The sequence below is a fragment of the Acomys minous genome (assembly GCF_964271855.1).
Source record: "Acomys minous genome assembly, contig: scaffold_33, whole genome shotgun sequence".
NCBI classification, from domain to species: domain Eukaryota; kingdom Metazoa; phylum Chordata; class Mammalia; order Rodentia; family Muridae; genus Acomys; species Acomys minous.
Genome location: NW_028182172.1, coordinates 13158 through 84654, shown reverse-complemented (window position 1 = coordinate 84654; position 71497 = coordinate 13158). Strand labels below are relative to the sequence as shown.

Below are 71497 nucleotides of genomic sequence, written 5' to 3'. Positions count from 1 at the left end.
TGGGCAACTTTGTCAGAAATGAGTTTTTTGCCTAAAGAGACGTGCCTTAGAACGCACTTGTTTTGCCTATTTGCGCAGTAGTACAGATTCTGAGTATGTAACTGGGCTTGATGAAATCAGCATTTCACTTGCTTCCCTGTGCATAAGGAAGCTCAGTTTTAGTCACAGTAGCTCCCACAAGTGTCTCCTCAGTGTGTTCCCATTTGCTTAGAAACAATGTGTTTACTGGGAGAAAAGTGCATTACTGTGCGCTTTCACGGTTCAGCAAATACATGTGTAGAAGCACAGCGCTAGCAGAAACGAACGTTTCTCGACGTTTTCTAACTCAGGGAACAAGTTGCACACTTCTGAGATGCATTTGGGCATCTTTGTCAGAAATGAGTTTTTTGACTAAAGACACGTGCTTTAGAACGCACTTGTTTTGCCTATTTGGGCAGTAGTACAGATTCTGAGTATGTAACTGGGCTTGATGAAATCAGCATTTCTCTTGCTTCGCTGTGCATAAGGAAGCTGAGTTTTAGTCACAGTAGCTCCCAAAAGTGTCTCCTCAGTGTGTTCCCTTTTCCTTAGAAACAGTGTATTTGCTGGGAGAAAAGTGCATTACTGTGTGCTTTCACCGTTCAGCAAATACATGTGTAGAAGCACAGCGCTAGCAGAAACGACCGTTTCTCGACGTTTTCTAATTCAGGGAAGAAGTTGCACACTTCTGAAATGCATTTGGGCAACTTTGTCAGAAATGAGTTTTTGGCCTTAAGAGACATGCCTATTTGCGCAGTAGTACAGATTCTGAGTATGTAACTGGGCTTGATGAAATCAGCATTCCTCTTGCTTCCCTGTGCGTAGGGAAGCTCAGTTTTAGTCACAGTAGCTCCCACAAGTGTCTCCTCAGTGTGTTCCCATTTCCTTAGAAACAGTGTATTTGCTGGGAGAAAAGTGCATTACTGTGCGCTTTCACCGTTCAGCAAATACATGTGTAGAAGCACAGCGCTAGCAGAAACGACCGTTTCTCGACGTTTTCTAACTCAGGGAACAAGTTGCACACTTCTGAGATGCATTTGGGCATCTTTGTCAGAAATGAGTTTTTTGACTAAAGACACGTGCTTTAGAACGCACTTGTTTCCCTATTTGGGCAGTAGTACAGATTCTGTGTATGTAACTGGGGTTGATGAAATCAGTATTTCTCTTGCTTCCCTCTGCGTAGGGAAGCTCAGTTTTAGTCACAGTAGCTGCCATAAGTGTCTCCTCAGTGTGTTCCCATTTCCGTAGAAACAGTGTATTTGCTGGGAGAAAAGTGCATTACTGTGCGCTTTCACCGCTCAGCAAATACATGTGTAGAAGCACAGCGCTAGCAGAAACGACCGTTTCTCGACGTTTTCTAATTCAGGGAAGAAGTTGCACACTTCTGAGATGCATTTGGGCAACTTTGTCAGAAATGAGTTTTTTGCCTACAGAGACATGCCTATTTGCGCAGTAGTACAGATTCTGAGTATGTAACTGGGCTTGATGAAATCAGCATTTCTCTTGCTTCCCTGTGCATAAGGAAGCTCACTTTTAGTCACAGTAGCTCCCACAAGTGTCTCCTCAGTGTGTTCCCATTTCCGTAGAAACAGTGTATTTGCTGGGAGAAAAGTGCATTACTGTGTGCTTTCACCGTTCAGCAAATACATGTGTAGAAGCACAGCGCTAGGAGAAACGACCGTTTCTCGACGTTTTCTAATTCAGGGAAGAAGTTGCACACTTCTGAAATGCATTTGGGCAACTTTGTCAGAAATGAGTTTTATGCCTAAAGAGACATGCTATTTGCGCAGTAGTACAGATTCTGAGTATATAACTGGGGTTGATGAAATCAGAATTCCTCTTGCTTCCCTGTGCGTAAGGAAGCTCAGTTTTAGTCACAGTAGCTCCCACAAGTGTCTCCTCAGTGTGTTCCCATTTCCTTAGAAACAGTGTATTTGCTGGGAGAAAAGTGCATTACTGTGTGCTTTCACCGTTCAGCAAATACATGTGTAGAAGCACAGCGCTAGCAGAAACGACCGTTTCTCGACGTTTTCTAACTCAGGGAACAAGTTGCACATCTGAGATGCATTTGGGCAACTTTGTCAGAAATGAGTTTTTTGCCTAAAGAGACGTGCCTTAGAACGCACTTGTTTTGCCTATTTTCGCAGTAGTACAGATTCTGAGTATGTAACTGGGCTTGATGAAATCAGCATTTCACTTGCTCCCCTGTGCATAAGGAATCTCAGTTTTAGTCACAGTAGCTCCCACAAGTGTCTCCTCAGTGTGTACCCATTTGCTTAGAAACAGTGTATTTACTGGGAGAAAAGTGCATTACTGTGCGCTTTCACCGTTCAGCAAATACATGTGTAGAAGCACAGCGCTAGCAGAAACGACCGTTTCTCGACGTTTTCTAATTCAGGGAAGAAGTTGCACACTTCTGAAATGCATTTGGGTAACTTTGTCAGAAATGAGTTTTTTGCCTAAAGAGACATGCCTATTTGCGCAGTAGTACAGATTCTGAGTATGTAGCTGGGCTTGATGAAATCAGCATTTCTCTTGCTTCACTGTGCGTAGGGAAGCTCAGTTTTAGTCACAGTAGCTCCCACAAGTGTCTCCTCAGTGTGTTCCCGTTTCCTTAGAAACAGTGTATTTGCCGGGAGAAAAGTGCATTACTGTGCCCTTTCACCGTTCAGCAAATACATGTGTAGAAGCACAGCGCTAGCAGAAACGACCGTTTCTCGACGTTTTCTAACTAAGGGAACAAGTTGCACACTTCTGAGATGCATTTGGGCAACTTTGTCAGAAATGAGTTTTTTGCCTACAGAGACATGCCTATTTGCGCAGTAGTACAGATTCTGAGTATGTAACTGGGCTTGATGAAATCAGCATTTCTCTTGCTTCCCTGTGCGTAGGGAAGCTCAGTTTTAGTCACAGTAGCTCCCACAAATGTCTCCTCAGTGTGTTCCCATTTCCTTAGAAACAGTGTATTTGCTGGGAGAAAAGTGCATTACTGTGCGCTTTCACCGTTCAGCAAATACATGTGTAGAAGCACAGCGCTAGCAGAAACGACCGTTTCTCGACGTTTTCTAACTCAGGGAACAAGTTGCACACTTCTGAGATGCATTTGGGCATCTTTGTCAGAAATGAGTTTTTTGACTAAAGACACGTGCTTTAGAACGCACTTGTTTTGCCTATTTGGGCAGTAGTACAGATTCTGTGTGTGTAACTGGGGTTGATGAAATCAGTATTTCTCTTGCTTCCCTGTGCGTAGGGAAGCTCAGTTTTAGTCACAGTAGCTCCCACAAGTGTCTCCTCAGTGTGTTCCCATTTCCTTAGAAACAGTGTATTTGCTGGGAGAAAAGTGCATTACTGTGCGCTTTCACGGTTCAGCAAATACATGTGTAGAAGCACAGCGCTAGCAGAAACGACCGTTTCTCGACGTTTTCTAACTCAGGGAACAAGTTGCACACTTCTGAGATGCATTTGGGCAACTTTGTCAGAAATGAGTTTTATGCCTAAAGAGACGTGCTATTTGCGCAGTAGTACAGATTCTGAGTATGTAACTGGGCTTGATGAAATCAGCATTTCTCTTGCTTCCCTGTGCGTAGGGAAGCTCAGTTTTAGTCACAGTAGCTCCCACAAGTGTCTCCTCAGTGTGTTCCCATTTCCTTAGAAACAGTGTATTTGCTGGGAGAAAAGTGCATTACTGTGCGCTTTCACGGTTCAGCAAATACATGTGTAGAAGCACAGCGCTAGCAGAAACGACCGTTTTTCGACGTTTTCTAACTCAGGGAACAAGTTGCACACTTCTGAGATGCATTTGGGCATCTTTGTCAGAAATGAGTTTTTTGACTAAAGACACGTGCTTTAGAACGCACTTGTTTTGCCTATTTGGGCAGTAGTACAGATTCTGTGTGTGTAACTGGGGTTGATGAAATCAGTATTTCTCTTGCTTCCCTGTGCGTAGGGAAGCTCAGTTTTAGTCACAGTAGCTCCCACAAGTGTCTCCTCAGTGTGTTCCCATTTCCGTAGAAACAGTGTATTTGCTGGGAGAAAAGTGCATTACTGTGCGCTTTCACCGTTCAGCAAATACATGTGTAGAAGCACAGCGCTAGCAGAAACGACCGTTTCTCGACGTTTTCTAACTCAGGGAACAAGTTGCACACTTCTGAGATGCATTTGGGCAACTTTGTCAGAAATGAGTTTTTTGCCTACAGAGACATGCCTATTTGCGCAGTAGTACAGATTCTGAGTATGTAACTGGGCTTGATGAAATCAGCATTTCTCTTGCTTCCCTGTGCGTAGGGAAGCTCAGTTTTAGTCACAGTAGCTCCCACAAATGTCTCCTCAGTGTGTTCCCATTTCCTTAGAAACAGTGTATTTGCTGGGAGAAAAGTGCATTACTGTGCGCTTTCACCGTTCAGCAAATACATGTGTAGAAGCACAGCGCTAGCAGAAACGACCGTTTCTCGACGTTTTCTAACTCAGGGAACAAGTTGCACACTTCTGAGATGCATTTGGGCATCTTTGTCAGAAATGAGTTTTTTGACTAAAGACACGTGCTTTAGAACGCACTTGTTTTGCCTATTTGGGCAGTAGTACAGATTCTGTGTGTGTAACTGGGGTTGATGAAATCAGTATTTCTCTTGCTTCCCTGTGCGTAGGGAAGCTCAGTTTTAGTCACAGTAGCTCCCACAAGTGTCTCCTCAGTGTGTTCCCATTTCCTTAGAAACAGTGTATTTGCTGGGAGAAAAGTGCATTACTGTGCGCTTTCACGGTTCAGCAAATACATGTGTAGAAGCACAGCGCTAGCAGAAACGACCGTTTCTCGACGTTTTCTAACTCAGGGAACAAGTTGCACACTTCTGAGATGCATTTGGGCAACTTTGTCAGAAATGAGTTTTATGCCTAAAGAGACGTGCTATTTGCGCAGTAGTACAGATTCTGAGTATGTAACTGGGCTTGATGAAATCAGCATTTCTCTTGCTTCCCTGTGCGTAGGGAAGCTCAGTTTTAGTCACAGTAGCTCCCACAAGTGTCTCCTCAGTGTGTTCCCATTTCCTTAGAAACAGTGTATTTGCTGGGAGAAAAGTGCATTACTGTGCGCTTTCACGGTTCAGCAAATACATGTGTAGAAGCACAGCGCTAGCAGAAACGACCGTTTTTCGACGTTTTCTAACTCAGGGAACAAGTTGCACACTTCTGAGATGCATTTGGGCATCTTTGTCAGAAATGAGTTTTTTGACTAAAGACACGTGCTTTAGAACGCACTTGTTTTGCCTATTTGGGCAGTAGTACAGATTCTGTGTGTGTAACTGGGGTTGATGAAATCAGTATTTCTCTTGCTTCCCTGTGCGTAGGGAAGCTCAGTTTTAGTCACAGTAGCTCCCACAAGTGTCTCCTCAGTGTGTTCCCATTTCCGTAGAAACAGTGTATTTGCTGGGAGAAAAGTGCATTACTGTGCGCTTTCACCGTTCAGCAAATACATGTGTAGAAGCACAGCGCTAGCAGAAACGACCGTTTCTCGACGTTTTCTAACTCAGGGAACAAGTTGCACACTTCTGAGATGCATTTGGGCAACTTTGTCAGAAATGAGTTTTTTGCCTACAGAGACATGCCTATTTGCGCAGTAGTACAGATTCTGAGTATGTAACTGGGCTTGATGAAATCAGCATTTCTCTTGCTTCCCTGTGCATAAGGAAGCTCAGTTTTAGTCACAGTAGCTCCCACAAGTGTCTCCTCAGTGTGTTCCCATTTCCTTAGAAACAGTGTATTTGCTGGGAGAAAAGTGCGTTCCTGTGTGCTTTCACCGTTCAGCAAATACATGTGTAGAAGCACAGCGCTAGCAGAAACGACCGTTTCTCGACGTTTTCTAATTCAGGGAAGAAGTTGCACACTTCTGAAATGCATTTGGGCAACTTTGTCAGAAATGAGTTTTATGCCTAAAGAGACATGCTATTTGCGCAGTAGTACAGATTCTGAGTATGTAACTGGGCTTGATGAAATCAGCATTTCTCTTGCTTCCCTGTGCGTAGGGAAGCTCAGTTTTAGTCACAGTAGCTCCCACAAGTGTCTCCTCAGTGTGTTCCCATTTCCTTAGAAACAGTGTATTTGCTGGGAGAAAAGTGCATTACTGTGTGCATTCACCGTTCAGCAAATACATGTGTAGAAGCACAGCGCTAGCAGAAACGACCGTTTCTCGACGTTTTCTAACTCAGGGAACAAGTTACACACGTCTGAGATGCATTTGGGCAACTTTGTCAGAAATGAGTTTTTTGCCTGAAGAGACGTGCCTTAGAACGCACTTGTTTTGCCTATTTGCGCAGTAGTACAGATTCTGAGTATGTAACTGGGCTTGATGAAATCAGCATTTCTCTTGCTTCCCTGTGCATAGGGAAGCTCAGTTTTAGTCACAGTAGCTCCCACAAGTGTCTCCTCAGTGTGTTCCCATTTCCTTAGAAACAGTGTATTTGCTGGGAGAAAAGTGCATTACTGTGTGCTTTCACGGTTCAGCAAATACATGTGTAGAAGCACAGCGCTAGGAGAAACGACCGTTTCTCGACGTTTTCTAATTCAGGGAAGAAGTTGCACACTTCTGAAATGCATTTGGGCAACTTTGTCAGAAATGAGTTTTATGCCTAAAGAGACATGCTATTTGCGCAGTAGTACAGATTCTGAGTATGTAACTGGGCTTGATGAAATCAGCATTTCTCTTGCTTCCCTCTGCGTAGGGAAGCTCAGTTTTAGTCACAGTAGCTCCCACAAGTGTCTCCTCAGTGTGTTCCCATTTCCTTAGAAACAGTGTATTTGCTGGGAGAAAAGTGCATTACTGTGTGCATTCACCGTTCAGCAAATACATGTGTAGAAGCACAGCGCTAGCAGAAACGACCGTTTCTCGACGTTTTCTAACTCAGGGAACAAGTTACACACGTCTGAGATGCATTTGGGCAACTTTGTCAGAAATGAGTTTTTTGCCTAAAGAGACGTGCCTTAGAACGCACTTGTTTTGCCTATTTGCGCAGTAGTACAGATTCTGAGTATGTAACTGGGCTTGATGAAATCAGCATTTCACTTGCTTCCCTGTGCATAAGGAAGCTCAGTTTTAGTCACAGTAGCTCCCACAAGTGTCTCCTCAGTGTGTTCCCATTTCCGTAGAAACAGTGTATTTGCTGGGAGAAAAGTGCATTACTGTGCGCTTTCACCGTTCAGCAAATACATGTGTAGAAGCACAGCGCTAGCAGAAACGACCGTTTCTCGACGTTTTCTAACTCAGGGAACAAGTTGCACACTTCTGAGATGCATTTGGGCAACTTTGTCAGAAATGAGTTTTTTGCCTACAGAGACATGCCTATTTGTGCAGTAGTACAGATTCTGAGTATGTAACTGGGCTTGATGAAATCAGCATTTCTCTTGCTTCCCTGTGCATAAGGAAGCTCAGTTTTAGTCACAGTAGCTCCCACAAGTGTCTCCTCAGTGTGTTCCCATTTCCTTAGAAACAGTGTATTTGCTGGGAGAAAAGTGCGTTACTGTGTGCTTTCACCGTTCAGCAAATACATGTGTAGAAGCACAGCGCTAGCAGAAACGACCGTTTCTCAACGTTTTCTAATTCAGGGAAGAAGTTGCACACTTCTGAAATGCATTTGGGCAACTTTGTCAGAAATGAGTTTTATGCCTAAAGAGACATGCTATTTGCGCAGTAGTACAGATTCTGAGTATGTAACTGGGCTTGATGAAATCAGCATTTCTCTTGCTTCCCTGTGCATAGGGAAGCTCAGTTTTAGTCACAGTAGCTCCCACAAGTGTCTCCTCAGTGTGTTCCCATTTCCGTAGAAACAGTGTATTTGCTGGGAGAAAAGTGCATTACTGTGTGCTTTCACCGTTCAGCAAATACATGTGTAGAAGCACAGCGCTAGGAGAAACGACCGTTTCTCGACGTTTTCTAATTCAGGGAAGAAGTTGCACACTTCTGAAATGCATTTGGGCAACTTTGTCAGAAATGAGTTTTATGCCTAAAGAGACATGCTATTTGCGCAGTAGTACAGATTCTGAGTATGTAACTGGGCTTGATGAAATCAGCATTTCTCTTGCTTCGCTGTGCATAAGGAAGCTCAGTTTTAGTCACAGTAGCTCCCACAAGTGTCTCCTCAGTGTGTTCCCATTTCCTTAGAAACAGTGTATTTGCTGGGAGAAAAGTGCATTACTGTGTGCATTCACCGTTCAGCAAATACATGTGTAGAAGCACAGCGCTAGCAGAAACGACCGTTTCTCGACGTTTTCTAACTCAGGGAACAAGTTACACACGTCTGAGATGCATTTGGGCAACTTTGTCAGAAATGAGTTTTTTGCCTAAAGAGACGTGCCTTAGAACGCACTTGTTTTGCCTATTTGCGCAGTAGTACAGATTCTGAGTATGTAACTGGGCTTGATGAAATCAGCATTTCACTTGCTTCCCTGTGCATAAGGAAGCTCAGTTTTAGTCACAGTAGCTCCCACAAGTGTCTCCTCAGTGTGTTCCCATTTGCCTTGAAACAGTGTATTTGCTGGGAGAAAAGTGCATTACTGTGCGCTTTCACCGTTCAGCAAATACATGTGTAGAAGCACAGCGCTAGCAGAAACGACCGTTTCTGGACGTTTTCTAATTCAGGGAAGAAGTTGCACACTTCTGAAATGCATTTGGGCAACTTTGTCAGAAATGAGTTTTTTGCCTACAGAGACATGCCTATTTGCGCAGTAGTACAGATTCTGAGTATGTAACTGGGCTTGATGAAATCAGCATTCCTCTTGCTTCCCTGTGCGTAGGGAAGCTCAGTTTTAGTCACAGTAGCTCCCACAAGTGTCTCCTCAGTGTGTTCCCATTTCCTTAGAAACAGTGTATTTGCTGGGAGAAAAGTGCATTACTGTGTGCATTCACCGTTCAGCAAATACATGTGTAGAAGCACAGCGCTAGCAGAAACGACCGTTTCTCGACGTTTTCTAATTCAGGGAAGAAGTTGCACACTTCTGAAATGCATTTGGGCAACTTTGTCAGAAATGAGTTTTTGGCCTTAAGAGACATGCCTATTTGCGCAGTAGTACAGATTCTGAGTATGTAACTGGGCTTGATGAAATCAGCATTCCTCTTGCTTCCCTGTGCGTAGGGAAGCTCAGTTTTAGTCACAGTAGCTCCCACAAGTGTCTCCTCAGTGTGTTCCCATTTCCTTAGAAACAGTGTATTTGCTGGGAGAAAAGTGCATTACTGTGCGCTTTCACCGTTCAGCAAATACATGTGTAGAAGCACAGCGCTAGCAGAAACGACCGTTTCTCGACGTTTTCTAACTCAGGGAACAAGTTACACACGTCTGAGATGCATTTGGGCAACTTTGTCAGAAATGAGTTTTTTGCCTACAGAGACATGCCTATTTGCGCAGTAGTACAGATTCTGAGTATGTAACTGGGCTTGATGAAATCAGCATTTCTCTTGCTTCCCTGTGCATAGGGAAGCTCAGTTTTAGTCACAGTAGCTCCCACTAGTGTCTCCTCAGTGTGTTCCCATTTCCGTAGAAACAGTGTATTTGCTGGGAGAAAAGTGCATTACTGTGCGCTTTCACCGTTCAGCAAATACATGTGTAGAAGCACAGCGCTAGCAGCAACGACCGTTTCTCGACGTTTTCTAACTCAGGGAACAAGTTACACACTTCTGAGATGCATTTGGGCATCTTTGTCAGAAATGAGTTTTTTGACTAAAGACACGTGCTTTAGAACGCACTTGTTTTGCCTGTTTGGGCAGTAGTACAGATTCTGTGTATGTAACTGGGGTTGATGAAATCAGTATTTCTCTTGCTTCCCTCTGCGTAGGGAAGCTCAGTTTTAGTCACAGTAGCTACCATAAGTGTCTCCTCAGTGTGTTCCCATTTCCTTAGAAACAGTGTATTTGCTGGGAGAAAAGTGCATTACTGTGCGCTTTCACCGTTCAGCAAATACATGTGTAGAAGCACAGCGCTAGCAGAAACGACCGTTTCTCGACGTTTTCTAACTAAGGGAACAAGTTGCACACTTCTGAGATGCATTTGGGCAACTTTGTCAGAAATGAGTTTTTTGCCTACAGAGACATGCCTATTTGCGCAGTAGTACTGATTCTGAGTATGTAACTGGGCTTGATGAAATCAGCATTTCTCTTGCTTCCCTGTGCATAAGGAAGCTCAGTTTTAGTCACAGTAGCTCCCACAAGTGTCTCCTCAGTGTGTTCCCATTTCCTTAGAAACAGTGTATTTGCTGGGAGAAAAGTGCATTACTGTGTGCTTTCACCGTTCAGCAAATACATGTGTAGAAGCACAGCTCTAGCAGAAACGACCGTTTCTCGACGTTTTCTAATTCAGGGAAGAAGTTGCACACTTCTGAAATGCATTTGGGCAACTTTGTCAGAAATGAGTTTTTTGCCTAAAGAGACATGCCTATTTGCGCAGTAGTACAGATTCTGAGTATGTAACTGGGCTTCATGAAATCAGCATTCCTCTTGCTTCCCTGTGCGTAGGGAAGCTCAGTTTTAGTCACAGTAGCTCCCACAGGTGTCTCCTCAGTGTGTTCCCACTTTCTTAGAAACAGTGTATTTGCTGGGAGAAAAGTGCATTACTGTGCGCTTTCACCGTTCAGCAAATACATGTGTAGAAGCACAGCGCTAGCCGAAATGACCGTTTCTCGACGTTTTCTAACTCAGGGAAGAAGTTAAACACGTCTGAGATGCATTTGGGCAACTTTGTCAGAAATGAGTTTTTTGCCTACAGAGACATGCCTATTTGCGCAGTAGTACAGATTCTGAGTATGTAACTGGGCTTGATGAAATCAGCATTTCTCTTGCTTCCCTGTGCATAGGGAAGCTCAGTTTTAGTCACAGTAGCTCCCACAAGTGTCTCCTCAGTGTGTTCCCATTTCCGTAGAAACAGTGTATTTGCTGGGAGAAAAGTGCATTACTGTGCGCTTTCACCGTTCAGCAAATACATGTGTAGAAGCACAGCGCTAGCAGAAACGACCGTTTCTCGACGTTTTCTAACTCAGGGAACAAGTTGCACACTTCTGAGATGCATTTGGGCATCTTTGTCAGAAATGAGTTTTTTGACTAAAGACACGTGCTTTAGAACGCACTTGTTTTGCCTATTTGGGCAGTAGTACAGATTCTGTGTATGTAACTGGGGTTGATGAAATCAGTATTTCTCTTGCTTCCCTGTGCATAAGGAAGCTCAGTTTTAGTCACAGTAGCTCCCACAAGTGTCTCCTCAGTGTGTTCCCATTTGCTTAGAAACAGTGTATTTGCTGGGAGAAAAGTGCATTACTGTGTGCTTTCACCGTTCAGCAAACACATGTGTAGAAGCACAGCGCTAGCAGAAACGACCGTTTCTCGACGTTTTCTAACTCAGGGAACAAGTTGCACACTTCTGAGATGCATTTGGGCAACTTTGTCAGAAATGAGTTTTTTGCCTAAAGAGACGTGCCTTAGAACGCACTTGTTTTGCCTATTTGCGCAGTAGTACAGATTCTGAGTATGTAACTGGGCTTGATGAAATCAGCATTTCACTTGCTTCCCTGTGCATAAGGAAGCTCAGTTTTAGTCACAGTAGCTCCCACAAGTGTCTCCTCAGTGTGTTCCCATTTGCTTAGAAACAGTGTATTTGCTGGGAGAAAAGTGCATTACTGTGCGCTTTCACCGTTCAGCAAATACATGTGTAGAAGCACAGCGCTAGCAGAAACGACCGTTTCTCAACGTTTTCTAATTCAGGGAAGAAGTTGCACACTTCTGAAATGCATTTGGGCAACTTTGTCAGAAATGAGTTTTTTGCCTACAGAGACATGCCTATTTGCGCAGTAGTACAGATTCTGAGTATGTAACTGGGCTTGATGAAATCAGCATTTCTCTTGCTTCCCTGTGCATAGGGAAGCTCAGTTTTAGTCACAGTAGCTCCCACAAGTGTCTCCTCAGTGTGTTCCCATTTCCGTAGAAACAGTGTATTTGCTGGGAGAAAAGTGCATTACTGTGCGCTTTCACCGTTCAGCAAATACATGTGTAGAAGCACAGCGCTAGCAGAAACGACCGTTTCTCGACGTTTTCTAACTCAGGGAACAAGTTGCACACTTCTGAGATGCATTTGGGCATCCTTGTCAGAAATGAGTTTTTTGACTAAAGACACGTGCTTTAGAACGCACTTGTTTTGCCTGTTTGGGCAGTAGTACAGATTCTGTGTATGTAACTGGGGTTGATGAAATCAGTATTTCTCTTGCTTCCCTCTGCGTAGGGAAGCTCAGTTTTAGTCACAGTAGCTACCATAAGTGTCTCCTCAGTGTGTTCCCATTTCCTTAGAAACAGTGTATTTGCTGGGAGAAAAGTGCATTACTGTGCGCTTTCACCGTTCAGCAAATACATGTGTAGAAGCACAGCGCTAGCAGAAACGACCGTTTCTCGACGTTTTCTAACTAAGGGAACAAGTTGCACACTTCTGAGATGCATTTGGGCAACTTTGTCAGAAATGAGTTTTTTGCCTACAGAGACATGCCTATTTGCGCAGTAGTACAGATTCTGAGTATGTAACTGGGCTTGATGAAATCAGCATTTCTCTTGCTTCCCTGTGCATAAGGAAGCTCAGTTTTAGTCACAGTAGCTCCCACAAGTGTCTCCTCAGTGTGTTCCCATTTCCTTAGAAACAGTGTATTTGCTGGGAGAAAAGTGCATTACTGTGTGCTTTCACCGTTCAGCAAATACATGTGTAGAAGCACAGCGCTAGCCGAAATGACCGTTTCTCGACGTTTTCTAACTCAGGGAAGAAGTTAAACACGTCTGAGATGCATTTGGGCAACTTTGTCAGAAATGAGTTTTTTGCCTACAGAGACATGCCTATTTGCGCAGTAGTACAGATTCTGAGTATGTAACTGGGCTTGATGAAATCAGCATTTCTCTTGCTTCCCTGTGCGTAGGGAAGCTCAGTTTTAGTCACAGTAGCTCCCACAAGTGTCTCCTCAGTGTGTTCCCATTTCCTTAGAAACAGTGTATTTGCTGGGAGAAAAGTGCATTACTGTGCACTTTCACCGTTCAGCAAATACATGTGCAGAAGCACAGCGCTAGCCGAAATGACCGTTTCTCGACGTTTTCTAACTCAGGGAACAAGTTACACATGTCTGAGATGCATTTGGGCAACTTTGTCAGAAATGAGTTTTTTGCCTTAAGAGACATGCCTATTTGCGCAGTAGTACAGATTCTGAGTATGTAACTGGGCTTGATGAAATCAGCATTCCTCTTGCTTCCCTGTGCGTAGGGAAGCTCAGTTTTAGTCACAGTAGCTCCCACAAGTGTCTCCTCAGTGTGTTCCCATTTCCTTAGAAACAGTGTATTTGCTGGGAGAAAAGTGCATTACTGTGTGCATTCACCGTTCAGCAAATACATGTGTAGAAGCACAGCGCTAGCAGAAACGACCGTTTCTCGACGTTTTCTAACTCAGGGAACAAGTTGCACACTTCTGAGATGCATTTGGGCAACTTTGTCAGAAATGAGTTTTTTGCCTAAAGAGACGTGCCTTAGAACGCACTTGTTTTGCCTATTTGCGCAGTAGTACAGATTCTGAGTATGTAACTGGGCTTGATGAAATCAGCATTTCACTTGCTTCCCTGTGCATAAGGAAGCTCAGTTTTAGTCACAGTAGCTCCCACAAGTGTCTCCTCAGTGTGTTCCCATTTGCTTAGAAACAGTGTATTTGCTGGGAGAAAAGTGCATTACTGTGCGCTTTCACCGTTCAGCAAATACATGTGTAGAAGCACAGCGCTAGCAGAAACGACCGTTTCTCAACGTTTTCTAATTCAGGGAAGAAGTTGCACACTTCTGAAATGCATTTGGGCAACTTTGTCAGAAATGAGTTTTTTGCCTACAGAGACATGCCTATTTGCGCAGTAGTACAGATTCTGAGTATGTAACTGGGCTTGATGAAATCAGCATTTCTCTTGCTTCCCTATGCATAGGGAAGCTCAGTTTTAGTCACAGTAGCTCCCACAAGTGTCTCCTCAGTGTGTTCCCATTTCCGTAGAAACAGTGTATTTGCTGGGAGAAAAGTGCATTACTGTGCGCTTTCACCGTTCAGCAAATACATGTGTAGAAGCACAGCGCTAGCAGAAACGACCGTTTCTCGACGTTTTCTAACTCAGGGAACAAGTTGCACACTTCTGAGATGCATTTGGGCATCCTTGTCAGAAATGAGTTTTTTGACTAAAGACACGTGCTTTAGAACGCACTTGTTTTGCCTGTTTGGGCAGTAGTACAGATTCTGTGTATGTAACTGGGGTTGATGAAATCAGTATTTCTCTTGCTTCCCTCTGCGTAGGGAAGCTCAGTTTTAGTCACAGTAGCTACCATAAGTGTCTCCTCAGTGTGTTCCCATTTCCTTAGAAACAGTGTATTTGCTGGGAGAAAAGTGCATTACTGTGCGCTTTCACCGTTCAGCAAATACATGTGTAGAAGCACAGCGCTAGCAGAAACGACCGTTTCTCGACGTTTTCTAACTAAGGGAACAAGTTGCACACTTCTGAGATGCATTTGGGCAACTTTGTCAGAAATGAGTTTTTTGCCTACAGAGACATGCCTATTTGCGCAGTAGTACAGATTCTGAGTATGTAACTGGGCTTGATGAAATCAGCATTTCTCTTGCTTCCCTGTGCATAAGGAAGCTCAGTTTTAGTCACAGTAGCTCCCACAAGTGTCTCCTCAGTGTGTTCCCATTTCCTTAGAAACAGTGTATTTGCTGGGAGAAAAGTGCATTACTGTGTGCTTTCACCGTTCAGCAAATACATGTGTAGAAGCACAGCGCTAGCCGAAATGACCGTTTCTCGACGTTTTCTAACTCAGGGAAGAAGTTAAACACGTCTGAGATGCATTTGGGCAACTTTGTCAGAAATGAGTTTTTTGCCTACAGAGACATGCCTATTTGCGCAGTAGTACAGATTCTGAGTATGTAACTGGGCTTGATGAAATCAGCATTTCTCTTGCTTCCCTGTGCGTAGGGAAGCTCAGTTTTAGTCACAGTAGCTCCCACAAGTGTCTCCTCAGTGTGTTCCCATTTCCTTAGAAACAGTGTATTTGCTGGGAGAAAAGTGCATTACTGTGCACTTTCACCGTTCAGCAAATACATGTGCAGAAGCACAGCGCTAGCCGAAATGACCGTTTCTCGACGTTTTCTAACTCAGGGAACAAGTTACACACGTCTGAGATGCATTTGGGCAACTTTGTCAGAAATGAGTTTTTTGCCTTAAGAGACATGCCTATTTGCGCAGTAGTACAGATTCTGAGTATGTAACTGGGCTTGATGAAATCAGCATTTCTCTTGCTTCCCTGTGCATAGGGAAGCTCAGTTTTAGTCACAGTAGCTCCCACAAGTGTCTCCTCAGTGTGTTCCCATTTCCGTAGAAACAGTGTATTTGCTGGGAGAAAAGTGCATTACTGTGCGCTTTCACCGTTCAGCAAATACATGTGTAGAAGCACAGCGCTAGCAGAAACGACCGTTTCTCGACGTTTTCTAACTCAGGGAACAAGTTGCACACTTCTGAGATGCATTTGGGCATCTTTGTCAGAAATGAGTTTTTTGACTAAAGACACGTGCTTTAGAACGCACTTGTTTTGCCTATTTGGGCAGTAGTACAGATTCTGTGTATGTAACTGGGGTTGATGAAATCAGTATTTCTCTTGCTTCCCTGTGCATAAGGAAGCTCAGTTTTAGTCACAGTAGCTCCCACAAGTGTCTCCTCAGTGTGTTCCCATTTCCTTAGAAACAGTGTATTTGCTGGGAGAAAAGTGCATTACTGTGTGCTTTCACCGTTCAGCAAATACATGTGTAGAAGCACAGCGCTAGCAGAAACGACCGTTTCTCGACGTTTTCTAATTCAGGGAAGAAGTTGCACACTTCTGAAATGCATTTGGGCAACTTTGTCAGAAATGAGTTTTTTGCCTAAAGAGACATGCCTATTTGTGCAGTAGTACAGATTCTGAGTATGTAACTGGGCTTGATGAAATCAGCATTCCTCTTGCTTCCCTGTGCGTAGGGAAGCTCAGTTTTAGTCACAGTAGCTCCCACAAGTGTCTCCTCAGTGTGTTCCCATTTCCTTAGAAACAGTGTATTTGCTGGGAGAAAAGTGCATTACTGTGTGCATTCACCGTTCAGCAAATACATGTGTAGAAGCACAGCGCTAGCAGAAACGACCGTTTCTCGACGTTTTCTAACTCAGGGAACAAGTTACACACGTCTGAGATGCATTTGGGCAACTTTGTCAGAAATGAGTTTTTTGCCTAAAGAGACGTGCCTTAGAACGCACTTGTTTTGCCTATTTGCGCAGTAGTACAGATTCTGAGTATGTAACTAGGCTTGATGAAATCAGCATTTCACTTGCTTCCCTGTGCATAAGGAAGCTCAGTTTTAGTCACAGTAGCTCCCACAAGTGTCTCCTCAGTGTGTTCCCATTTCCGTAGAAACAGTGTATTTGCTGGGAGAAAAGTGCATTACTGTGCGCTTTCACCGTTCAGCAAATACATGTGTAGAAGCACAGCGCTAGCAGAAACGACCGTTTCTCGACGTTTTCTAACTCAGGGAACAAGTTGCACACTTCTGAGATGCATTTGGGCAACTTTGTCAGAAATGAGTTTTTTGCCTAAAGAGACGTGCCTTAGAACGCACTTGTTTTGCCTATTTGCGCAGTAGTACAGATTCTGAGTATGTAACTGGGCTTGATGAAATCAGCATTTCACTTGCTTCCCTGTGCATAAGGAAGCTCAGTTTTAGTCACAGTAGCTCCCACAAGTGTCTCCTCAGTGTGTTCCCATTTGCTTAGAAACAGTGTATTTGCTGGGAGAAAAGTGCATTACTGTGCGCTTTCACCGTTCAGCAAATACATGTGTAGAAGCACAGCGCTAGCAGAAACGACCGTTTCTCGACGTTTTCTAATTCAGGGAACAAGTTGCACACTTCTGAGATGCATTTGGGCATCTTTGTCAGAAATGAGTTTTTTGACTAAAGACACGTGCTTTAGAACGCACTTGTTTTGCCTATTTGGGCAGTAGTACAGATTCTGTGTATGTAACTGGGGTTGATGAAATCAGTATTTCTCTTGCTTCCCTGTGCATAAGGAAGCTCAGTTTTAGTCACAGTAGCTCCCACAAGTGTCTCCTCAGTGTGTTCCCATTTCCTTAGAAACAGTGTATTTGCTGGGAGAAAAGTGCATTACTGTGTGCTTTCACCGTTCAGCAAATACATGTGTAGAAGCACAGCGCTAGCAGAAACGACCGTTTCTCGACGTTTTCTAACTCAGGGAACAAGTTGCACACTTCTGAGATGCATTTGGGCAACTTTGTCAGAAATGAGTTTTTTGCCTAAAGAGACGTGCCTTAGAACGCACTTGTTTTGCCTATTTGCGCAGTAGTACAGATTCTGAGTATGTAACTGGGCTTGATGAAATCAGCATTTCACTTGCTTCCCTGTGCATAAGGAAGCTCAGTTTTAGTCACAGTAGCTCCCACAAGTGTCTCCTCAGTGTGTTCCCATTTGCTTAGAAACAGTGTATTTGCTGGGAGAAAAGTGCATTACTGTGCGCTTTCACCGTTCAGCAAATACATGTGTAGAAGCACAGCGCTAGCAGAAACGACCGTTTCTCGACGTTTTCTAACTCAGGGAACAAGTTGCACACTTCTGAGATGCATTTGGGCATCTTTGTCAGAAATGAGTTTTTTGACTAAAGACACGTGCTTTAGAACGCACTTGTTTTGCCTATTTGGGCAGTAGTACAGATTCTGTGTATGTAACTGGGGTTGATGAAATCAGTATTTCTCTTGCTTCCCTGTGCATAAGGAAGCTCAGTTTTAGTCACAGTAGCTCCCACAAGTGTCTCCTCAGTGTGTTCCCATTTCCTTAGAAACAGTGTATTTGCTGGGAGAAAAGTGCATTACTGTGTGCTTTCACCGTTCAGCAAATACATGTGTAGAAGCACAGCGCTAGCAGAAACGACCGTTTCTCGACGTTTTCTAATTCAGGGAAGAAGTTGCACACTTCTGAAATGCATTTGGGCAACTTTGTCAGAAATGAGTTTTTTGCCTAAAGAGACATGCCTATTTGTGCAGTAGTACAGATTCTGAGTATGTAACTGGGCTTGATGAAATCAGCATTCCTCTTGCTTCCCTGTGCGTAGGGAAGCTCAGTTTTAGTCACAGTAGCTCCCACAAGTGTCTCCTCAGTGTGTTCCCATTTCCTTAGAAACAGTGTATTTGCTGGGAGAAAAGTGCATTACTGTGCGCTTTCACCGTTCAGCAAATACATGTGTAGAAGCACAGCGCTAGCAGAAACGACCGTTTCTCGACGTTTTCTAACTCAGGGAACAAGTTGCACACTTCTGAGATGCATTTGGGCAACTTTGTCAGAAATGAGTTTTTTGCCTAAAGAGACGTGCCTTAGAACGCACTTGTTTTGCCTATTTGCGCAGTAGTACAGATTCTGAGTATGTAACTGGGCTTGATGAAATCAGCATTTCTCTTGCTTCCCTGTGCGTAGGGAAGCTCAGTTTTAGTCACAGTAGCTCCCACGTGTCTCCTCAGTGTGTTCCCATTTCCTTAGAAACAGTGTATTTGCTGGGAGAAAAGTGCATTACTGTGCGCTTTCACCGTTCAGCAAATACATGTGTAGAAGCACAGCGCTAGCCGAAATGACCGTTTCTCGACGTTTTCTAACTCAGGGAACAAGTTACACACGTCTGAGATGCATTTGGGCAACTTTGTCAGAAATGAGTTTTTTGCCTTAAGAGACATGCCTATTTGCGCAGTAGTACAGATTCTGAGTATGTAACTGGGCTTGATGAAATCAGCATTTCTCTTGCTTCCCTGTGCGTAGGGAAGCTCAGTTTTAGTCACAGTAGCTCCCACAAGTGTCTCCTCAGTGTGTTCCCATTTCCTTAGAAACAGTGTATTTGCTGGGAGAAAAGTGCATTACTGTGCACTTTCACCGTTCAGCAAATACATGTGCAGAAGCACAGCGCTAGCAGAAACGACCGTTTCTCGACGTTTTCTAACTCAGGGAACAAGTTGCACACTTCTGAGATGCATTTGGGCATCCTTGTCAGAAATGAGTTTTTTGACTAAAGACACGTGCTTTAGAACGCACTTGTTTTGCCTGTTTGGGCAGTAGTACAGATTCTGTGTATGTAACTGGGGTTGATGAAATCAGTATTTCTCTTGCTTCCCTCTGCGTAGGGAAGCTCAGTTTTAGTCACAGTAGCTACCATAAGTGTCTCCTCAGTGTGTTCCCATTTCCTTAGAAACAGTGTATTTGCTGGGAGAAAAGTGCATTACTGTGCGCTTTCACCGTTCAGCAAATACATGTGTAGAAGCACAGCGCTAGCAGAAACGACCGTTTCTCGACGTTTTCTAACTAAGGGAACAAGTTGCACACTTCTGAGATGCATTTGGGCAACTTTGTCAGAAATGAGTTTTTTGGCTACAGAGACATGCCTATTTGCGCAGTAGTACAGATTCTGAGTATGTAACTGGGCTTGATGAAATCAGCATTTCTCTTGCTTCCCTGTGCATAAGGAAGCTCAGTTTTAGTCACAGTAGCTCCCACAAGTGTCTCCTCAGTGTGTTCCCATTTCCTTAGAAACAGTGTATTTGCTGGGAGAAAAGTGCATTACTGTGTGCTTTCACCGTTCAGCAAATACATGTGTAGAAGCACAGCGCTAGCCGAAATGACCGTTTCTCGACGTTTTCTAACTCAGGGAAGAAGTTAAACACGTCTGAGATGCATTTGGGCAACTTTGTCAGAAATGAGTTTTTTGCCTACAGAGACATGCCTATTTGCGCAGTAGTACAGATTCTGAGTATGTAACTGGGCTTGATGAAATCAGCATTTCTCTTGCTTCCCTGTGCGTAGGGAAGCTCAGTTTTAGTCACAGTAGCTCCCACAAGTGTCTCCTCAGTGTGTTCCCATTTCCTTAGAAACAGTGTATTTGCTGGGAGAAAAGTGCATTACTGTGCACTTTCACCGTTCAGCAAATACATGTGCAGAAGCACAGCGCTAGCCGAAATGACCGTTTCTCGACGTTTTCTAACTCAGGGAACAAGTTACACACGTCTGAGATGCATTTGGGCAACTTTGTCAGAAATGAGTTTTTTGCCTAAAGAGACATGCCTATTTGTGCAGTAGTACAGATTCTGAGTATGTAACTGGGCTTGATGAAATCAGCATTCCTCTTGCTTCCCTGTGCGTAGGGAAGCTCAGTTTTAGTCACAGTAGCTCCCACAAGTGTCTCCTCAGTGTGTTCCCATTTCCTTAGAAACAGTGTATTTGCTGGGAGAAAAGTGCATTACTGTGTGCATTCACCGTTCAGCAAATACATGTGTAGAAGCACAGCGCTAGCAGAAACGACCGTTTCTCGACGTTTTCTAACTCAGGGAACAAGTTACACACGTCTGAGATGCATTTGGGCAACTTTGTCAGAAATGAGTTTTTTGCCTAAAGAGACGTGCCTTAGAACGCACTTGTTTTGCCTATTTGCGCAGTAGTACAGATTCTGAGTATGTAACTAGGCTTGATGAAATCAGCATTTCACTTGCTTCCCTGTGCATAAGGAAGCTCAGTTTTAGTCACAGTAGCTCCCACAAGTGTCTCCTCAGTGTGTTCCCATTTCCGTAGAAACAGTGTATTTGCTGGGAGAAAAGTGCATTACTGTGCGCTTTCACCGTTCAGCAAATACATGTGTAGAAGCACAGCGCTAGCAGAAACGACCGTTTCTCGACGTTTTCTAACTCAGGGAACAAGTTGCACACTTCTGAGATGCATTTGGGCAACTTTGTCAGAAATGAGTTTTTTGCCTAAAGAGACGTGCCTTAGAACGCACTTGTTTTGCCTATTTGCGCAGTAGTACAGATTCTGAGTATGTAACTGGGCTTGATGAAATCAGCATTTCACTTGCTTCCCTGTGCATAAGGAAGCTCAGTTTTAGTCACAGTAGCTCCCACAAGTGTCTCCTCAGTGTGTTCCCATTTCCGTAGAAACAGTGTATTTGCTGGGAGAAAAGTGCATTACTGTGCGCTTTCACCGTTCAGCAAATACATGTGTAGAAGCACAGCGCTAGCAGAAACGACCGTTTCTCGACGTTTTCTAACTCAGGGAACAAGTTGCACACTTCTGAGATGCATTTGGGCATCTTTGTCAGAAATGAGTTTTTTGACTAAAGACACGTGCTTTAGAACGCACTTGTTTTGCCTATTTGGGCAGTAGTACAGATTCTGTGTATGTAACTGGGGTTGATGAAATCAGTATTTCTCTTGCTTCCCTGTGCATAAGGAAGCTCAGTTTTAGTCACAGTAGCTCCCACAAGTGTCTCCTCAGTGTGTTCCCATTTCCTTAGAAACAGTGTATTTGCTGGGAGAAAAGTGCATTACTGTGTGCTTTCACCGTTCAGCAAATACATGTGTAGAAGCACAGCGCTAGCAGAAACGACCGTTTCTCGACGTTTTCTAATTCAGGGAAGAAGTTGCACACTTCTGAAATGCATTTGGGCAACTTTGTCAGAAATGAGTTTTTTGCCTAAAGAGACGTGCCTTAGAACGCACTTGTTTTGCCTATTTGCGCAGTAGTACAGATTCTGAGTATGTAACTGGGCTTGATGAAATCAGCATTTCACTTGCTTCCCTGTGCATAAGGAAGCTCAGTTTTAGTCACAGTAGCTCCCACAAGTGTCTCCTCAGTGTGTTCCCATTTGCTTAGAAACAGTGTATTTGCTGGGAGAAAAGTGCATTACTGTGCGCTTTCACCGTTCAGCAAATACATGTGTAGAAGCACAGCGCTAGCAGAAACGACCGTTTCTCGACGTTTTCTAATTCAGGGAAGAAGTTGCACACTTCTGAAATGCATTTGGGCAACTTTGTCAGAAATGAGTTTTTTGCCTAAAGAGACATGCCTATTTGCGCAGTAGTACAGATTCTGAGTATGTAACTGGGCTTGATGAAATCAGCATTTCTCTTGCTTCCCTGTGCGTAGGGAAGCTCAGTTTTAGTCACAGTAGCTCCCACGTGTCTCCTCAGTGTGTTCCCATTTCCTTAGAAACAGTGTATTTGCTGGGAGAAAAGTGCATTACTGTGCGCTTTCACCGTTCAGCAAATACATGTGTAGAAGCACAGCGCTAGCCGAAATGACCGTTTCTCGACGTTTTCTAACTCAGGGAACAAGTTACACACGTCTGAGATGCATTTGGGCAACTTTGTCAGAAATGAGTTTTTTGCCTTAAGAGACATGCCTATTTGCGCAGTAGTACAGATTCTGAGTATGTAACTGGGCTTGATGAAATTAGCATTTCTCTTGCTTCCCTGTGCATAGGGAAGCTCAGTTTTAGTCACAGTAGCTCCCACAAGTGTCTCCTCAGTGTGTTCCCATTTCCGTAGAAACAGTGTATTTGCTGGGAGAAAAGTGCATTACTGTGCGCTTTCACCGTTCAGCAAATACATGTGTAGAAGCACAGCGCTAGCAGAAACGACCGTTTCTCGACGTTTTCTAACTCAGGGAACAAGTTGCACACTTCTGAGATGCATTTGGGCATCTTTGTCAGAAATGAGTTTTTTGACTAAAGACACGTGCTTTAGAACGCACTTGTTTTGCCTATTTGGGCAGTAGTACAGATTCTGTGTATGTAACTGGGGTTGATGAAATCAGTATTTCTCTTGCTTCCCTGTGCATAAGGAAGCTCAGTTTTAGTCACAGTAGCTCCCACAAGTGTCTCCTCAGTGTGTTCCCATTTCCTTAGAAACAGTGTATTTGCTGGGAGAAAAGTGCATTACTGTGTGCTTTCACCGTTCAGCAAATACATGTGTAGAAGCACAGCGCTAGCAGAAACGACCGTTTCTCGACGTTTTCTAATTCAGGGAAGAAGTTGCACACTTCTGAAATGCATTTGGGCAACTTTGTCAGAAATGAGTTTTTTGCCTAAAGAGACGTGCCTTAGAACGCACTTGTTTTGCCTATTTGCGCAGTAGTACAGATTCTGAGTATGTAACTGGGCTTGATGAAATCAGCATTTCACTTGCTTCCCTGTGCATAAGGAAGCTCAGTTTTAGTCACAGTAGCTCCCACAAGTGTCTCCTCAGTGTGTTCCCATTTGCTTAGAAACAGTGTATTTGCTGGGAGAAAAGTGCATTACTGTGCGCTTTCACCGTTCAGCAAATACATGTGTAGAAGCACAGCGCTAGCAGAAACGACCGTTTCTCGACGTTTTCTAATTCAGGGAAGAAGTTGCACACTTCTGAAATGCATTTGGGCAACTTTGTCAGAAATGAGTTTTTTGCCTAAAGAGACATGCCTATTTGCGCAGTAGTACAGATTCTGAGTATGTAACTGGGCTTGATGAAATCAGCATTTCTCTTGCTTCCCTGTGCGTAGGGAAGCTCAGTTTTAGTCACAGTAGCTCCCACGTGTCTCCTCAGTGTGTTCCCATTTCCTTAGAAACAGTGTATTTGCTGGGAGAAAAGTGCATTACTGTGCGCTTTCACCGTTCAGCAAATACATGTGTAGAAGCACAGCGCTAGCCGAAATGACCGTTTCTCGACGTTTTCTAACTCAGGGAACAAGTTACACACGTCTGAGATGCATTTGGGCAACTTTGTCAGAAATGAGTTTTTTGCCTTAAGAGACATGCCTATTTGCGCAGTAGTACAGATTCTGAGTATGTAACTGGGCTTGATGAAATTAGCATTTCTCTTGCTTCCCTGTGCATAGGGAAGCTCAGTTTTAGTCACAGTAGCTCCCACAAGTGTCTCCTCAGTGTGTTCCCATTTCCGTAGAAACAGTGTATTTGCTGGGAGAAAAGTGCATTACTGTGCGCTTTCACCGTTCAGCAAATACATGTGTAGAAGCACAGCGCTAGCAGAAACGACCGTTTCTCGACGTTTTCTAACTCAGGGAACAAGTTGCACACTTCTGAGATGCATTTGGGCATCTTTGTCAGAAATGAGTTTTTTGACTAAAGACACGTGCTTTAGAACGCACTTGTTTTGCCTATTTGGGCAGTAGTACAGATTCTGTGTATGTAACTGGGGTTGATGAAATCAGTATTTCTCTTGCTTCCCTGTGCATAAGGAAGCTCAGTTTTAGTCACAGTAGCTCCCACAAGTGTCTCCTCAGTGTGTTCCCATTTCCTTAGAAACAGTGTATTTGCTGGGAGAAAAGTGCATTACTGTGTGCTTTCACCGTTCAGCAAATACATGTGTAGAAGCACAGCGCTAGCAGAAACGACCGTTTCTCGACGTTTTCTAATTCAGGGAAGAAGTTGCACACTTCTGAAATGCATTTGGGCAACTTTGTCAGAAATGAGTTTTTTGCCTAAAGAGACATGCCTATTTGTGCAGTAGTACAGATTCTGAGTATGTAACTGGGCTTGATGAAATCAGCATTCCTCTTGCTTCCCTGTGCGTAGGGAAGCTCAGTTTTAGTCACAGTAGCTCCCACAAGTGTCTCCTCAGTGTGTTCCCATTTCCTTAGAAACAGTGTATTTGCTGGGAGAAAAGTGCATTACTGTGTGCATTCACCGTTCAGCAAATACATGTGTAGAAGCACAGCGCTAGCAGAAACGACCGTTTCTCGACGTTTTCTAACTCAGGGAACAAGTTGCACACTTCTGAGATGCATTTGGGCAACTTTGTCAGAAATGAGTTTTTTGCCTAAAGAGACGTGCCTTAAAACGCACTTGTTTTGCCTATTTGCGCAGTAGTACAGATTCTGAGTATGTAACTGGGCTTGATGAAATCAGCATTCCTCTTGCTTCCCTGTGCGTAGGGAAGCTCAGTTTTAGTCACAGTAGCTCCCACAAGTGTCTCCTCAGTGTGTTCCCATTTCCTTAGAAACAGTGTATTTGCTGGGAGAAAAGTGCATTACTGTGCGCATTCACAGTTCAGCAAATACATGTGTAGAAGCACAGCGCTAGCAGAAACGACCGTTTCTCGACGTTTTCTAACTCAGGGAACAAGTTGCACACTTCTGAGATGCATTTGGGCAACTTTGTCAGAAATGAGTTTTTTGCCTAAAGAGACGTGCCTTAGAACGCACTTGTTTTGCCTATTTGCGCAGTAGTACAGATTCTGAGTATGTAACTGGGCTTGATGAAATCAGCATTTCACTTGCTTCCCTGTGCATAAGGAAGCTCAGTTTTAGTCACAGTAGCTCCCACAAGTGTCTCCTCAGTGTGTTCCCATTTGCTTAAAAACAGTGTATTTGCTGGGAGAAAAGTGCATTACTGTGCGCTTTCACCGTTCAGCAAATACATGTGTAGAAGCACAGCGCTAGCAGAAACGACCGTTTCTCGACGTTTTCTAATTCAGGGAAGAAGTTGCACACTTCTGAAATGCATTTGGGCAACTTTGTCAGAAATGAGTTTTTTGCCTAAAGAGACATGCCTATTTGCGCAGTAGTACAGATTCTGAGTATGTAACTGGGCTTGATGAAATCAGCATTTCTCTTGCTTCCCTGTGCGTAGGGAAGCTCAGTTTTAGTCACAGTAGCTCCCACGTGTCTCCTCAGTGTGTTCCCATTTCCTTAGAAACAGTGTATTTGCTGGGAGAAAAGTGCATTACTGTGCGCTTTCACCGTTCAGCAAATACATGTGTAGAAGCACAGCGCTAGCCGAAATGACCGTTTCTCGACGTTTTCTAACTCAGGGAACAAGTTACACACGTCTGAGATGCATTTGGGCAACTTGGTCAGAAATGAGTTTTTTGCCTTAAGAGACATGCCTATTTGCGCAGTAGTACAGATTCTGAGTATGTAACTGGGCTTGATGAAATCAGCATTTCTCTTGCTTCCCTGTGCATAGGGAAGCTCAGTTTTAGTCACAGTAGCTCCCACAAGTGTCTCCTCAGTGTGTTCCCATTTCCGTAGAAACAGTGTATTTGCTGGGAGAAAAGTGCATTACTGTGCGCTTTCACCGTTCAGCAAATACATGTGTAGAAGCACAGCGCTAGCAGAAACGACCGTTTCTCGACGTTTTCTAACTCAGGGAACAAGTTGCACACTTCTGAGATGCATTTGGGCATCTTTGTCAGAAATGAGTTTTTTGACTAAAGACACGTGCTTTAGAACGCACTTGTTTTGCCTATTTGGGCAGTAGTACAGATTCTGTGTATGTAACTGGGGTTGATGAAATCAGTATTTCTCTTGCTTCCCTGTGCATAAGGAAGCTCAGTTTTAGTCACAGTAGCTCCCACAAGTGTCTCCTCAGTGTGTTCCCATTTCCTTAGAAACAGTGTATTTGCTGGGAGAAAAGTGCATTACTGTGTGCTTTCACCGTTCAGCAAATACATGTGTAGAAGCACAGCGCTAGCAGAAACGACCGTTTCTCGACGTTTTCTAATTCAGGGAAGAAGTTGCACACTTCTGAAATGCATTTGGGCAACTTTGTCAGAAATGAGTTTTTTGCCTAAAGAGACATGCCTATTTGTGCAGTAGTACAGATTCTGAGTATGTAACTGGGCTTGATGAAATCAGCATTCCTCTTGCTTCCCTGTGCGTAGGGAAGCTCAGTTTTAGTCACAGTAGCTCCCACAAGTGTCTCCTCAGTGTGTTCCCATTTCCTTAGAAACAGTGTATTTGCTGGGAGAAAAGTGCATTACTGTGTGCATTCACCGTTCAGCAAATACATGTGTAGAAGCACAGCGCTAGCAGAAACGACCGTTTCTCGACGTTTTCTAACTCAGGGAACAAGTTGCACACTTCTGAGATGCATTTGGGCAACTTTGTCAGAAATGAGTTTTTTGCCTAAAGAGACGTGCCTTAAAACGCACTTGTTTTGCCTATTTGCGCAGTAGTACAGATTCTGAGTATGTAACTGGGCTTGATGAAATCAGCATTCCTCTTGCTTCCCTGTGCGTAGGGAAGCTCAGTTTTAGTCACAGTAGCTCCCACAAGTGTCTCCTCAGTGTGTTCCCATTTCCTTAGAAACAGTGTATTTGCTGGGAGAAAAGTGCATTACTGTGCGCATTCACAGTTCAGCAAATACATGTGTAGAAGCACAGCGCTAGCAGAAACGACCGTTTCTCGACGTTTTCTAACTCAGGGAACAAGTTGCACACTTCTGAGATGCATTTGGGCAACTTTGTCAGAAATGAGTTTTTTGCCTAAAGAGACGTGCCTTAGAACGCACTTGTTTTGCCTATTTGCGCAGTAGTACAGATTCTGAGTATGTAACTGGGCTTGATGAAATCAGCATTTCACTTGCTTCCCTGTGCATAAGGAAGCTCAGTTTTAGTCACAGTAGCTCCCACAAGTGTCTCCTCAGTGTGTTCCCATTTGCTTAAAAACAGTGTATTTGCTGGGAGAAAAGTGCATTACTGTGCGCTTTCACCGTTCAGCAAATACATGTGTAGAAGCACAGCGCTAGCAGAAACGACCGTTTCTCGACGTTTTCTAATTCAGGGAAGAAGTTGCACACTTCTGAAATGCATTTGGGCAACTTTGTCAGAAATGAGTTTTTTGCCTAAAGAGACATGCCTATTTGCGCAGTAGTACAGATTCTGAGTATGTAACTGGGCTTGATGAAATCAGCATTTCTCTTGCTTCCCTGTGCGTAGGGAAGCTCAGTTTTAGTCACAGTAGCTCCCACGTGTCTCCTCAGTGTGTTCCCATTTCCTTAGAAACAGTGTATTTGCTGGGAGAAAAGTGCATTACTGTGCGCTTTCACCGTTCAGCAAATACATGTGTAGAAGCACAGCGCTAGCCGAAATGACCGTTTCTCGACGTTTTCTAACTCAGGGAACAAGTTACACACGTCTGAGATGCATTTGGGCAACTTGGTCAGAAATGAGTTTTTTGCCTTAAGAGACATGCCTATTTGCGCAGTAGTACAGATTCTGAGTATGTAACTGGGCTTGATGAAATCAGCATTTCTCTTGCTTCCCTGTGCATAGGGAAGCTCAGTTTTAGTCACAGTAGCTCCCACAAGTGTCTCCTCAGTGTGTTCCCATTTCCGTAGAAACAGTGTATTTGCTGGGAGAAAAGTGCATTACTGTGCGCTTTCACCGTTCAGCAAATACATGTGTAGAAGCACAGCGCTAGCAGAAACGACCGTTTCTCGACGTTTTCTAACTCAGGGAACAAGTTGCACACTTCTGAGATGCATTTGGGCATCTTTGTCAGAAATGAGTTTTTTGACTAAAGACACGTGCTTTAGAACGCACTTGTTTTGCCTATTTGGGCAGTAGTACAGATTCTGTGTATGTAACTGGGGTTGATGAAATCAGTATTTCTCTTGCTTCCCTGTGCATAAGGAAGCTCAGTTTTAGTCACAGTAGCTCCCACAAGTGTCTCCTCAGTGTGTTCCCATTTCCTTAGAAACAGTGTATTTGCTGGGAGAAAAGTGCATTACTGTGTGCTTTCACCGTTCAGCAAATACATGTGTAGAAGCACAGCGCTAGCAGAAACGACCGTTTCTCGACGTTTTCTAATTCAGGGAAGAAGTTGCACACTTCTGAAATGCATTTGGGCAACTTTGTCAGAAATGAGTTTTTTGCCTAAAGAGACATGCCTATTTGTGCAGTAGTACAGATTCTGAGTATGTAACTGGGCTTGATGAAATCAGCATTCCTCTTGCTTCCCTGTGCGTAGGGAAGCTCAGTTTTAGTCACAGTAGCTCCCACAAGTGTCTCCTCAGTGTGTTCCCATTTCCTTAGAAACAGTGTATTTGCTGGGAGAAAAGTGCATTACTGTGTGCATTCACCGTTCAGCAAATACATGTGTAGAAGCACAGCGCTAGCAGAAACGACCGTTTCTCGACGTTTTCTAACTCAGGGAACAAGTTGCACACTTCTGAGATGCATTTGGGCAACTTTGTCAGAAATGAGTTTTTTGCCTAAAGAGACGTGCCTTAAAACGCACTTGTTTTGCCTATTTGCGCAGTAGTACAGATTCTGAGTATGTAACTGGGCTTGATGAAATCAGCATTTCTCTTGCTTCCCTGTGCGTAGGGAAGCTCAGTTTTAGTCACAGTAGCTCCCACAAGTGTCTCCTCAGTGTGTTCCCATTTGCTTAGAAACAGTGTATTTGCTGGGAGAAAAGTGCATTACTGTGCGCTTTCACCGTTCAGCAAATACATGTGTAGAAGCACAGCGCTAGCCGAAATGACCGTTTCTCGACGTTTTCTAACTCAGGGAACAAGTTGCACACGTCTGAGATGCATTTGGGCAACTTTGTCAGAAATGAGTTTTTTGCCTTAAGAGACATGCCTATTTGCGCAGTAGTACAGATTCTGAGTATGTAACTGGGCTTGATGAAATCAGCATTTCTCTTGCTTCCCTGTGCGTAGGGAAGCTCAGTTTTCGTCACAGTAGTGCCCACAAGTGTCTCCTCAGTGTGTTCCCATTTCCTTTGAAACAGTGTATTTGCTGGGAGAAAAGTGCATTACTGTGTGCTTTCACCGTTCAGCAAATACATGTGTAGAAGCACAGCGCTAGCAGAAACGACCGTTTCTCGACGTTTTCTAACTCAGGGAACAAGTTGCACACTTCTGAGATGCATTTGGGCATCTTTGTCAGAAATGAGTTTTTTGACTAAAGACACGTGCTTTAGAACGCACTTGTTTTGCCTATTTGGGCAGTAGTACAGATTCTGTGTATGTAACTGGGGTTGATGAAATCAGTATTTCTCTTGCTTCCCTGTGCATAAGGAAGCTCAGTTTTAGTCACAGTAGCTCCCACAAGTGTCTCCTCAGTGTGTTCCCATTTCCTTAGAAACAGTGTATTTGCTGGGAGAAAAGTGCATTACTGTGTGCTTTCACCGTTCAGCAAATACATGTGTAGAAGCACAGCGCTAGCAGAAACGACCGTTTCTCGACGTTTTCTAATTCAGGGAAGAAGTTGCACACTTCTGAAATGCATTTGGGCAACTTTGTCAGAAATGAGTTTTTTGCCTAAAGAGACATGCCTATTTGTGCAGTAGTACAGATTCTGAGTATGTAACTGGGCTTGATGAAATCAGCATTCCTCTTGCTTCCCTGTGCGTAGGGAAGCTCAGTTTTAGTCACAGTAGCTCCCACAAGTGTCTCCTCAGTGTGTTCCCATTTCCTTAGAAACAGTGTATTTGCTGGGAGAAAAGTGCATTACTGTGCGCTTTCACCGTTCAGCAAATACATGTGTAGAAGCACAGCGCTAGCAGAAACGACCGTTTCTCGACGTTTTCTAACTCAGGGAACAAGTTGCACACTTCTGAGATGCATTTGGGCAACTTTGTCAGAAATGAGTTTTTTGCCTAAAGAGACATGCCTTAGAACGCACTTGTTTTGCCTATTTGCGCAGTAGTACAGATTCTGAGTATGTAACTGGGCTTGATGAAATCAGCATTTCACTTGCTTCCCTGTGCATAAGGAAGCTCAGTTTTAGTCACAGTAGCTCCCACAAGTGTCTCCTCAGTGTGTTCCCATTTGCTTAGAAACAGTGTATTTGCTGGGAGAAAAGTGCATTACTGTGCGCTTTCACCGTTCAGCAAATACATGTGTAGAAGCACAGCGCTAGCAGAAACGACCGTTTCTCGACGTTTTCTAATTCAGGGAAGAAGTTGCACACTTCTGAAATGCATTTGGGCAACTTTGTCAGAAATGAGTTTTTTGCCTAAAGAGACATGCCTATTTGCGCAGTAGTACAGATTCTGAGTATGTAACTGGGCTTGATGAAATCAGCATTTCTCTTGCTTCCCTGTGCGTAGGGAAGCTCAGTTTTAGTCACAGTAGCTCCCACGTGTCTCCTCAGTGTGTTCCCATTTCCTTAGAAACAGTGTATTTGCTGGGAGAAAAGTGCATTACTGTGCGCTTTCACCGTTCAGCAAATACATGTGTAGAAGCACAGCGCTAGCCGAAATGACCGTTTCTCGACGTTTTCTAACTCAGGGAACAAGTTACACACGTCTGAGATGCATTTGGGCAACTTTGTCAGAAATGAGTTTTTTGCCTTAAGAGACATGCCTATTTGCGCAGTAGTACAGATTCTGAGTATGTAACTGGGCTTGATGAAATCAGCATTTCTCTTGCTTCCCTGTGCGTAGGGAAGCTCAGTTTTAGTCACAGTAGCTCCCACAAGTGTCTCCTCAGTGTGTTCCCATTTCCTTAGAAACAGTGTATTTGCTGGGAGAAAAGTGCATTACTGTGCACTTTCACCGTTCAGCAAATACATGTGCAGAAGCACAGCGCTAGCAGAAACGACCGTTTCTCGACGTTTTCTAACTCAGGGAACAAGTTGCACACTTCTGAGATGCATTTGGGCATCCTTGTCAGAAATGAGTTTTTTGACTAAAGACACGTGCTTTAGAACGCACTTGTTTTGCCTGTTTGGGCAGTAGTACAGATTCTGTGTATGTAACTGGGGTTGATGAAATCAGTATTTCTCTTGCTTCCCTCTGCGTAGGGAAGCTCAGTTTTAGTCACAGTAGCTACCATAAGTGTCTCCTCAGTGTGTTCCCATTTCCTTAGAAACAGTGTATTTGCTGGGAGAAAAGTGCATTACTGTGCGCTTTCACCGTTCAGCAAATACATGTGTAGAAGCACAGCGCTAGCAGAAACGACCGTTTCTCGACGTTTTCTAACTAAGGGAACAAGTTGCACACTTCTGAGATGCATTTGGGCAACTTTGTCAGAAATGAGTTTTTTGGCTACAGAGACATGCCTATTTGCGCAGTAGTACAGATTCTGAGTATGTAACTGGGCTTGATGAAATCAGCATTTCTCTTGCTTCCCTGTGCATAAGGAAGCTCAGTTTTAGTCACAGTAGCTCCCACAAGTGTCTCCTCAGTGTGTTCCCATTTCCTTAGAAACAGTGTATTTGCTGGGAGAAAAGTGCATTACTGTGTGCTTTCACCGTTCAGCAAATACATGTGTAGAAGCACAGCGCTAGCCGAAATGACCGTTTCTCGACGTTTTCTAACTCAGGGAAGAAGTTAAACACGTCTGAGATGCATTTGGGCAACTTTGTCAGAAATGAGTTTTTTGCCTACAGAGACATGCCTATTTGCGCAGTAGTACAGATTCTGAGTATGTAACTGGGCTTGATGAAATCAGCATTTCTCTTGCTTCCCTGTGCGTAGGGAAGCTCAGTTTTAGTCACAGTAGCTCCCACAAGTGTCTCCTCAGTGTGTTCCCATTTCCTTAGAAACAGTGTATTTGCTGGGAGAAAAGTGCATTACTGTGCACTTTCACCGTTCAGCAAATACATGTGCAGAAGCACAGCGCTAGCCGAAATGACCGTTTCTCGACGTTTTCTAACTCAGGGAACAAGTTACACACGTCTGAGATGCATTTGGGCAACTTTGTCAGAAATGAGTTTTTTGCCTTAAGAGACATGCCTATTTGCGCAGTAGTACAGATTCTGAGTATGTAACTGGGCTTGATGAAATCAGCATTTCTCTTGCTTCCCTGCGCATAGGGAAGCTCAGTTTTAGTCACAGTAGCTCCCACAAGTGTCTCCTCAGTGTGTTCCCATTTCCGTAGAAACAGTGTATTTGCTGGGAGAAAAGTGCATTACTGTGCGCTTTCACCGTTCAGCAAATACATGTGTAGAAGCACAGCGCTAGCAGAAACGACCGTTTCTCGACGTTTTCTAACTCAGGGAACAAGTTGCACACTTCTGAGATGCATTTGGGCATCTTTGTCAGAAATGAGTTTTTTGACTAAAGACACGTGCTTTAGAACGCACTTGTTTTGCCTATTTGGGCAGTAGTACAGATTCTGTGTATGTAACTGGGGTTGATGAAATCAGTATTTCTCTTGCTTCCCTGTGCATAAGGAAGCTCAGTTTTAGTCACAGTAGCTCCCACAAGTGTCTCCTCAGTGTGTTCCCATTTCCTTAGAAACAGTGTATTTGCTGGGAGAAAAGTGCATTACTGTGTGCTTTCACCGTTCAGCAAATACATGTGTAGAAGCACAGCGCTAGCAGAAACGACCGTTTCTCGACGTTTTCTAATTCAGGGAAGAAGTTGCACACTTCTGAAATGCATTTGGGCAACTTTGTCAGAAATGAGTTTTTTGCCTAAAGAGACATGCCTATTTGTGCAGTAGTACAGATTCTGAGTATGTAACTGGGCTTGATGAAATCAGCATTCCTCTTGCTTCCCTGTGCGTAGGGAAGCTCAGTTTTAGTCACAGTAGCTCCCACAAGTGTCTCCTCAGTGTGTTCCCATTTCCTTAGAAACAGTGTATTTGCTGGGAGAAAAGTGCATTACTGTGTGCATTCACCGTTCAGCAAATACATGTGTAGAAGCACAGCGCTAGCAGAAACGACCGTTTCTCGACGTTTTCTAACTCAGGGAACACGTTTTCTAATTCAGGGAAGAAGTTGCACACTTCTGAAATGCATTTGGGCAACTTTGTCAGAAATGAGTTTTTTGCCTAAAGAGACATGCCTATTTGCGCAGTAGTACAGATTCTGAGTATGTAACTGGGCTTGATGAAATCAGCATTTCTCTTGCTTCCCTGTGCGTAGGGAAGCTCAGTTTTAGTCACAGTAGCTCCCACGTGTCTCCTCAGTGTGTTCCCATTTCCTTAGAAACAGTGTATTTGCTGGGAGAAAAGTGCATTACTGTGCGCTTTCACCGTTCAGCAAATACATGTGTAGAAGCACAGCGCTAGCCGAAATGACCGTTTCTCGACGTTTTCTAACTCAGGGAACAAGTTACACACGTCTGAGATGCATTTGGGCAACTTTGTCAGAAATGAGTTTTTTGCCTTAAGAGACATGCCTATTTGCGCAGTAGTACAGATTCTGAGTATGTAACTGGGCTTGATGAAATCAGCATTTCTCTTGCTTCCCTGTGCGTAGGGAAGCTCAGTTTTAGTCACAGTAGCTCCCACAAGTGTCTCCTCAGTGTGTTCCCATTTCCTTAGAAACAGTGTATTTGCTGGGAGAAAAGTGCATTACTGTGCACTTTCACCGTTCAGCAAATACATGTGCAGAAGCACAGCGCTAGCAGAAACGACCGTTTCTCGACGTTTTCTAACTCAGGGAACAAGTTGCACACTTCTGAGATGCATTTGGGCATCCTTGTCAGAAATGAGTTTTTTGACTAAAGACACGTGCTTTAGAACGCACTTGTTTTGCCTGTTTGGGCAGTAGTACAGATTCTGTGTATGTAACTGGGGTTGATGAAATCAGTATTTCTCTTGCTTCCCTCTGCGTAGGGAAGCTCAGTTTTAGTCACAGTAGCTACCATAAGTGTCTCCTCAGTGTGTTCCCATTTCCTTAGAAACAGTGTATTTGCTGGGAGAAAAGTGCATTACTGTGCGCTTTCACCGTTCAGCAAATACATGTGTAGAAGCACAGCGCTAGCAGAAACGACCGTTTCTCGACGTTTTCTAACTAAGGGAACAAGTTGCACACTTCTGAGATGCATTTGGGCAACTTTGTCAGAAATGAGTTTTTTGGCTACAGAGACATGCCTATTTGCGCAGTAGTACAGATTCTGAGTATGTAACTGGGCTTGATGAAATCAGCATTTCTCTTGCTTCCCTGTGCATAAGGAAGCTCAGTTTTAGTCACAGTAGCTCCCACAAGTGTCTCCTCAGTGTGTTCCCATTTCCTTAGAAACAGTGTATTTGCTGGGAGAAAAGTGCATTACTGTGTGCTTTCACCGTTCAGCAAATACATGTGTAGAAGCACAGCGCTAGCCGAAATGACCGTTTCTCGACGTTTTCTAACTCAGGGAAGAAGTTAAACACGTCTGAGATGCATTTGGGCAACTTTGTCAGAAATGAGTTTTTTGCCTACAGAGACATGCCTATTTGCGCAGTAGTACAGATTCTGAGTATGTAACTGGGCTTGATGAAATCAGCATTTCTCTTGCTTCCCTGTGCGTAGGGAAGCTCAGTTTTAGTCACAGTAGCTCCCACAAGTGTCTCCTCAGTGTGTTCCCATTTCCTTAGAAACAGTGTATTTGCTGGGAGAAAAGTGCATTACTGTGCACTTTCACCGTTCAGCAAATACATGTGCAGAAGCACAGCGCTAGCCGAAATGACCGTTTCTCGACGTTTTCTAACTCAGGGAACAAGTTACACACGTCTGAGATGCATTTGGGCAACTTTGTCAGAAATGAGTTTTTTGCCTTAAGAGACATGCCTATTTGCGCAGTAGTACAGATTCTGAGTATGTAACTGGGCTTGATGAAATCAGCATTTCTCTTGCTTCCCTGCGCATAGGGAAGCTCAGTTTTAGTCACAGTAGCTCCCACAAGTGTCTCCTCAGTGTGTTCCCATTTCCGTAGAAACAGTGTATTTGCTGGGAGAAAAGTGCATTACTGTGCGCTTTCACCGTTCAGCAAATACATGTGTAGAAGCACAGCGCTAGCAGAAACGACCGTTTCTCGACGTTTTCTAACTCAGGGAACAAGTTGCACACTTCTGAGATGCATTTGGGCATCTTTGTCAGAAATGAGTTTTTTGACTAAAGACACGTGCTTTAGAACGCACTTGTTTTGCCTATTTGGGCAGTAGTACAGATTCTGTGTATGTAACTGGGGTTGATGAAATCAGTATTTCTCTTGCTTCCCTGTGCATAAGGAAGCTCAGTTTTAGTCACAGTAGCTCCCACAAGTGTCTCCTCAGTGTGTTCCCATTTCCTTAGAAACAGTGTATTTGCTGGGAGAAAAGTGCATTACTGTGTGCTTTCACCGTTCAGCAAATACATGTGTAGAAGCACAGCGCTAGCAGAAACGACCGTTTCTCGACGTTTTCTAATTCAGGGAAGAAGTTGCACACTTCTGAAATGCATTTGGGCAACTTTGTCAGAAATGAGTTTTTTGCCTAAAGAGACATGCCTATTTGTGCAGTAGTACAGATTCTGAGTATGTAACTGGGCTTGATGAAATCAGCATTCCTCTTGCTTCCCTGTGCGTAGGGAAGCTCAGTTTTAGTCACAGTAGCTCCCACAAGTGTCTCCTCAGTGTGTTCCCATTTCCTTAGAAACAGTGTATTTGCTGGGAGAAAAGTGCATTACTGTGTGCATTCACCGTTCAGCAAATACATGTGTAGAAGCACAGCGCTAGCAGAAACGACCGTTTCTCGACGTTTTCTAACTCAGGGAACAAGTTACACACGTCTGAGATGCATTTGGGCAACTTTGTCAGAAATGAGTTTTTTGCCTAAAGAGACGTGCCTTAGAACGCACTTGTTTTGCCTATTTGCGCAGTAGTACAGATTCTGAGTATGTAACTAGGCTTGATGAAATCAGCATTTCACTTGCTTCCCTGTGCATAAGGAAGCTCAGTTTTAGTCACAGTAGCTCCCACAAGTGTCTCCTCAGTGTGTTCCCATTTCCGTAGAAACAGTGTATTTGCTGGGAGAAAAGTGCATTACTGTGCGCTTTCACCGTTCAGCAAATACATGTGTAGAAGCACAGCGCTAGCAGAAACGACCGTTTCTCGACGTTTTCTAACTCAGGGAACAAGTTGCACACTTCTGAGATGCATTTGGGCAACTTTGTCAGAAATGAGTTTTTTGCCTAAAGAGACGTGCCTTAGAACGCACTTGTTTTGCCTATTTGCGCAGTAGTACAGATTCTGAGTATGTAACTGGGCTTGATGAAATCAGCATTTCACTTGCTTCCCTGTGCATAAGGAAGCTCAGTTTTAGTCACAGTAGCTCCCACAAGTGTCTCCTCAGTGTGTTCCCATTTGCTTAGAAACAGTGTATTTGCTGGGAGAAAAGTGCATTACTGTGTGCTTTCACCGTTCAGCAAATACATGTGTAGAAGCACAGCGCTAGCAGAAACGACCGTTTCTCGACGTTTTCTAACTCAGGGAACAAGTTGCACACTTCTGAGATGCATTTGGGCATCTTTGTCAGAAATGAGTTTTTTGACTAAAGACACGTGCTTTAGAACGCACTTGTTTTGCCTATTTGGGCAGTAGTACAGATTCTGTGTATGTAACTGGGGTTGATGAAATCAGTATTTCTCTTGCTTCCCTGTGCATAAGGAAGCTCAGTTTTAGTCACAGTAGCTCCCACAAGTGTCTCCTCAGTGTGTTCCCATTTCCTTAGAAACAGTGTATTTGCTGGGAGAAAAGTGCATTACTGTGTGCTTTCACCGTTCAGCAAATACATGTGTAGAAGCACAGCGCTAGCAGAAACGACCGTTTCTCGACGTTTTCTAATTCAGGGAAGAAGTTGCACACTTCTGAAATGCATTTGGGCAACTTTGTCAGAAATGAGTTTTTTGCCTAAAGAGACGTGCCTTAGAACGCACTTGTTTTGCCTATTTGCGCAGTAGTACAGATTCTGAGTATGTAACTGGGCTTGATGAAATCAGCATTTCACTTGCTTCCCTGTGCATAAGGAAGCTCAGTTTTAGTCACAGTAGCTCCCACAAGTGTCTCCTCAGTGTGTTCCCATTTGCTTAGAAACAGTGTATTTGCTGGGAGAAAAGTGCATTACTGTGCGCTTTCACCGTTCAGCAAATACATGTGTAGAAGCACAGCGCTAGCAGAAACGACCGTTTCTCGACGTTTTCTAATTCAGGGAAGAAGTTGCACACTTCTGAAATGCATTTGGGCAACTTTGTCAGAAATGAGTTTTTTGCCTAAAGAGACATGCCTATTTGCGCAGTAGTACAGATTCTGAGTATGTAACTGGGCTTGATGAAATCAGCATTTCTCTTGCTTCCCTGTGCGTAGGGAAGCTCAGTTTTAGTCACAGTAGCTCCCACGTGTCTCCTCAGTGTGTTCCCATTTCCTTAGAAACAGTGTATTTGCTGGGAGAAAAGTGCATTACTGTGCGCTTTCACCGTTCAGCAAATACATGTGTAGAAGCACAGCGCTAGCCGAAATGACCGTTTCTCGACGTTTTCTAACTCAGGGAACAAGTTACACACGTCTGAGATGCATTTGGGCAACTTTGTCAGAAATGAGTTTTTTGCCTTAAGAGACATGCCTATTTGCGCAGTAGTACAGATTCTGAGTATGTAACTGGGCTTGATGAAATTAGCATTTCTCTTGCTTCCCTGTGCATAGGGAAGCTCAGTTTTAGTCACAGTAGCTCCCACAAGTGTCTCCTCAGTGTGTTCCCATTTCCGTAGAAACAGTGTATTTGCTGGGAGAAAAGTGCATTACTGTGCGCTTTCACCGTTCAGCAAATACATGTGTAGAAGCACAGCGCTAGCAGAAACGACCGTTTCTCGACGTTTTCTAACTCAGGGAACAAGTTGCACACTTCTGAGATGCATTTGGGCATCTTTGTCAGAAATGAGTTTTTTGACTAAAGACACGTGCTTTAGAACGCACTTGTTTTGCCTATTTGGGCAGTAGTACAGATTCTGTGTATGTAACTGGGGTTGATGAAATCAGTATTTCTCTTGCTTCCCTGTGCATAAGGAAGCTCAGTTTTAGTCACAGTAGCTCCCACAAGTGTCTCCTCAGTGTGTTCCCATTTCCTTAGAAACAGTGTATTTGCTGGGAGAAAAGTGCATTACTGTGTGCTTTCACCGTTCAGCAAATACATGTGTAGAAGCACAGCGCTAGCAGAAACGACCGTTTCTCGACGTTTTCTAATTCAGGGAAGAAGTTGCACACTTCTGAAATGCATTTGGGCAACTTTGTCAGAAATGAGTTTTTTGCCTAAAGAGACATGCCTATTTGTGCAGTAGTACAGATTCTGAGTATGTAACTGGGCTTGATGAAATCAGCATTCCTCTTGCTTCCCTGTGCGTAGGGAAGCTCAGTTTTAGTCACAGTAGCTCCCACAAGTGTCTCCTCAGTGTGTTCCCATTTCCTTAGAAACAGTGTATTTGCTGGGAGAAAAGTGCATTACTGTGTGCATTCACCGTTCAGCAAATACATGTGTAGAAGCACAGCGCTAGCAGAAACGACCGTTTCTCGACGTTTTCTAACTCAGGGAACAAGTTGCACACTTCTGAGATGCATTTGGGCAACTTTGTCAGAAATGAGTTTTTTGCCTAAAGAGACGTGCCTTAGAACGCACTTGTTTTGCCTATTTGCGCAGTAGTACAGATTCTGAGTATGTAACTGGGCTTGATGAAATCAGCATTTCACTTGCTTCCCTGTGCATAAGGAAGCTCAGTTTTAGTCACAGTAGCTCCCACAAGTGTCTCCTCAGTGTGTTCCCATTTGCTTAAAAACAGTGTATTTGCTGGGAGAAAAGTGCATTACTGTGCGCTTTCACCGTTCAGCAAATACATGTGTAGAAGCACAGCGCTAGCAGAAACGACCGTTTCTCGACGTTTTCTAATTCAGGGAAGAAGTTGCACACTTCTGAAATGCATTTGGGCAACTTTGTCAGAAATGAGTTTTTTGCCTAAAGAGACATGCCTATTTGCGCAGTAGTACAGATTCTGAGTATGTAACTGGGCTTGATGAAATCAGCATTTCTCTTGCTTCCCTGTGCGTAGGGAAGCTCAGTTTTAGTCACAGTAGCTCCCACGTGTCTCCTCAGTGTGTTCCCATTTCCTTAGAAACAGTGTATTTGCTGGGAGAAAAGTGCATTACTGTGCGCTTTCACCGTTCAGCAAATACATGTGTAGAAGCACAGCGCTAGCCGAAATGACCGTTTCTCGACGTTTTCTAACTCAGGGAACAAGTTACACACGTCTGAGATGCATTTGGGCAACTTGGTCAGAAATGAGTTTTTTGCCTTAAGAGACATGCCTATTTGCGCAGTAGTACAGATTCTGAGTATGTAACTGGGCTTGATGAAATCAGCATTTCTCTTGCTTCCCTGTGCATAGGGAAGCTCAGTTTTAGTCACAGTAGCTCCCACAAGTGTCTCCTCAGTGTGTTCCCATTTCCGTAGAAACAGTGTATTTGCTGGGAGAAAAGTGCATTACTGTGCGCTTTCACCGTTCAGCAAATACATGTGTAGAAGCACAGCGCTAGCAGAAACGACCGTTTCTCGACGTTTTCTAACTCAGGGAACAAGTTGCACACTTCTGAGATGCATTTGGGCATCTTTGTCAGAAATGAGTTTTTTGACTAAAGACACGTGCTTTAGAACGCACTTGTTTTGCCTATTTGGGCAGTAGTACAGATTCTGTGTATGTAACTGGGGTTGATGAAATCAGTATTTCTCTTGCTTCCCTGTGCATAAGGAAGCTCAGTTTTAGTCACAGTAGCTCCCACAAGTGTCTCCTCAGTGTGTTCCCATTTCCTTAGAAACAGTGTATTTGCTGGGAGAAAAGTGCATTACTGTGTGCTTTCACCGTTCAGCAAATACATGTGTAGAAGCACAGCGCTAGCAGAAACGACCGTTTCTCGACGTTTTCTAATTCAGGGAAGAAGTTGCACACTTCTGAAATGCATTTGGGCAACTTTGTCAGAAATGAGTTTTTTGCCTAAAGAGACATGCCTATTTGTGCAGTAGTACAGATTCTGAGTATGTAACTGGGCTTGATGAAATCAGCATTCCTCTTGCTTCCCTGTGCGTAGGGAAGCTCAGTTTTAGTCACAGTAGCTCCCACAAGTGTCTCCTCAGTGTGTTCCCATTTCCTTAGAAACAGTGTATTTGCTGGGAGAAAAGTGCATTACTGTGTGCATTCACCGTTCAGCAAATACATGTGTAGAAGCACAGCGCTAGCAGAAACGACCGTTTCTCGACGTTTTCTAACTCAGGGAACAAGTTGCACACTTCTGAGATGCATTTGGGCAACTTTGTCAGAAATGAGTTTTTTGCCTAAAGAGACGTGCCTTAAAACGCACTTGTTTTGCCTATTTGCGCAGTAGTACAGATTCTGAGTATGTAACTGGGCTTGATGAAATCAGCATTTCTCTTGCTTCCCTGTGCGTAGGGAAGCTCAGTTTTAGTCACAGTAGCTCCCACAAGTGTCTCCTCAGTGTGTTCCCATTTGCTTAGAAACAGTGTATTTGCTGGGAGAAAAGTGCATTACTGTGCGCTTTCACCGTTCAGCAAATACATGTGTAGAAGCACAGCGCTAGCCGAAATGACCGTTTCTCGACGTTTTCTAACTCAGGGAACAAGTTGCACACGTCTGAGATGCATTTGGGCAACTTTGTCAGAAATGAGTTTTTTGCCTTAAGAGACATGCCTATTTGCGCAGTAGTACAGATTCTGAGTATGTAACTGGGCTTGATGAAATCAGCATTTCTCTTGCTTCCCTGTGCGTAGGGAAGCTCAGTTTTCGTCACAGTAGTGCCCACAAGTGTCTCCTCAGTGTGTTCCCATTTCCTTTGAAACAGTGTATTTGCTGGGAGAAAAGTGCATTACTGTGTGCTTTCACCGTTCAGCAAATACATGTGTAGAAGCACAGCGCTAGCAGAAACGACCGTTTCTCGACGTTTTCTAACTCAGGGAACAAGTTGCACACTTCTGAGATGCATTTGGGCATCTTTGTCAGAAATGAGTTTTTTGACTAAAGACACGTGCTTTAGAACGCACTTGTTTTGCCTATTTGGGCAGTAGTACAGATTCTGTGTATGTAACTGGGGTTGATGAAATCAGTATTTCTCTTGCTTCCCTGTGCATAAGGAAGCTCAGTTTTAGTCACAGTAGCTCCCACAAGTGTCTCCTCAGTGTGTTCCCATTTCCTTAGAAACAGTGTATTTGCTGGGAGAAAAGTGCATTACTGTGTGCTTTCACCGTTCAGCAAATACATGTGTAGAAGCACAGCGCTAGCAGAAACGACCGTTTCTCGACGTTTTCTAATTCAGGGAAGAAGTTGCACACTTCTGAAATGCATTTGGGCAACTTTGTCAGAAATGAGTTTTTTGCCTAAAGAGACATGCCTATTTGTGCAGTAGTACAGATTCTGAGTATGTAACTGGGCTTGATGAAATCAGCATTCCTCTTGCTTCCCTGTGCGTAGGGAAGCTCAGTTTTAGTCACAGTAGCTCCCACAAGTGTCTCCTCAGTGTGTTCCCATTTCCTTAGAAACAGTGTATTTGCTGGGAGAAAAGTGCATTACTGTGCGCTTTCACCGTTCAGCAAATACATGTGTAGAAGCACAGCGCTAGCAGAAACGACCGTTTCTCGACGTTTTCTAACTCAGGGAACAAGTTGCACACTTCTGAGATGCATTTGGGCAACTTTGTCAGAAATGAGTTTTTTGCCTAAAGAGACGTGCCTTAGAACGCACTTGTTTTGCCTATTTGCGCAGTAGTACAGATTCTGAGTATGTAACTGGGCTTGATGAAATCAGCATTTCACTTGCTTCCCTGTGCATAAGGAAGCTCAGTTTTAGTCACAGTAGCTCCCACAAGTGTCTCCTCAGTGTGTTCCCATTTGCTTAGAAACAGTGTATTTGCTGGGAGAAAAGTGCATTACTGTGCGCTTTCACCGTTCAGCAAATACATGTGTAGAAGCACAGCGCTAGCAGAAACGACCGTTTCTCGACGTTTTCTAATTCAGGGAAGAAGTTGCACACTTCTGAAATGCATTTGGGCAACTTTGTCAGAAATGAGTTTTTTGCCTAAAGAGACATGCCTATTTGCGCAGTAGTACAGATTCTGAGTATGTAACTGGGCTTGATGAAATCAGCATTTCTCTTGCTTCCCTGTGCGTAGGGAAGCTCAGTTTTAGTCACAGTAGCTCCCACGTGTCTCCTCAGTGTGTTCCCATTTCCTTAGAAACAGTGTATTTGCTGGGAGAAAAGTGCATTACTGTGCGCTTTCACCGTTCAGCAAATACATGTGTAGAAGCACAGCGCTAGCCGAAATGACCGTTTCTCGACGTTTTCTAACTCAGGGAACAAGTTACACACGTCTGAGATGCATTTGGGCAACTTTGTCAGAAATGAGTTTTTTGCCTTAAGAGACATGCCTATTTGCGCAGTAGTACAGATTCTGAGTATGTAACTGGGCTTGATGAAATCAGCATTTCTCTTGCTTCCCTGTGCGTAGGGAAGCTCAGTTTTAGTCACAGTAGCTCCCACAAGTGTCTCCTCAGTGTGTTCCCATTTCCTTAGAAACAGTGTATTTGCTGGGAGAAAAGTGCATTACTGTGCACTTTCACCGTTCAGCAAATACATGTGCAGAAGCACAGCGCTAGCAGAAACGACCGTTTCTCGACGTTTTCTAACTCAGGGAACAAGTTGCACACTTCTGAGATGCATTTGGGCATCCTTGTCAGAAATGAGTTTTTTGACTAAAGACACGTGCTTTAGAACGCACTTGTTTTGCCTGTTTGGGCAGTAGTACAGATTCTGTGTATGTAACTGGGGTTGATGAAATCAGTATTTCTCTTGCTTCCCTCTGCGTAGGGAAGCTCAGTTTTAGTCACAGTAGCTACCATAAGTGTCTCCTCAGTGTGTTCCCATTTCCTTAGAAACAGTGTATTTGCTGGGAGAAAAGTGCATTACTGTGCGCTTTCACCGTTCAGCAAATACATGTGTAGAAGCACAGCGCTAGCAGAAACGACCGTTTCTCGACGTTTTCTAACTAAGGGAACAAGTTGCACACTTCTGAGATGCATTTGGGCAACTTTGTCAGAAATGAGTTTTTTGGCTACAGAGACATGCCTATTTGCGCAGTAGTACAGATTCTGAGTATGTAACTGGGCTTGATGAAATCAGCATTTCTCTTGCTTCCCTGTGCATAAGGAAGCTCAGTTTTAGTCACAGTAGCTCCCACAAGTGTCTCCTCAGTGTGTTCCCATTTCCTTAGAAACAGTGTATTTGCTGGGAGAAAAGTGCATTACTGTGTGCTTTCACCGTTCAGCAAATACATGTGTAGAAGCACAGCGCTAGCCGAAATGACCGTTTCTCGACGTTTTCTAACTCAGGGAAGAAGTTAAACACGTCTGAGATGCATTTGGGCAACTTTGTCAGAAATGAGTTTTTTGCCTACAGAGACATGCCTATTTGCGCAGTAGTACAGATTCTGAGTATGTAACTGGGCTTGATGAAATCAGCATTTCTCTTGCTTCCCTGTGCGTAGGGAAGCTCAGTTTTAGTCACAGTAGCTCCCACAAGTGTCTCCTCAGTGTGTTCCCATTTCCTTAGAAACAGTGTATTTGCTGGGAGAAAAGTGCATTACTGTGCACTTTCACCGTTCAGCAAATACATGTGCAGAAGCACAGCGCTAGCCGAAATGACCGTTTCTCGACGTTTTCTAACTCAGGGAACAAGTTACACACGTCTGAGATGCATTTGGGCAACTTTGTCAGAAATGAGTTTTTTGCCTTAAGAGACATGCCTATTTGCGCAGTAGTACAGATTCTGAGTATGTAACTGGGCTTGATGAAATCAGCATTTCTCTTGCTTCCCTGCGCATAGGGAAGCTCAGTTTTAGTCACAGTAGCTCCCACAAGTGTCTCCTCAGTGTGTTCCCATTTCCGTAGAAACAGTGTATTTGCTGGGAGAAAAGTGCATTACTGTGCGCTTTCACCGTTCAGCAAATACATGTGTAGAAGCACAGCGCTAGCAGAAACGACCGTTTCTCGACGTTTTCTAACTCAGGGAACAAGTTGCACACTTCTGAGATGCATTTGGGCATCTTTGTCAGAAATGAGTTTTTTGACTAAAGACACGTGCTTTAGAACGCACTTGTTTTGCCTATTTGGGCAGTAGTACAGATTCTGTGTATGTAACTGGGGTTGATGAAATCAGTATTTCTCTTGCTTCCCTGTGCATAAGGAAGCTCAGTTTTAGTCACAGTAGCTCCCACAAGTGTCTCCTCAGTGTGTTCCCATTTCCTTAGAAACAGTGTATTTGCTGGGAGAAAAGTGCATTACTGTGTGCTTTCACCGTTCAGCAAATACATGTGTAGAAGCACAGCGCTAGCAGAAACGACCGTTTCTCGACGTTTTCTAATTCAGGGAAGAAGTTGCACACTTCTGAAATGCATTTGGGCAACTTTGTCAGAAATGAGTTTTTTGCCTAAAGAGACATGCCTATTTGTGCAGTAGTACAGATTCTGAGTATGTAACTGGGCTTGATGAAATCAGCATTCCTCTTGCTTCCCTGTGCGTAGGGAAGCTCAGTTTTAGTCACAGTAGCTCCCACAAGTGTCTCCTCAGTGTGTTCCCATTTCCTTAGAAACAGTGTATTTGCTGGGAGAAAAGTGCATTACTGTGTGCATTCACCGTTCAGCAAATACATGTGTAGAAGCACAGCGCTAGCAGAAACGACCGTTTCTCGACGTTTTCTAACTCAGGGAACAAGTTACACACGTCTGAGATGCATTTGGGCAACTTTGTCAGAAATGAGTTTTTTGCCTAAAGAGACGTGCCTTAGAACGCACTTGTTTTGCCTATTTGCGCAGTAGTACAGATTCTGAGTATGTAACTAGGCTTGATGAAATCAGCATTTCACTTGCTTCCCTGTGCATAAGGAAGCTCAGTTTTAGTCACAGTAGCTCCCACAAGTGTCTCCTCAGTGTGTTCCCATTTCCGTAGAAACAGTGTATTTGCTGGGAGAAAAGTGCATTACTGTGCGCTTTCACCGTTCAGCAAATACATGTGTAGAAGCACAGCGCTAGCAGAAACGACCGTTTCTCGACGTTTTCTAACTCAGGGAACAAGTTGCACACTTCTGAGATGCATTTGGGCAACTTTGTCAGAAATGAGTTTTTTGCCTAAAGAGACGTGCCTTAGAACGCACTTGTTTTGCCTATTTGCGCAGTAGTACAGATTCTGAGTATGTAACTGGGCTTGATGAAATCAGCATTTCACTTGCTTCCCTGTGCATAAGGAAGCTCAGTTTTAGTCACAGTAGCTCCCACAAGTGTCTCCTCAGTGTGTTCCCATTTGCTTAGAAACAGTGTATTTGCTGGGAGAAAAGTGCATTACTGTGCGCTTTCACCGTTCAGCAAATACATGTGTAGAAGCACAGCGCTAGCAGAAACGACCGTTTCTCGACGTTTTCTAACTCAGGGAACAAGTTGCACACTTCTGAGATGCATTTGGGCATCTTTGTCAGAAATGAGTTTTTTGACTAAAGACACGTGCTTTAGAACGCACTTGTTTTGCCTATTTGGGCAGTAGTACAGATTCTGTGTATGTAACTGGGGTTGATGAAATCAGTATTTCTCTTGCTTCCCTGTGCATAAGGAAGCTCAGTTTTAGTCACAGTAGCTCCCACAAGTGTCTCCTCAGTGTGTTCCCATTTCCTTAGAAACAGTGTATTTGCTGGGAGAAAAGTGCATTACTGTGTGCTTTCACCGTTCAGCAAATACATGTGTAGAAGCACAGCGCTAGCAGAAACGACCGTTTCTCGACGTTTTCTAATTCAGGGAAGAAGTTGCACACTTCTGAAATGCATTTGGGCAACTTTGTCAGAAATGAGTTTTTTGCCTAAAGAGACGTGCCTTAGAACGCACTTGTTTTGCCTATTTGCGCAGTAGTACAGATTCTGAGTATGTAACTGGGCTTGATGAAATCAGCATTTCACTTGCTTCCCTGTGCATAAGGAAGCTCAGTTTTAGTCACAGTAGCTCCCACAAGTGTCTCCTCAGTGTGTTCCCATTTGCTTAGAAACAGTGTATTTGCTGGGAGAAAAGTGCATTACTGTGCGCTTTCACCGTTCAGCAAATACATGTGTAGAAGCACAGCGCTAGCAGAAACGACCGTTTCTCGACGTTTTCTAATTCAGGGAAGAAGTTGCACACTTCTGAAATGCATTTGGGCAACTTTGTCAGAAATGAGTTTTTTGCCTAAAGAGACATGCCTATTTGCGCAGTAGTACAGATTCTGAGTATGTAACTGGGCTTGATGAAATCAGCATTTCTCTTGCTTCCCTGTGCGTAGGGAAGCTCAGTTTTAGTCACAGTAGCTCCCACGTGTCTCCTCAGTGTGTTCCCATTTCCTTAGAAACAGTGTATTTGCTGGGAGAAAAGTGCATTACTGTGCGCTTTCACCGTTCAGCAAATACATGTGTAGAAGCACAGCGCTAGCCGAAATGACCGTTTCTCGACGTTTTCTAACTCAGGGAACAAGTTACACACGTCTGAGATGCATTTGGGCAACTTTGTCAGAAATGAGTTTTTTGCCTTAAGAGACATGCCTATTTGCGCAGTAGTACAGATTCTGAGTATGTAACTGGGCTTGATGAAATTAGCATTTCTCTTGCTTCCCTGTGCATAGGGAAGCTCAGTTTTAGTCACAGTAGCTCCCACAAGTGTCTCCTCAGTGTGTTCCCATTTCCGTAGAAACAGTGTATTTGCTGGGAGAAAAGTGCATTACTGTGCGCTTTCACCGTTCAGCAAATACATGTGTAGAAGCACAGCGCTAGCAGAAACGACCGTTTCTCGACGTTTTCTAACTCAGGGAACAAGTTGCACACTTCTGAGATGCATTTGGGCATCTTTGTCAGAAATGAGTTTTTTGACTAAAGACACGTGCTTTAGAACGCACTTGTTTTGCCTATTTGGGCAGTAGTACAGATTCTGTGTATGTAACTGGGGTTGATGAAATCAGTATTTCTCTTGCTTCCCTGTGCATAAGGAAGCTCAGTTTTAGTCACAGTAGCTCCCACAAGTGTCTCCTCAGTGTGTTCCCATTTCCTTAGAAACAGTGTATTTGCTGGGAGAAAAGTGCATTACTGTGTGCTTTCACCGTTCAGCAAATACATGTGTAGAAGCACAGCGCTAGCAGAAACGACCGTTTCTCGACGTTTTCTAATTCAGGGAAGAAGTTGCACACTTCTGAAATGCATTTGGGCAACTTTGTCAGAAATGAGTTTTTTGCCTAAAGAGACATGCCTATTTGTGCAGTAGTACAGATTCTGAGTATGTAACTGGGCTTGATGAAATCAGCATTCCTCTTGCTTCCCTGTGCGTAGGGAAGCTCAGTTTTAGTCACAGTAGCTCCCACAAGTGTCTCCTCAGTGTGTTCCCATTTCCTTAGAAACAGTGTATTTGCTGGGAGAAAAGTGCATTACTGTGTGCATTCACCGTTCAGCAAATACATGTGTAGAAGCACAGCGCTAGCAGAAACGACCGTTTCTCGACGTTTTCTAACTCAGGGAACAAGTTGCACACTTCTGAGATGCATTTGGGCAACTTTGTCAGAAATGAGTTTTTTGCCTAAAGAGACGTGCCTTAAAACGCACTTGTTTTGCCTATTTGCGCAGTAGTACAGATTCTGAGTATGTAACTGGGCTTGATGAAATCAGCATTCCTCTTGCTTCCCTGTGCGTAGGGAAGCTCAGTTTTAGTCACAGTAGCTCCCACAAGTGTCTCCTCAGTGTGTTCCCATTTCCTTAGAAACAGTGTATTTGCTGGGAGAAAAGTGCATTACTGTGCGCATTCACAGTTCAGCAAATACATGTGTAGAAGCACAGCGCTAGCAGAAACGACCGTTTCTCGACGTTTTCTAACTCAGGGAACAAGTTGCACACTTCTGAGATGCATTTGGGCAACTTTGTCAGAAATGAGTTTTTTGCCTAAAGAGACGTGCCTTAGAACGCACTTGTTTTGCCTATTTGCGCAGTAGTACAGATTCTGAGTATGTAACTGGGCTTGATGAAATCAGCATTTCACTTGCTTCCCTGTGCATAAGGAAGCTCAGTTTTAGTCACAGTAGCTCCCACAAGTGTCTCCTCAGTGTGTTCCCATTTGCTTAAAAACAGTGTATTTGCTGGGAGAAAAGTGCATTACTGTGCGCTTTCACCGTTCAGCAAATACATGTGTAGAAGCACAGCGCTAGCAGAAACGACCGTTTCTCGACGTTTTCTAATTCAGGGAAGAAGTTGCACACTTCTGAAATGCATTTGGGCAACTTTGTCAGAAATGAGTTTTTTGCCTAAAGAGACATGCCTATTTGCGCAGTAGTACAGATTCTGAGTATGTAACTGGGCTTGATGAAATCAGCATTTCTCTTGCTTCCCTGTGCGTAGGGAAGCTCAGTTTTAGTCACAGTAGCTCCCACGTGTCTCCTCAGTGTGTTCCCATTTCCTTAGAAACAGTGTATTTGCTGGGAGAAAAGTGCATTACTGTGCGCTTTCACCGTTCAGCAAATACATGTGTAGAAGCACAGCGCTAGCCGAAATGACCGTTTCTCGACGTTTTCTAACTCAGGGAACAAGTTACACACGTCTGAGATGCATTTGGGCAACTTGGTCAGAAATGAGTTTTTTGCCTTAAGAGACATGCCTATTTGCGCAGTAGTACAGATTCTGAGTATGTAACTGGGCTTGATGAAATCAGCATTTCTCTTGCTTCCCTGTGCATAGGGAAGCTCAGTTTTAGTCACAGTAGCTCCCACAAGTGTCTCCTCAGTGTGTTCCCATTTCCGTAGAAACAGTGTATTTGCTGGGAGAAAAGTGCATTACTGTGCGCTTTCACCGTTCAGCAAATACATGTGTAGAAGCACAGCGCTAGCAGAAACGACCGTTTCTCGACGTTTTCTAACTCAGGGAACAAGTTGCACACTTCTGAGATGCATTTGGGCATCTTTGTCAGAAATGAGTTTTTTGACTAAAGACACGTGCTTTAGAACGCACTTGTTTTGCCTATTTGGGCAGTAGTACAGATTCTGTGTATGTAACTGGGGTTGATGAAATCAGTATTTCTCTTGCTTCCCTGTGCATAAGGAAGCTCAGTTTTAGTCACAGTAGCTCCCACAAGTGTCTCCTCAGTGTGTTCCCATTTCCTTAGAAACAGTGTATTTGCTGGGAGAAAAGTGCATTACTGTGTGCTTTCACCGTTCAGCAAATACATGTGTAGAAGCACAGCGCTAGCAGAAACGACCGTTTCTCGACGTTTTCTAATTCAGGGAAGAAGTTGCACACTTCTGAAATGCATTTGGGCAACTTTGTCAGAAATGAGTTTTTTGCCTAAAGAGACATGCCTATTTGTGCAGTAGTACAGATTCTGAGTATGTAACTGGGCTTGATGAAATCAGCATTCCTCTTGCTTCCCTGTGCGTAGGGAAGCTCAGTTTTAGTCACAGTAGCTCCCACAAGTGTCTCCTCAGTGTGTTCCCATTTCCTTAGAAACAGTGTATTTGCTGGGAGAAAAGTGCATTACTGTGTGCATTCACCGTTCAGCAAATACATGTGTAGAAGCACAGCGCTAGCAGAAACGACCGTTTCTCGACGTTTTCTAACTCAGGGAACAAGTTGCACACTTCTGAGATGCATTTGGGCAACTTTGTCAGAAATGAGTTTTTTGCCTAAAGAGACGTGCCTTAAAACGCACTTGTTTTGCCTATTTGCGCAGTAGTACAGATTCTGAGTATGTAACTGGGCTTGATGAAATCAGCATTTCTCTTGCTTCCCTGTGCGTAGGGAAGCTCAGTTTTAGTCACAGTAGCTCCCACAAGTGTCTCCTCAGTGTGTTCCCATTTGCTTAGAAACAGTGTATTTGCTGGGAGAAAAGTGCATTACTGTGCGCTTTCACCGTTCAGCAAATACATGTGTAGAAGCACAGCGCTAGCCGAAATGACCGTTTCTCGACGTTTTCTAACTCAGGGAACAAGTTGCACACGTCTGAGATGCATTTGGGCAACTTTGTCAGAAATGAGTTTTTTGCCTTAAGAGACATGCCTATTTGCGCAGTAGTACAGATTCTGAGTATGTAACTGGGCTTGATGAAATCAGCATTTCTCTTGCTTCCCTGTGCGTAGGGAAGCTCAGTTTTCGTCACAGTAGTGCCCACAAGTGTCTCCTCAGTGTGTTCCCATTTCCTTTGAAACAGTGTATTTGCTGGGAGAAAAGTGCATTACTGTGTGCTTTCACCGTTCAGCTTTAATCCAGTTGTTTTGAAATAAAAAACCCTAATCTGGGGTACGCCTTGTGCTGGAAAGTCCATATAAAACATAGAAGAATGAAGCTTTTACTCTTTCTTTGCTTGCTCTCACCTTTGTAGCAAGTCCATTCCTTCACTGGCATTAGTGCCTACTTCTTTGGGATTCCAGCCTATACTGAAGTTGCACTGTGACATCGAGGCTCCTGCAGTGAGCAACTACTGGATTCTTGGACATTGCCAGGGTAGATGGCCATTGTTCAACGAGCTGGTCCACAGCCTCTTTTTATAAATAGAGAAATTGATTCTATCAGTTCTGTTATTCCATAGAACCCTGACTAATAATATATTGGGTATACAAAGAATACCATTTAGAGCCATTTGTGACTCAAAATCATCTCAGCTCAGTTATAAATTACTTTTGATAGATTTTCATGATTAAAATGGAAAATTTTAAGCAAATAATATGTTGGTTTGAACTCTATAATAGCCTTACGAAAGTCTTATTAAACGTTAAGGTAGACCATAGGGAGAAGAGCTGCCGAAATGTCCTCTAATCTGCAATGGATGGTCCCTGGGAAGTGCTCCAGTTTCCTGACCAAGAGGAATAAGCAGACGCTCGTCACCAAGCCTAATAATCTGAAGGCCACAGGTCCTTCCACTACTATGGGCTAATTCACTGCCAAGACTGTGGGAGTGGAGCCCGAGGCCAATGGCAAAGGTGTCGTGGTGGTCATGAAACACAGGGCCAGGCAGTGGTGGCGCATGCAGGCAAAGGCAGGCAGATCTCTGTGAGTTACGGCCTGCCAGGTCTACAGGGCGAGTTTAGGACAGCCAAATCTACACAAAAAAAACCCTGTCTAGAAAAAGAAAGAAAGAAAGTGAGAAAGAAAGAAAGAAAAAGAAAGACAGAAAGAGAAAAAGAAAAAGAAAAAAGAAAAGAAAAAGAAAAGCAGATTCGGTCAGTGAAAACCAGCTCTACCTGGAGCCAGAGATTGAGAGAGGTTTAAAGTGGGCTCTCCCCAACTCCTCCACTTGCTGATTTAATTTACTTTTTCTCTCCCCACTGTCTTGAGTTCTGACTCAAGTGTCTCCTCTCCATCCCTCAATACCCTTCTTCACTACAAATTCTAATGATTAAACAAAAAGACAAAAAAATTATTTTTATTTATACTTCATAACTAAGCTTGGCTGTCCTGGACTCCCTTTGTAGCCTAGGCTGGCCTAGAACTCTCAGCTATTCGCCTGCCTCTTCTTCCAGAGTGCTGGGATTAAAGGTGTGTGTCACCATGCCTACATTGTCCTCAGTTCCTTTGTCCATTTCCTCGCATTTCCATACCCATCAACCATTTCCTTGTGCTTATCTTCATGAATCTGTGCTTTCAATATTGGATATTATTTAAATTGCTCTTTTTAGGGGATACATCTATGGTTGTGATTGGTGTTTAGTCTTTTTTTTTTTTTTTGTAAATAATTTATTTTGAGAATGAGACCAAAAGAAATTGGAATTAGGGTGTTGGATGTCTTTTGCCCTGCATTTTTTTATCCTAGGAGGCTTGTATTCCAAGCTAACAAGTTAGGCTGCCTATCTTTTATATGAAGGGTTCAGAATTCACTATAGGGCTCAGATATTGGGGTGCAGTATCCTATTAGACCCAGTTCTGGTCTAGGCTGGCAGCAAGAATGCTGGGAGGCTTGCAGAGCAGAGCCAGGGCAGCTTGACAGTTGGAGCTGTGAAGGAGAGATAAACCTGTTTTTTATGATGCCAAGTGTGGGATCGGAACGGTCTTGTGAGAGAACAGGTGAGGTTAATCCACTAGAAGACCAACCTCGTGCAGGAGCTTGATTGGTGCCAGCTGAAAAGATCCCATGAACAGACTTCTGGGAGGAGATATATAAATAAGCCCAGAACTGGAGACGGGGCTTTTGGAGACCTGGGATAGTTTTGGCTGTTCGTTGCTGACTGCGGGGGAAGGCTTGGGGCTCCGGCTCCTGCTGAGGTTCCAGGTTCTGGTTACTCCAGGTTCCAGCAGAAGAAATCCTGCTGATTATGCCAGGAGAATCGTTCCTCGGAACTGCTTTCCTTAAGGTTTTGTTATTGTGTTCTTTAGTCCTTTTTTCCTATTGTTTTGGTTAGTCGGGTTATAAGTGACGTCGGTTCAGTTAGTAAGTTGTAATAAAATACATTGGTTAAGAGAACTGAGCCTACAGAGCTGTGTGGCCTGCAACTTGAGAAGGAGTGGGAGGGACCAGTCTCTGCAGGGCAGCGACACTAAAAACCAGGATAGTGACAAGGAAGAGACAAAATCTGGGTGGCCCTTGAAAAGGTTTGGGGAACCTCGTGACTGGAACTGAAGGATAGTGGGCGGGTCTATATGAATATGCTTCATTTCCTTCGGTGGATGGGGGTCATGTGGGGGCAGGTTGTTTGCAGAAACCCAACAACTTCCTCAGATGTAGTTTTCCGGCTGCTGGCCTGGTCAGTCACCAGTCAGCAGCACAGCGGTGGGAACAGCAGCCTAGCAGTCAGAGGGAAACGGAGGGAGAGGAGCAGCATGATTTCCTCAGCTGCTTTGCTGTTGTTGTTGTTGTTGTTGTTGTTGTTGTTTCCGAGACAGGGTTTCTCTGTGTTTCCTTGGCTGCCCTAGTCTTGCTTTGTAGACCAGGCTGGCCTTGAACTCACAGTGATTTGCCTGCCTCTGCCTCCTGCTCTTAAGGATGCCACTATGACAATTCTGTTGATATCTTACCATTGTTGGATAGGGTGTTTATTGTGAGTATTTTTTTTATGGTGGCCAGATTATTTTTCATAAAATCATCTCATGGAGCATTTGCAGTATGTGTATTTGGACACTGGGTTCACAGCTACAGCAGTTACAAATCTCCTCGAATTCAAATTCACCCATGCTTTCTTAACTTCTCTGTTCCTCTATCTGCCTAGTCAAGAGCATGTCCTTTGTCCTGGGTAATAGGTATCCACAAAATACATGTTGGTCATATGTGGAACCAGTGCAGATTTGATTGAATCAGAAAATTTACTTTATAAAACACCATAGTTAGCCAGGCGTGGTGGCGCACGCCTTTAATCCCAGCACTTGGGAGGCAGAGGCAGGCAATTGCTGTGAATTTGAGGCCAGCCTGGTCTACAGAGTGAGTCCAGGACAGCCAAGGTTACACAGAGAAACCCTGTCTTGAAAAAACAAAAAACAAAACAAAACAAAAATAAAACACCATAGTTGTGGTTGGAAACATTAGCGTCTTGGATGTGAGCACAGCGTTCAGAAATGTGTCTTCAATGCTTAGTTATTAATGGTATACCTTGGGTCTGATGAAAACTGGAGATCTGACTGGTCCAGGGTATGGTTGAGGTTTATTCTATGCTGTGTTCATCCTGAGATTCCCGGGAGAAAAACCAATTTCACCACTTGAGCAGGTACTAATATAAATAGTGAATATTGACCAAGAAATGGATTTTGTCAAGAGCTACAGGGGCTTATGAATACAAACCTATATGCCATCATACTTTCTCATGTGGCGTTGTTATTTTTGAAGAACTACAACTCCCAGCATTCCAGGGAGCTAATCTGGTTCTTGGGCAGGTGGTATTTGCAGATCAATTTTGGGCTTTACAGTATGAGGGAGAAAACAGCCAGATGTATCTAGAAGGGTCCAGACTGAGCCAGCTCATGAGAAGACTGAGAGGGGAGGAGATGGGGGACAGAAAGAGAAGGGAGGAGAGACTAGGGTTTAGAGAGGAACCAGGCAGCAAGAAATCACCTCTCCAAAAATGTCTCCTTTAATATGTTAATCTCAGGTAGCCCTGTGTCCTTAGTCTCTTTGAGAGCCCAGCCCACTATGCATGCTGTGAGATCATGACATCAGGCCACACTGTTATTATAGATAGAAAACTCACTATATATTACAACAAAATTAGAATTCACCTTTTGAGTGATTATGATTGCTGACTTAAATCAGAAAACTGTCTCCTTCGTTCAAGGAAATCACTGTGCCTGTGCACATGTGGCCAAACTCTTGTTTTTAAATTCACGGCTTGTTAACACTGAGTTTTTTCACTGTAACTTCCTGCAGGAGTGGGAATGCCTGGACCCTGGCCTCAGAGCTTTTTTTCAGAGACCTCCTGTTGTAGTGGTGCAGCAGTCTGGATTCTGTGGGTCAGAGTCCAGTTTTCTTGCAGTCTTCCTTCCTCAGGCTATCTGGGAAAATGGCTCTGCAGGTGTGTAAACTGTGTGTGAGAGAGTCTCACATCTCATAGACTAAGTGAAATCCTCAGTGAAGAAGAGACATTTTTATGATACTTTCTCTTTCCTTCATGGTTATCCTTTTGGCAGGTGTTAGCATCTTTCAGTTTTGTTCCATTAAAGTACTTTGCACCTCTTTCCCATGGGCAGGTCTCCCACTGCTCAGCCAGATCTGCTCACCTGTGAGTGACAACTAAGAGCCCTAGATAGTGAGGACAGAGATTGTAGCAAAGGATCCAGGTATGTTAGACAGATTGAGCATGGTGTGTGGTGGCTCTGAAATGACAGTAGAAACAGGACATGAAATTGATTTTTGCAAGATTCGGTTTCATTAATGATTCTGGAAATTTTCACTGAGAATAATGTTAGATGTGGTAAAATGAATTTCCCATTATAGGCAGTACATTAAGCATTCAGTCGTTTCCTGTATTTGATTAGTTTCGAGTCTCTGAAATAACTGTTGCCCATTGAAAACAAAGTCTCTGACCAGACTGAAAGCAGCACCTGGTCTTGGGTGTGAACCGAGCCATTTGTGTGTGTAGCAAATGTCATAGTGGATTCCTTTTTAGGGCCTGTGACCTTCCTTATCATTTGCTTTGGTCAGGTTCCAAGTGTAATCTGTGTATTTCCCTCCCTGTACAATTACCCTCATATTGAACCAGAAAAGCTTCTGTTACTAAAAATAGTCTTTCCAGTATGTTTCCAGTGTGCATGTCTGACAGATTTGGATTGTAGAACACAGGATCCAAATTGGGAAGTGACCACTGATGACTCTGCCCTCCTCCTCAGTCTGCATAGCTGTTTCTGACATTGTTAATGGTATTACTATGTAGTACAAGATATCTGAAGACAGTGTGAGTGGTTTGATTGAGGTCTTCTTCTTCTTCTTCTTCTTCTTCTTCTTCTTCTTCTTCTTCTTCTTCTTCTTCTTCCTCTTCTTTTTGGTTTTTTTCAAGACAGGATTTCTCTGTGTAGCCTTCTCTGTCCTGGACTCACTTTGTATACCAGACTGGCCTCAAACTCACAGAGATCTACCTGCCTCTGCCTCCTAAGTGCTGGGATTAAAGGCGTGTGCCACCACTTTTGGGCTGAGTTGTTGTTTGTTTGTTTTCGTTTAAGGAGATCCATTTGATTTCTGACTCTATTGTCACTTTAAATTTTTCTCCGTCAGAGAACTGTGTACTCACTGATGCACTGTGTTGAGTTAGTCCTGATTAGAGTGGAATTATTCCATTTGTCCTTTTTCACACTGTTGGCTTTAGCTTTTGTCTGACTGTATTATTCTGAGGTATGTTCTTTCTCTCCTCATACCTTGAGAGGTTTTATACTGAGAAAATGTCATATTTTACCATAGGGCTTTAATTTATCTATTGACATAGCCATTTTTCTACTTTTACTGAGTCTACATATTTGGTGTCTTACATAGATTCGTCTGTAGGTGTTGGAACAGCCTTGCACTCTTGGTGTGAATTCAATGTTTCCATTTCTGTGTTATTTAGAGATGATCTCTGTGTCTGTGTAGATCCTGGCAACTGCTCTATGATTTTTTAATTTTTTGAATATATTTGTTTGGGCTCACCTGCTTTGTGCTTTGAGGTAAAGCCAGCTTTGCATGAGGACTTTCTATTGTTCCTCCTTTTTTTGTGTTTTATGCAGTGCTCTCCTTTTGGCATTAGTATAAGGTTTGTATGGAAAGGAGAATTCCATGTTAATCTGTCCAGTCCTCAGACACTGTTGACGGAAACTCTTACTGCTTCAGTCTCAGCAGCTGCTTGCTGTGTGTTGTAGTTGTATCATGTAGGAGGCTGATTCAGTCACTAGTTTCTAGGAACTCATCATGTCTTCTTCAGTTGTGGTTTATGTATGTATGACTTTCCACAGCACTGCACAAGATATCACTGAAGTCCTTGTCAAATCTTTCAGTATCCTCATGTTAGCTCTACTTCTAATACATATAAATTCACTTTTCCAGTTTGAATTAGGTGAATGATGCTTTGTTATTACTTTAGTCCCGGCACCAAAACAGTTCTGTTATGTTGAATCATTGTACTGTCTTTGAGTCTCTATCTAGTTCATTAATCTCTGCATAGCCTTGCTATTTTCTTTCTACATACTGTTTCAGATTGTTTTTATGCTTGTAAAGCCCTCAGGCACATAACTCTGGGCAAATATCTTTCATAACCTGAGCTTCTTGCTGCCAAACTTCTTGACTTTTCTTTGTTACTTCTGTGTGATTGTCTTTGCTGAGCTGTCACTCCTCTAGGCTCTAAGAAAGCGTCCTTGGAGCTCCATCATTTCTGACTCACTGTTCATTGACTTAAGAGTCCACAGTAGCTACTTAAGGGACCATTACAGGGCAGGAGATGTGACTCAGCAGTTAAGGGCAGTGGTTGTTCTTGCAGTTTCCAGGTTCAGTTTCCTGTGTCTGCCTGGGGACTTGACATCTTTCCAGAACTGAAGCTCCTCCGTAGGGTCTGTTACTCTCTTGATCTCTTTCAGTTGTCTTATTGCTCTAGCTAGAACTTCAAATAAAATATTGAATAGATGTAGGGAGAACAGCCTTGCCTTGTTCCTGATTTTAAAGGAGTTGTTTTTACTTTCTTTCCATTTGATTTGATGTTGGCTATAGGCTTGCTGCAGATTCCCTTTATTATGTTTAGGTATGTGTTGCAGGTGGGTTGGGTGTATTTTGATGCTAATACTGCTTGTCAGCTTGTATCTTGCCTAAGAGCCTAACCTGTTTGACCAATAAAAGGCCATCACCCCTGGGCAGAGTAAATGGGATGGGCGTGGCTAAGGTTCCCGGGCTTTGGGAGACCGAGATAATATTGGGAGGAGGAGGGGAGAGGTGGAAGAAGGCTGCACCATGGGTTGGGTGAAGGAGAAGCATATGGCCAACATGGATGGAGATTTGGTCCAGATGCTGAAAATTAGCAAGTATTTGGGATTATGGGTGGGAGGTAGCCTGATAGAAATTATTAGAAGCAGATGGCATAATAAGTAGTTTAGGGATTTAATATCTGGCCTTCCCAAGGTTAAGTAAGGCAATTTTAAAATATAACAGGTGTCTGTGTCTTGACTGATTGCTAGCGGGTTAGAAAATACCACCATAATGATAATTTATAGGCCTAATAATAATATTATTAGGCTATACTGATAAATTAACCACAACAAGTATGTCCCTTGTATCCCTAATCTCTCCAAGACTATTATCATTAATTGGTGTTGGATTTTGTCAAAGGCTTGGTAGGTGGCAAATGAGATTATCCTCTGCGTTTTTCTTTTTTTTCTGTCAGTTTATTTATATGGTGGGTTACATTTACTGATTTTTGTATGTTGAACCATCCCAGCATCTCTGGGACGAAGCCTAGTTGAACAATGTTTGTGATCTTTTTGATTTGTTCTTTGATTGAGTTTGCAAATATTTTATTAATTTTGGATCTATGTCCATGATGGAAATTGGTCAGCAGTACTCTTTCTTTGTTGAGTATTTATGTGCTTTGGGTATCAAGGTAACTGTGACTTCTTAAAATGAATTGGGTAATAATCTTTCTGTTTCTGTTTTGTAGAATAGGTGAGCAGTATTGGTGTTGTCTTCTCTGAGTGTCTGGTTGATTTCTGCATTAAAACCATCCAATCCTGGTGTTTTGTTTTGTTTTGTTTTGATTTGATTTGATTGGGAGTCCTTTAATGAATTTTTCTTTTTCACTAGGGGATATAGGTCTACTTAAGTTGTTTATCTGATCTTGATTTAACTTTGCCTATCAATTAAATTATCCATTTCTTTTAGATTTTCCAATTTGTTGGGGTACAGGTTTTTAAAGTGTGTTCTTAACTATTCTCAGGATTTCCTCATTGTCTGCTTGTATGTCCTTTTTGTTTCCAATTATTAAAATTTGCATATTCTATTTTGGTTATTTGCAATGAATCTACTCTGTTTCATTGAATCTTTATTGGTTTTGGTTGTTTGTTTGCTTGCTTTTTGGTCCAACGGAGTTTAGTTTATTCAGGGTTGTGGCATTAGCCTGACTCCTGAACAGAAGCTACACCTTGATCCTGGGATTTTCTTGCTGGGGCAGTGGGTGCTTGTGTCTGCCATGCCACAGGCTCACACTTCATAGAGCATCATGGGGGAAATCCACATAGATTCGGTCGGTGTGCGGGGTGTGGGGGGGAATCCAGCCTCAGGATGTCCTGAGGAATCAGATTCTTATGTATCTGTCCATTCTTGGTGACAATTGTCTCCTCATAGAACTCACGAGCCAGATCCCCATCTTTATCATAGAACATGGAGTCGCGGCGTGTGAATGGGAAGGGAGGCAACCCTCGGGCTCAAGACTGCACCAAAGATTGCTCAGCGCCGCCTCTCCACCCCAGTAGCAGTGGCAAAGGGCCAGAGGCCCCAGGCTTCAGAGCCTCTGATGCCCCTGTCAGCCTCTCGGGAGCTTGGCGGCCACTAGGCTCCCACAGTGCGGTGGGCGTGACCATGTCCCGCCCGGTCTCAGGTGCTGCTGCTGCTCCCTGGTTCTTTGTATTCTTCTCTTTGGTATCTGTTTACTTGATTTTGAGTGTGTTATGAGTTCCTTTAGCGTTTGTTACTTTGTGAACTTTCTGTGGAGAAACAGTGTTAGTTGTCTCTTCTTGATCCTGAAGGTTTGCCTCTCATTTCTTGGCAACTCTGTGTTTTCCAGTTGTAATCATCAGTTTGGGTTTTTGCTACTTAAGTGATTGATATGGTTAACACATTGGTTTTTGGTTTTTCAAACTTTCAGCAAATGCTGAAACAAAAGCAGGACTTTTCAAGGAGAAAAGAAAGAGGGCCCTTGATCTGGATTGGAAGCCTAACAAGGTGCCTTAAGGGCAATACTTCCTCCTGCCCAAGCCTTAAATTAATGGAAAGAGTATGCAAAGTGATTCCTAGTCCCAGGAAGAAACTTCATATAAAACCTGCTGCTACTGTGGTCCAAGCGTGGTAGGGTCCATCCCTACATAGAAGCCAGTCTTGACAGGATCACCTTATTGTGCTGGTTCTAGAAACAAGAAAGACACAAAATTCAAAGATTCTTCCTCTGTGGGTTCAGTTCAGCAATGTCCCAGCTATTTATGTTTGGCAGCTTCATAGTCCCAGTGAGGAAACTGTGAGAGTTCATTGCATTGAAGCTGTGAGGATGAAGCCTGAGTTGCATTTTGAGACCACAAACAAGATGTTGAGACACCCAAGCCTTTGCGAAATCTGCATGGAGAGATGCAGATAGGGAGTGGAAGTAGCCAAACTGAGGGATGTATGAAAAGGTACAGGAATAGGTCATCTGAGCCCTTTGATGTGAAGGTCCATGTGTGTGAGACAGCGCTGCAGGATTTGGTGTTTGCCCTGCAGAGTTTCTTGCCTTGGTCTAATCTCCCCTCACTGTGTACACATTCCTATTTACTGGAATGAGAAGGACTATTTTGTGCCATTGTATGTTGGAAAGATAGAACTTGTTTAATGATTTTATAAGATGTGTCAATTAAGAGATTGTCCATAATTGTCACAAGCGACTTTGGACATTAGAACAGTGTAGAGGCTGTTGCTTTGGACATTTAAGCAGTGTAGAGGCTGTAGCTTTTGACATTTGAACAATGTACAGTCTGTTGCTTTTGGCGTTTGAACAGTGAACATGCTGTTGCATATTATTAGGACCATTACAATTAGACTAAATGCATTTGCATCACAGGGTGACCATAAGCTTATAGTGACCAGGGTGAGAATGCAGTTGTTTGAATCAAAAAGCTCCTAGATTAGAGGTTGTCTTTGGGCACTTGTCTGGCTTTTGTGGCTTTCTTTGGGTAGCTTATGGATGCTTTTGTAGGAGGAGCCTTTCTAGATTACAGTTTACTCTTGTTCATTCAAATGCTGATTTCTCTACCCCACTATCTAGTTTACATTGCGATGTTTATTTCAAGTATTTCTGGTGACAAGTTTGTATTGACATGTCACCATTTGTTCTCTTTTTTGCTAATAAAAGTCATCTAGCCAGTGCTGAGCAATACAGAGACTAGGGTGGGACATCCTGGTCCAGTGAGAGGAGGAGAAAGATCAGGAAGGGAAGGAAGGATGCCTTTGGACAGAACCAGGAAACACTAGGAGAAGAGAATTGGACCATAGAGACAAGAAAAATGAGAGGAAGATAAACTAGCTTGGAGGCTTAGTATTATGCTCTCTGCTAATTAAACAGATTCTAGTCTCTCTGTGTGGTGTTTTGGTTAAGGAATAAGCACTGATTATCTTAAAATTATAAATATTAATAACCATTCAACAAGATTCCTTATTGGGGATGAAATTTGATTGTCTAAAGACTCAATCCATTTCCTGTTCTTTGTGTCTACTATGTTGTGGTTGAAACTGCTCAGTTAGCTTCCTTCTCATGCTGTCATGCCTGCACCAGTATACACTCTATCCCTAAATCACATAAGATACAGTAGAACCAATTGCTACCCAATGCTAAGCTAATTTGCTAGTCTGATGTTTTTATATTTTTAAATTTGTTGTTTTTGTTTCTGTTTTTGGAAACAAAGTTTCTCTGTATAGTCCTAGCATTCCTGAAAGTAAGTATGTAGACCAGATAGTTGTCAAACTTGGAGATCCCCCTGACTCTGGCTCCAGAGTGCTGGGATTAGTTTGGGCCAACATGTCTGGCTGTTTTTTTACTGTTATTTTTTTTTAAGATTTATTATTTATTCTTATGTATATAGTGCTCTTCCTTCATGTACATCTGCAGGCCAGAAGAGGGCATCAGATGGTTGTGAGCCACCATGTGGTTACTGGGAATTGAACTCAGGACCTCTGGAAGAGCAGTCAGTGCTCTTAACCTCTGAGCCATCTCTCTAGCTCCCTGTTATTGTTTTTTTTTATTTAAATAAAGTTAGCGGAAGTTCTTGGAATGTAGGTTTTTGTACAAGGTAGCATATGCTATTGTGCTTATCTTCATCCACATCTTGAACTTTGAAATTTGGCAGAGAGTGTATTCTGTTTTTTAGAACGGCATGTATTCATGATATTAATATGACCTATGCCTTCTGAGTCATTGCATTGCAGGCGTGTGACGTTCTTCCTACAAGGGTTTGTTCGAATCTTTTGAATGAATATGAGTGTTTTTCCTGTATGCATGAACATGTATATCATGTGTGCCTCCTCCTCACTGCTGTCAGAACTCCTGAACTTGGAATAATGAATAGTTGTGAGCCCTGTGTAAATAATGACAATTGACCTCAATTATTTTTTCCTTCACTTTTCTTTTTCTTATTTTATTTCTTATTTTTATTTTTGGTTTTTCAACACAGTATTTCTTTGTGTAGCCTTGGCTGTCATGGACTCACTTTGCAGACTGGGCTGGCCTCGAACTCATAGTGATCTGCCTGCCTCTGTCTCCCAAGTGCTGAGATTAAAGGCGTATACCACCAATGCCCAGCTTACCTCAATTATCTTCAATACCAGCAAGAGCTTTTAACTGGTGAGCCATCTCTCCTGTCCTATTTTGTTTATTTATATTGCTATTATTTCCTTCTGTTCATTTATAAATGTTTAAACATGCATTCCCTTTTAGTAAAATCTTACTATTGTTATAGTATAAACTGGGGTACCTCAGGGTTATGGAAGATGAATATCAAACAGGAGTGAATGTATAATTCTTTGTAGGAACTTCAGTAAAGACCTCTGAGTTCTTTCTGTCTTTTTTGTTTGTTTGTTTGATTGATTTTTTTTTTTTTGAAGGGAGTCAGGATCTTAATATGTACGTCATGACATAGAACAGGCTGGCACCTGCCTCTGCCTCCTGAGTGCAGGGATTAAAGGCATGAGCAAGTATACCCAGCTTGCCCATCATTTTTGTAGTTAGTAATTGTTCCTACAATTTCTCTGATGTGTGATCTGTGTGGTTCTTTCTCTATGTCTGTTAATTGACATTTCTCTTGCGAGGCTATTTCCTGTTCAAAGGACACAGAAACGACAAATGCCAAGAGATATGGAGGATTGGCAAAAGCAAGCCTGTGAGCCTCTGGAGGCAGCCCACTCATTTTTCACAGCTCTATCCCTTGGTTTAGGAAAAGCCTAAGTTATTTTGCCTCAAAACTGCTTCTGGTTGCTACACTGTCTTTCCATGCTTCTCTCTTGTGTCTGGCATAATGCATTATGCAGATCTCCTGCATAATCGTATGAAGGTGATTATATAGTTCCTGATAGTGATTTCTGAACAGATTCAAGTAACGTCTAGCCCTCCTACAAATTATCAAAAAACTGCTAGGAGTTCTGCGAACCACATGAATTACACCAGTAAGAAAAGCAAGATTAAACCACATTAATGATCAAGGGAATGCATTCATTCTAGGTTTAGTCCAGGCTGAGTCCTAGGTGTTTACCACAATAAGAAAGACCATATGAATATAAAAACAAAGAACAAATGGTTTTCTGTACAAGACAGGACAGACCCCTGTTTCTTGATAACAACCTTGGCACCAAAAACTCTTGTTTTAAATACATAATGTACATATGAAATAAGAAAAAGATAAAGCTTCTGCTTGGGACTCAGTGAGCTTATAGATAAAACTACTATTTAAACTTTAATGAGCAAAAAATGTTCAGTTAGATATAGTTCTAATGAAATAACTTAAAGTCCTACTGTCATTCTCTTCTGTAATGATTGTATAGGGAAGATAAAAACCTAGGACAAGAATAAAAGAGAGAGGGGCTTGCTAGAGCCTGTCCTACCCATTTATTATGTGTCTGTGTATATATGTTCACATGTGAATAGATATGTGTATGCATGTTTAAATATCTACATGTTGTTGTTGTTTGTTTGTGTGTGTGTGTGTGTGTGTGTGTGTGTGTGTGTGTGTGTGTAAAATTGGGAACTCCCTTGTGTGTATGAATGTGTACCTGTCTGCATGTCTCATTGCTTACGTGTGCTGATATAGTGGAAGGTTCCCTGAGGATGGCCTGGATTTGCTGCATTCTTCGCAAAAGAGACTGCTAAAACCAACGCCATCACCACAGGAAAGCTTGTGGGAATCTGCTGTTCAAAGCCCATGTTTATTTTACTTGTATGAGTGTATGTTTAAAGTCTTTTTTTTTCCTCTTTTTTTCCCCCCTCTCCTTCAAGCCACTGTTGAATGCCTAAGTAAGTCACTAAGTTTAAAAGCAAACTACGGTTTTTCTTTTACAGCCTCCTGCTGTTTACATCAGGAAACTGTCACAGCCACCTGCTCTTAGGTAATAGATTCCTTAGCTAAGGAGCGGCTTTGGCAGCAGAAGAGCCAGAAAAACCAAATAGCTCAATTGATAAAGCATCAGATAGTTCTTTGGAATTTGCCAACACTGTGTCCTGTGCAAATACTAATGTGTGTGTCAAGGCTGGCCCCTGATGGAGATGAACCTCGTTATTCAGTTTCCTTCTAAAATGACTTGGTGGTTACAGTAGAACTTTTGTGTCTGAAAATGAGTGGAGGAAGCACCAGAGTTACACGACTATGTTGTCAATGGCACAGACATGTACAGTGATGTCAGTATCCTGCTTTCTGTGTACACATGTACAGCATACTTTAGGATGCAGTGACCTATGATGATGAGCATGTGAACTTCACTCGGAAGAGTGGGCTTTGCTGGATCCTTCCCAGAAGAGTCTCTACAAGGATGTGATGCTGGAGCCCTACAGGAACCAAGCTGCTGTAGGTAGGACTGAATTATGTTTTGCTTTTTAAAGTCAGGGGACAAATGTTTCTCTGTTACTGATGTTCTTCTGCAATTTCAAATGAGAATGAGGAAGAATGAGGTGAATAAATCAGGCATGGTTCTTAGAGACTCTGAATGTAATAACTTAAATTTTCTTAATTTCCAATAATATATAATATATTTCTTATACTATATTTTAAGCTACAATCTGGGAGACCATAATATTGAGGACCGTTGTCAAGTTCTAGAAGACATGGAGGGTCATTTTCATGTGCAAGCTGATACATGTCTTGCAGAAGAAATTTTAATGTGCCCTGCAAGTTTTAAAGAAAAGCAACAGTGTTAAAAAATGAAAAAACTGACCCCCCCTCTTTGCCCTGTCTCTGTGGGTCAGGCGGACCCAGGGGAGGGTGGTAGGTTGCAGCGACCGCCCCCCCCCCCCGTGAACCAGCAGTGGGAGGGGTTTGAACCCCGGAAATGGTGGGGAGCCCTGGATTTTCCCTGGATGTCTAGACAGTTGGACCTGAGAAGGGGCCAGTTAAAGGTTGGGGCCTTTGGGGAGAGGTGGGGGTGGGGAGCTGAGATTCGTACCAGGACTAAATGGGGCCTGGGCAGAAGCTGAGCACCCTGTGCCCAAGGAGCCCCCCGTTGGCCTTGAGTGGCTGAGTGACTGAGCCCCCCCCCCCCCCCCAGAGCAGGACCTTCCTTTGGAAGGGTGTAATAAACATGTCAGGGCTTGTTTCCAAGCCCAGTGTAGGACATGTCAGGGCTTGTTTCAAAGCCCAGCGTAGAAAATAGCTGACAGCCCAAAAAGCTGACATCTGACCAGATGTGTGAGTGATAGATAAAACCTTAGTAGTAAGTTCTGACCTAGGAGCAGCCAGGACTGCAAGTTGGTGATAAGAGTGCCACAGAAAGCAAGATGTGTGAATTAGAGAGGATAAGGTTAAGTTAGTATAAAAACCCTGAGAAGAAGCAGCCAGCTTTCTTCTCTCTTCGCTCGCTCTCTCTCTCGCTGTCACCATGATTACCTAAAATGCTACCAGCCGACGGGCGCTCTCCCAGGACAGAGCAGACAGACATGCTGTCAGAAAACAACCCGAGAACTGAATCAAGTCGCAGCAGCGAACCTGTTCGACAGAACTTCGCGATATCAGGTCGTATACCTTAATGGCATAAGCTCCCAAAACATTGATAGTATAAGATGCTAAATGCTACTCCTAAATGCTACTCCTATTAGAATTAAGATAGTTTTAAGAGTATAATGAAATGGTATTTGGTGGCTTGGCCTTGGAGCCTTAGCCGCTGCCCTTTGCTGTAGTTGCCTTTGTATTGCTAATAAACCTCTCTTGTTAATCGTACCACTTGCTCTTGGCCTGCCTCTTTTGTTCCGGATTCTGAGTGTAAACTCTCTGCTCGAGACAAAGGTCCTTGCAGCAGCCGGTGGGAGGGCCTGGCCCGGCGCTCCCGACCTCCACTCGCTGTTGTCCCGCCCTCCCCTGGAGGGAGGGGCCGAGCGCCCTCAGGAAGCATAGACCTAGGCGTTCCAAGAGTTTCCCGCCCTGCGTTGCCACTGGCCGCCGACCCGCCAGGAGATGGCTCCCGGGACACGTGAGAGTCTTCGGTGATGTTGACACTCCCAATGTCTTCGAGCAGCCAGGGCCCTGGGGCTGGAGCGCACCAACGCGGAACCTGCTGCTGCCGCCGCTGCCAGGCCTGTGTGCGAACTGAGTGTGGGGACTGCCATTTCTGAGGAGACATGAAGAAACTGGGGGAGTTGGCGGGGCGGGCGCATGAAGTGGTCTTGCCTGCTTCGGCAGTGCGCTGTGCCCGTGCTTCCACACACAGCTGTATGCATGTGCTGAGTGCGGGGACTGCCATTTCTGAGGAGACCTGAAGAAGCTGGGGATGTCGGTGGGGCGGGCGCATGAAGCAGTCTTCCCTGCTTCAGCAGTGCGCTGCGCAGCTGTGTTCCTTCTGTGTGGAGAAGCTGGGAAGGAGGAAGGTGCATGGAGAGGAAGAGAAGTTTGGTTTGAGCCTCATGGAGTATACAGTCTGCAACGGGATCATCCACCCTGGCTGCCTGAAAATGGGAAAGGCTGAGGGTGCTATCAATTCAGAGATCCCCAACTGCTGGGAGTGCCCCCAAGGTACCCAGGAAGGATGGACAAGGATGCAGGTGAGGGTCCAGGGCACCACAGGGTTGACAGTGGTGAGGGGGTGGATGGAAGCTGACAGAGGAGCCACCACCTCCACCTCTGCCCAGAAGAAAGGGACCTTTACCTGCTGGCCCTCCCCCTGAACATGTGTCTGGGCCCCCAAACAGAAGGAGTGGGAGGCAGGGAATGAGACCCCCGACCCCAAGGAAAAAGGTGAAAGGAGGCCAAGAGAGGCACTTGAAGAAGGTGGGTGGAGATGCCTGCCTCCTCTGAGGAGCAGACCCAGGCAGCCCTGGCCTTCTCCCCCCCCCCCCCAGGCTTCCGAATCCCAGCCAGGCATTCTCATTCTGCCACCCTAGGCTCCCTCCCGAGAACTGGGAGAAACTCAAGCCACCTATGGCTTCTGCTGAGGGCCCGGCAGAGCCATTCCTATCACCACAGAGGGAGAAACTCGAGCGTTTCAAGCATATGTGCCAGCTGCTGGAGCGGGTGCCTGATACCTCTTCTTCCTCCTAGGACTCAGACACAGACTCAGACTCCTAGGGCACATAGCTTAGTAAGGACAAAGCTCCTGGGGAAGCCTGGAATGTCCTTCAGCCAGCCTGGGGCAGCTCTGGTGAGAAGGAAAACCATGGGGTAGCGGTGGGCTAAATGCCCTGGCAGTGGGGGAAGCACTGCTCAGTTGACCCCTGGGCCCTGCCCCACCACCATAGCCTCCACAGTTATGTGCCTCCCCACCCCAAGCCCTGAGCCTGACACTCTGCCTTTGCTGCTGCCTCGGGCTGCATGGCTCCATGTCTTTCAGCACCTTGGACCCTGAGAGCGATGTGTCTGCATGCGAGTCTGCCAGACTTTGAACTGCTGGTGCTACAAGCGTCTGTGGCCTTGGATGGACCTAAGCCGGAGGAAGCCGCTGACCCCACCCATGCTTAATGGGGTGGTTTGCCACCAGCCATGTGCTCTGGACCTCAGCTGGACAGGTGTTTCCACAAAAAGCAGCTCATGTGTTTTCTGAACCGACTGTAAGGCTTGCAGGAGTTGGTGCTTTCTGGGTGGTCCTGGCAAAATATAGTGACTACTCCTAACTAGGGCTTCTGTTATTGATGTTTTATTTTGCAAAACATCAGGCCTATTTCTAACCATAAAAGAACAAATGGCTATGATTGGTTACACTGTAAAACCCCATTCTTTATCAGTTTATACAGATCAACTACATAAGGAAAGCCCCTATCCCTAAATCCTGATTGGAGGGAAAATGGAGCTGTGACTTGGCACAGATGTTTGTGGCTTTCCATCTTAAGGGCTCCATACCATTCTGGCTCTGGCCTGGAGGCAAGGCTAAGGTGTCACAGCTTAACTTTCTGCTATATTTTGTGACCCAGACTGATCAGTAGCACCTTGATTACAATAAGTTCTTATCATTTGCATTGACCCAGTGTTTGAGTTGTGTTTGATCTCAGTGGACTCCATAACATAAAGGCTTTAATGCATTGCTTACATTCATAGAATTGTTTTCCAGTATCAAGATTTTCATAATGATGAAAACTATAGAAATGTCGTAAGGACCATGCATGGGACAGCAAAACAGCTTTAGGACTCATGGAATATGGCCGACTGGTTAGCAAAACCATAGTGTGTGTACCTGAGGGAGGCACTGGGGGCAATGCACATTGAAATAAAAATAAATATGTTATTAAAAAGATTACTTTTTTAGATAATTGAACCTTTCTTTGTAATAACAAATTGCAGTCTGTCATTAAAAGAAGCAACTGGCTGAAAAATTACCTTGCTTGCTTATACTTTGTTGATCTCTAACACATTGCTTAGTTGGGAATGTATGTGGGTTCTTGGGAATATTTTGTTTTCATCGTCTGTAATGTGTAAAAAGTTTTTAATGTAAAAATATTGGGGTATATATTGTTTTTCCATGACCATTCACTGAAAGAAAAATAGATTGTAATCAAATTATAATTTTTATACTGCTTAGAAGGTGTTTGTTGGGATATGTAAGCTATAAGGAAAAAAAATTATTGGAGCTTGCCTTGCTTCATCCACCAAGAGTGTGTGTGTGTGTGTGTGTGTGTGTATGTGTGTGTGTGTGTGTGTGTGTGTGTGAATATTCCCTACTTTTTATTCTTCTTCTTTGCTAGTCACAAGCAATACTGGCCCCCAGCTACTGCCCAAAGGGAGAAACAACTCCAGTAAATCAAGCTAGATTCCATCAGAGAAAAGTCTGATGAATGATCGATCAGTCAACAACTCTAAGTCCTGCCTCAGTTTACACTACAGTGTTGAAGCTGGCCTTCAGCAAAAATGTGCTGAGGCTTCACCTGATTAAATATATTCATAAGGTTTCTCTCCAGTATGAATTCTTTCACGATGAAGACTACAGGTATGTGCAAAGGCTTTACCGTATTAAATATACTCACAGGTTTTCTCTAGTATGAACTTTTTCATGCCTTCGAAGATGACTGGGACATGTGAAGGCTTTACTATACTCATTAAATTCATAGGGTTTATCCCCAGTATGTGTTCTTTTATGATATTGGAAACTACTGTGATGTGCAAAGGTTTCACCATAGTAAATACCTTTAGAGCATCTCTCCACAGTGATTTATTTCATACCTTTGAGGATGGCTCTGATGTGCGAAGGCTTTACCATATTGAGTATATTCAAAGTGTTCCTCTCCCATGTGACTTCTTTCATGCCTGCAAAGATAGAGCATGTGAAGGCTTTCCCACATTCATTACACTGAAGTAATTTTCCTCCGTGAATTAATTTTACAGTTGGGTCTAATGGTAAAGAGGAACCAGATCTTAAGGTTTTATCACTTTGTTTACATTCATGGTGTTCCCCTTCTTCATGTGTTGAGTATCTGAGGATACCTATGGTAGTGAGAGCATTTATTACATGGCTCACATTTATAGCATCGTTTTTCTATATGATGTTTTTCATATATTTAAAGAGAACTGGAAGAACTCAGAGCTTTACCACACTGACGGCATTCACAAATTTTTCTATAGTGTGAGTCAACACATTTGAAAAGTGAACCAGGACAAACAGAATTTTCACATTCTTAGTACTCATAGAGATTTTCTGCAGTGTGAGTTTGTGGAGATTCACAATGATGTTGGAAAACCAAGTAATTGTAAACTTGTATCACATTCATAAAGTCTAATCAAACTGGGAACTCCTACATATCTCCTCATTGTTCTGGAGAGAGATATGTTGCTTCTTTCAATATCCATATGCTCACATGGCTTGTATCCATTGTGACATAGGATGCACCCATTAAGAATAAAAAAGGAAAGGTTTCCACATTGTCATTCCGTTTGATTCTTGTTCCTCACAGACGTGGTATGAGATTAGGGTTTATCCACAACAACATTCATGATTATCATAAACTGCCCTCAGGTTGTGGTGATCCTCAAGCATAAAATCATTTTCACTGCTACTTCATAAGTGCAATATTGCTACTGTTATGGTTTGTCATGTAAATATCTGGTATGCAGATGGTCTTAGGCAATTCCTGTGACAGGGCCTTTAGATCCCCAAAGGGTTTGCAACCCATAAGTTGAGTGCATTTAGTGATTTAGTGCATTCCTTGCTACTACAATGCCTTGTGATTAAAGGCAGTGGGAACCTACAAGAGCTTAATCCAGCGGGATGACAAAAGGCACAGACCTCTCAGGAGTGAACATATGACTCACTCCTCTAGTAAAAGCACTGAGATCTGCTGAGGTTATGGCCAAGGGTGGAGGAAATACAGAAAGGATGTTAGGGGAAGGTAGTTATAGTACCAGCTAAAGCTATATGACCAGTTACAGAAAGGAGTTTTATAAGTGATATGAGTGTTCCTGTTATATTTTGTTAACAATGTGTTTGCACAGATATTTGTGCTTTCTTTCCTTAGTTTCTTCTTTAGGTGAGGTAAATCAAGTAAGAGAATATTAATGGTTATCATGTTTAAATTTGAGATACCAACATAATGTCCCCCGAGGACATTGCAACCTATTCTAACATTATAATGAGCTTACCGTTGTACAAAAGATACTTATATCACATTAGGCATAATTAGGGTCTGGTTTGGTATATAATGTGTTTTCCTTGGACTTGGAATAGTTAGTTACATCATAGTTAGGCATTATTATGACCTGGTTATTGTTTTCATTTGTGAAATTAATGATGGCATAAAAAGATGGACTGTGTGTCAAGTTGACCTGGGATGGAACTGTGATGGTATGATGGTTCTTTTTGGTTGTCAACATTATTACATCTGGAATTAACTATAACCCAAAAATGGAGGGACACACCTGAGAGGGCCTAACCCTAACCCCGCCCCCGCCCCCCCTGTTAATGAGAAGTGGGAAGATCTACATGTAATCCAGAACTTGGAGGTAGGAAGAAATGCCCTTAATCTGGATCTTGATGGGGAGGGGGGCGCAGACAACCTTTAATCCAGTTGTTTTGAAATAAAAAACCCTAATCTGGGCTACGCCTTGTGCTGGAAAGTCCATATAAAACATAGAAGAATGAAGCTTTTACTCTTTCTTTGCTTGCTCTCACCTTTGTAGCAAGTCCATTCCTTCACTGGCATTAGTGCCCACTTCTTTGGGATTCCAGCCTATACTGAAGTTGCACTGTGACATCGAGGCTCCTGCAGTGAGCAACTACTGGATTCTTGGACATTGCCAGGGTAGATGGCCATTGTTCAACGAGCTGGTCCACAGCCTCTTTTTATAAATAGA

General features: G+C 43.5%; 1 long non-coding RNA gene and 1 pseudogene across 2 annotated transcripts; both read left to right on the top strand.

Moving 5' to 3' along the window:
* The first annotated feature begins 62119 nt into the window (after positions 1-62119).
* Positions 62120-65121, top strand: LOC311591767. Its single transcript, XR_014777193.1, has 3 exons — positions 62120-62376; positions 64454-64589; positions 64791-65121. It is a non-coding gene; the product is annotated as an uncharacterized lncRNA (long non-coding RNA).
* Positions 65122-66036: 915 nt separating this feature from the next.
* On the top strand, positions 66037-67837 carry LOC311591766 (F-box/LRR-repeat protein 19-like; annotated as a pseudogene). The gene is made up of 3 exons: positions 66037-66439; positions 66556-66994; positions 67130-67837. The product of its transcript is annotated as an F-box/LRR-repeat protein 19-like (transcript).
* Positions 67838-71497: the final 3660 nt, after the last annotated feature.